We start from the raw sequence: 72,089 nt of genomic DNA on the forward strand, positions 1-72,089 counted from the left end.
GTTTGGCTTAAGTCAGCTATAATAACCTAAAAGTCCTTTTAAAATATTCAAAGACAGACAACGTCATAGTTTGATGTAACAATACTAACTCCGAGTTAAAGACAGCATCAGTGACGCTAAAAGTAAGCAACAAGCATATAATATCAACACTACATATACATGAAGATAAAAGCATAAAGTGACACAACAACAGTCACAACAGTTTTTCAACAACAGTTAAAAAAGCACTTGGGCTTAGCCGTTTATTGACTCTAACACTGAATGCTGAATGTGGCTGTAGATGTCATTGTTGCTTCTTGCTGCTCTAGAAGAGTCATTTAAAGCAGCAACATCGTGACATCATGTCCTTATGGAAATGTCTCCCGGTGAGGCCCCTCCCTGTCCGGGTGACATCAGCCGGAGCTCGGCTGCTTTCCTCCAGGAGTCCTCGGTGTAACCGCACATACACATCCAGCGCTGCCACCGGGAGAGCTCGACGGAAAGGGCGCCTGCTCGGCTTTTCTAACCGCTTTTCTTCATGGGACAAAACAATATTAATACTCCCCTGCCAGGTAAGCTTCCATCTTTCTTTCGTCTTCGTTTGCCTCCGCGTCAGTTAGAAATGATTTTTAAGAGACAATTATGCTCTACCTGAGGGCGGCAGTTTAAAAGCAGCAACTTTTTCTTTTTTTTTTTATGAACCTCAGCGTGGAGAGTGGTGCTTACATTTGGGCTGTTAGGGGAGAAAACGGCACTTTCTAGCTGGGTTTTAATTCCAAAATGTTCTCACTTAAACAGTTACACGGCTTTATTTGGCTTGTTCTCCCCGTCTCGCTGTTTCCTATCTGTGAGTGCAACTCTATCATACCTGCCTAATAACTACAGTAACGGGTCTTTCCGCCGTTCATGTAGCGGTTCTTTTGCCTCGTTTGCGCTGCTAAAAGTCATGTGTGACTCGTCTTCAAGTGTAAATCCGTCTGAAACACAGCTAAAGCCTCGGTAAGCTGTAATAACTGTCGGATAGTGAGCTGTAGCAGTGTTACAACCTGATAGTCTCACTGTATGCTAATGTTTAGTTCCTAGCTCAAATAGGGCTGTGGGTGCGTGTACTGTGGGTGGTGGTGGTGGTGGTGGTGAGGGGGTCACACTGGTTTCCATGACAACACATTAACCACAACACTGATTGCGACTGAAGATTTGACACCAGCACCTCCACCACAATCATCATCCTCACAATAACTACAAGTTGCAGTTTTCTGGGTCAGAGCTTTCACACAATGCACACTGGGTCATCAGCCTTGCTTCTGCATTGGCGTCCCTGACCTCCAGGGCCCTACGTGCCCCATGTATCATTCCTCCACCTACTCACCACCTGGACCAGTAGATCAGAGCTTTACTGGCCCCCTTAATTTTCACTGGCCCAAGGGGAGAAAAATCCACCCCATCACTACAGAAAACATTTGACTGTAATGCAGTCCTAGCACTAGCCCCACTCTAGAGCTCCCATGGGTCATTAGAAACTCTTTTGTTTGTATAATTTTGTTGTATAAAATGTAAAAATGCTGCGTTTAAGAAAAGCTCATCACCAGTAGGATTCATTTTATTTATTTATTTAATTTTTAGAAAGAGGGGCAATACATATTAATGAACATTTTAACAAATGTAAATATGCCACATTATAGCCTTGGGCTAATTTCCATCTGCAGACCCTCTGGCAGGTTGGTGTTAAACACAAGTTAGTAAAAACATACAGAGACACTATTTACAGGTCATGTGACAAGGACAAAAACAGTGATCACATTATACTAGAACAAACAATGACAAGGAGAGTGGACGCATAGGACAGTATAGATAACAATAACGGAAACATCAATTATATTGCACAAACCCCAGTATTGTACATGCCCTGACCATCGTGATATTGCGTTCACCCATTGCACTAACAGTTGTTTCCCTTTTTGTAATACACTAACTCTTTTTCCCTTCCAATATAAAACATGATTATTAAACATGATTACATGTTTGTGTGTCCCTCAGCCGCCCTTTTAAGTGACTCTTAAAGATGGGTAGACTTGTACTTTCCCTCACTGACAGTGGAAGACTATTCCAGAAGCTCACTCCCTGATATGACAGAGCATTCTGTGAAAAGGTGGTCCGCCTGAATGCCAGTTCACAATCACCTCTAACAGTGGCTCGAGTCAGTCGAGACCCGGCAACACTGCTAGACTTTTGTTTAATAAAATCACTCATTGGTGGAGGCGCCAGACCATGTATAACTTTGTATATTAGACAGGCAGATTTAAATAATTTGAAATTAGTAAAATTTAAAAACTTGTATTTTTCTAAAATTTGACAATGGTGATATGAAAAAGGTTTTTTATCTAATATTTTCAATGCTCTTTTGTAGCATTTGTACAGGTTTTAAAGCTATGGCAGTTTCTAGATACTTGCTCAATGTTGTCACCCTTTTGTTATCTGCATCTAGTGAAGCCAGTAGGTTCTAGGACACATACAGGCAAAATATGTCCTGTGCAAATCTCAGTCTGATGTCCAATGGAACAAAAATGAACAACCCACAAAAACATTAGGTGAAAAGCAGAGTTATGTTATCTGAATTCCAACAGAATTTAGATAACATAGTGCTGAATTCCCCACTTGTGTGTTTCATAAAGTACTTTATTTATACAGTAATGCAAGTCCATCCTGCAGTGGATCCTACACAAGTAAAAACAGTTTGACTGAAGTATTACAGCAGTAATAACAAAACAGAAAATAACTGGAGTTCATTCATATATGTACAGTATAAAGGATGGGTGTAGTTTCTGGGTATTAAAAGTAAAAACAATATGAAAGTGCCTTTTTAATTGCCAGCCGGGCCATGGGCTGTGGTTGTTTTAGTTCTCTATGCGTCTCTATGATGGACCTCAGCCCTGACTAGCGTAACCTCATTTTTTGTGGTCACCATTATTTCCGATCATCTTAAATAAAATGTGTCAACACTTGTTGAGCATCACTTCGAAGCTGTTTGGGAGTCATCTTGTTCTTTCAAAAATGCAGTTCGAATAAAATGCTTCTCGGGGAGTCCAAGGTTAGCTTAAGTTATTTAGCATCACAGGTGACTTTGTGATCATAACTGGTAGAATAATTGCTAACTTTACACATATTTTATGATCTCTTTGCTACATTGGGGCATTTGTTATCTGGAACCCAGCCCTTACCACCCCAGGTAAAAGTAGCCTAATCTTAATCTTGAGAAATATGTAAAGAATCTTGAGATAATTTAATATGCCAACAAAAACAGCATGCTAGCTTTTTCTGATCTCGAATCTGTATAGTATTAGTGAAAGACTGATCATCACTCACTCAAGACAGCTGAACAGACTTAATTGTCACAAAAATAAGAGATCTGTTTCTGACAGCTTAGACAATTACATGAAAAATAGATTCAGCGCTAAAAAATAAGCAACTACAGTTTACTAGCTCATACTTTAATAGTTAATAAAATAATTAAACTTTGGCAAATATGCATCCCAAAAGTCTCTGTAGAGAATTATTTTTGTTTTTGTCATTTTCTCCGTGTATACACAGTATATGAGAGCATATAAGGTGGCATGGTGTGTGATGTGTACATATATAAATGCACTGAGTGTGTAAATATTGAGCTCTCTGAGCTGATTATTTAAGCACACCTGGTGTGTAATGGGTTGATGTGGCACAGTGTGCTATTTACTTCTCTGTGCTGAGAGTCCGATCAGCTATTTACATTTCCAGAGTCACTTTGTCTGTGTGGTGTACTGGTGGTGGCTCCTTGACGTTCTTAACAAATGCCACTTTGTAGAATCACTCTCTTTTTTTTTTTTGCATCTTTAGTGCTTTTCCCTTTTTGTCAATAGGAAGGCTGTTTTTTTTGTCAGTGAGTCATGTTTCAAATGAAATCAGATGATTCTTTTACTGGGTTGAAAAATCGCTACAAATGAATTAACGCCCACTTTGGATTTAAATAACACTTCAGAGCAGTCTTTCTAATGTTCTTTTGTAATCACTTGTACGTCACGTCTCAAAGCGCAAATAGTGTTTTACTCTGAGTGTGATTTCCTTGTCATCTGTTGACATCATGAAAATATAGTCAAATTTCATTCACATCTCTATTGCTTTGAGCGTCATACCTGCTGATAAGTTGATATAAAAATAGAGCATGAAAAGATCAACAGATTAAAAGAAGTCCGCAGAATAGCTCTGTTACGAAAGCTTGTTTTCTTTTTTACATATTTGGTTAATCTGTGAGCTGCTGGTACATGGATTTTAAAGCCAGTTGCCTCCTGTCTCCTGCTGTAATGTTCTCTGTGTAAGGAAGGGAAGAGGGTAAGTTTATTTACAAGTAAGGTTACAAGTTATAGTTTTTACACAGCTGAATAAACGTCAAGCAGACAACTGATTATCAGAAGTGTGAGATGCTCGAGAATATACTCCGGTGTCCTGTTATATTTTAGATAGCAAGGAGTTTATTAAACCGAAACAATCTGCAAATTTCATTAAAATTTAATAAACTATCATCTTGTCTTTATTTTTAGTTAGCACATACCTTAAACACTTAAAGCTGTAAGCTAATGATAGTTATATAAGAGCAGATGCTGCTGGTGCAATAAGCTGTACGTTTTACGTCCAATGGATGCATGATCTGATTAGTCGACTAATCGCAAAAGTAATTGGTGACTAGTCAACAATCAAAATAATCATTTGTGGCAGCCCTATTTACAAGTGCATTACATATTGCATTAAAACAAAAATTGCCCAAAAATATGAACTTTTTTTAGGACTGCTGTTAGTTTACGAGACAGTGTTCATTGGGGCAGATGGGTTCCCCTCCCTGAACTGGGATCTGCTGGAGGTTTCTTCCTGCTAAAAGGGTTTTTTTCTTCCCCACGGTCGCCAAAGTGGTTGCTCACAGTGGATTGTTTCATTGTTATGGGTTTCTCTGTATTATTGTAGGCTCTTTATGTTACAAAATAAAGTGCTTTGAGGCAGCTGTTGTTGTGATTTGGTGCTATATAAATAAAATTGAATTGAATTATTCAGACTGCTACAATGTTTGAAGTTTTCTTTTTTTTTTCTCCATAGTTAACAAGTACAATGAAAGCACAGAATCCAACAGCGTATCAGTCCATCTTTAAATAGTCACTGACTACACTGCCCTGTCTGTAACTTTCCACTCCAAGCATACCACTTTCCCCTTATACACATTTCTCAGAGCACAATATAAAACCCTTATAAATATATAAAGCCAAATGATCTTTGTTGCTTTGATGAGAATATCTACCATTTTACTGGGGACTATTTTGAGTGAGGGATTAATGCATCTTTGTGACAACACGATGGGGTATGTGTGATTAAGTCAGAATAACTACTCTGTGTGTGTGTGTGTTTATCGTAATTAATGAACTTGTCACCCAGTGCAACATTATGGCTCACTAATGTATTTTTAATAGTTTTTGGATGATAGTGGAGGTCTGTTACACAGAGAAATAAGATATGCATGCACAATATTTAAGTATAAAAAGAGACATTTAGAATATTACCAGAAGTTTGAGAGGTGGAAAACAAATCTATGAATTAAAAAGGACATTACTGAAAAACTAAATATTTCTGTAATGTATTTGAAGTGTGCGGCTTACGCAAAACTAAGTAAACAGCATCCTCTACAGCAGCTTCTGAATCCGAAGCGACCATACCACGTGTGTTATTATTTCATTCCAGGCTACCCTTCCTTGTCTCAGACATTTCTGTGAGCCACACTGCAGATACACCAACAGTCATATGGCTGATTGCAGTGTAAATTTGATTTGTGGTGCGTGACTGAGGTTGACGTGGCTCAATGTCGTTTTGTTTGTTCTGGACATTTCACCCGGAGCAAAACTTACTTCATCTTTCTGTCACTGGGAGGCCCGGTCTTGTGTTTCAGCTGGACTTGTACGGACTTCATTGTGTGAATGAATACATGTGATTCCAGATAAGCGTCACCCCCACCCCTCCCCTCCTTCCCTCTCCCCTCCAGGGGTGAACGTGCGTGTCCTGGTGTCGCTCTAGCTCAGTTCCAGCTGATTACAGCATGAGTTATGACAGCATGGGCACTGCTGCTGTTGGCATCAGACAGGCAGCTGGTCCTCACCTCCATCCCCCACCCAGCAGCACAGGGCCACCATCATCAGCTTTACTTGTCAGGGATTGAAGCCAGCCTTTATATCAGGGGTGAGTCATACTGGAGCTCGGTCTTTTCCTAACTACCTCCCCTCTTTTCACGCTCAGCATCAGCTGGCGCTTAGAGTGAGTGTTCCACTGCTGCACGAGAGTCATCGCCACCTGTTATCAAGAAGGAAACACAGTGTTTATCAGATTGATTTTCTTCAAGGTTTTTAAACCGTGCTGTATGACAGTCTGTGTGAACATCAGTGTCCCTGCAATATTGTTTGGTATTCAGAACTGCAGCACATTAGAGGTGACTCCAAGGATGGCAGTGTCTGATGGTCAGACATTTGTGTTAGTTCTGAGAGGAGTGTGACATTTCTGACAGGAATTCAACAACATGTGAGGTACATGGCGAGTGTACAGAGATCTAAAACACCCTGTAAATCTGTTTAGATTACACAGTACTTTGTCTGATGAGATGCTAATTGGGCCTCATTAGAGTGACAAACTCTGTGTGGCTTGTTGATTTTCTAGCCTTCCTGAGTGGTTATTAAGACTGTAAAAGTTTTGGAAACTGTTCTTTTTTGTAGGAGATAACATGAACAAATGTTTTTCACAATAAACATTTGCTGTTGGCTTAATGGGACTTCACACAAGAATTGACTAGCAGCGATTTAGTGACCAGAGACCTATGGCCCTATGGCAGAGCTTCCCTGGTATGTCCTCTTTTCTTCCCGATATACACTTGCAGACCTGCAGGGACACGTGAGGTGGGCTAGATGGTCAGAAACGCCTCATAATGAGGGCACGCCACTGTCCCTCATCATGACCACATATTGTTTTCATTTGTATGTGTATATATTGTATTTACACATATATACAGCAAAAAAGCTCCATGGCGGAGTTTGGAGTCTGACTGTTTGAGGCTGTGGACAGGTGTCTTTTATACAGATGATGAGTTCAAACAGGTGCCATTCATACAGGTAACGAGTGGGGGACAGAAAAGCTTCTTACAGAAGACGTTACAGGTCTGTGAGAGCCAGAGATTTTCCTTGTTTGAGGTGACCAAATACTTATTTTCCACCCTGATTTACGAATAAATTCTTTACAAATCCTACCATGTGGATTCATGGATTTTTTTTTCACATTCTGTCTCTCACAGTTGAAGTGTACCTCTGGTGCAAATTACTGACCTCTGTCATCATTTTAAGTGGGGGAACTTGCACAATCGGTGGCTGACTAAATACTTTTTTGCCCCACTGTATCTTTTAATATCAAATGACCATATATACATTTAGTATTTATACTGTTTGTATTTATAGTACAAATACTGTAAAAAAAATAGAAATTACCATACAGTATTTGCAATATTTTGGTTGAATTCCTTTTTAGTTAAAGGAAATTCTAATAGCCACCCATTTTGCAGTTTACAAGTGGACCCTGCTACAGCTAAGCAGCACTTTTTATTTAACATGCACTTTTACAACTATTTTTAAGCTACATCCATAACATTAGTAATTGTATTACCTTAGCCTGCTGTTTTACACAGTCTGGCCAGTTAACAGAGTTAGAAAATAGCAAGTTTCCTTGTCATTGTTTTCTAGCTGAAATTCTTAAAGTATCACCTCTCCAGGGACCATGGAATAAGTGGGAAATCTACACTTTAGCTCCATCATAACCACAACCCCCTATGAAACCCTACAACACAACCTACAGTGTAGAATGTAACTGTCGCAGCCTGCTAGTATTGTGATCGATCTGTTCAGTTCATCAATTAATACTGTGAGTGGGAAACATGACCAAACTAATAAACGATCATGGTGGACTGAAGGACTGTTTGACGTGTCCATCAGTGTGATTTTTAGGATGTGTAATATAGATTCAAGCTTCACAGCTTACATATCATTGGCTTCAGTCTGTGGACTTGTTAAAGAAAGCAAAAGGGAATGAAGTGTGTGTGTGTGTGGGGGTGTGTGTTGGGGCTAGGGTATATGGGTTTGTGTCTGTGTGTGTGCTGCCATTGTATTCAGGATCGTGACAAGACTGGTAACACTGAAAACAGCCCAGTGAATTTGCTGGTAAAGGCAGAGAGTGACAGTTAAAGCGTGATCTCTAACCTCGTCTTTGTCGTCAGAAGAATACATTTTCCTCTTTTTCTCCCTCCTCCTTCACTAGAATAGTGCATGATTTCATTTGAAGCTTGGCATTCCTCGCATTCCTCCATACTTTTCTTTCCTGCAGCTCCATTCCACCTTGGTGTGTTTATATAGTGAAGTGAAAGACTGGATGATAGAGGCATCTGCTGCAGCAGTGACACATCACACAGAATACTTTTGTGGTGTCAGAAGAAAACTGAACTGGTATCTACAACTAATCTTTATCCGTAAATATGTGCTTAAGAGAATGCACCCGGGACTGCCAGAGACAGAGGAGTTTGGAGTCAAAATATTCAAACATGCACGGTTTATTGCCCCTGGTCATCATCGCAGTACTCTAAGGAAAGTCTGTGAGCCAGCACAATCAGGCAATCAGGAGTTCTGGCTTGGAGAGTTCTGTTAGTCAAAAAACAGAAATAACAAATAGAGTTCATAAAACAAGAGTAATGACGGTATGAGACACCTAACTCAGTGCAGGCTCAATGAGTTGAGCAGATTCCTTCTTTGGTTTTTAGGTGATAGCTAAAACTGTTTCCAGACAAACGCTTTACTGCAGTTTGTCTGTTAATCAGCAAGATTGAAAGAAAACTACCAGGCTGAATTTCTTTCAACCTGGTGGAGTGGTGGAGCATCGGCAAGATGAGAAGTCTGAACCAGGGATGGTTCTAAAGTCTGAGTGCTGATTAGATCATTAAGCCGTTGGTTAACAGGAAATCCATTGACAGCTATTTATTTACTAGTAATTTGGTCATCTTCCTGGTTCCAGGAATTGCGTATACAAATTTAAACTAAAACAAGTGAATGTCAGGTATTTCCATTTCCGTTTCCATTTCTGCTCCACCTGAAAATCCGTAGGCAAATTAGATACCAGCAATTTTCACATCAGGAGCCAGAATTATCATGGTTTTTCCTCTGTGGTGTCTGATGCCTTTGAATAATGAATAAAACAAAAGCAGACTGTTTACTCTTGGCTTGTGCAGTATCTGCTAATGAACATTACTGCAATGGAACATAACTTATTTCCTCTTTTCAATGCTTTAACTTCACCCCTTCTTTTTCCTTGTTGCTCATGCTTTCCTTTTTCTCCTTTTCAGCATACATTAATTTTTTTGTATAACTATTGCTATAGATAGCAGTACGGCTGTTCGATACAACAATATATATTGGATGACGATATGAAAAAAGTCTTATTACTTCATATTATGCTATCGTTTGTTTCGTGGTGTTGTAAAATAAACTGTTTCTGGCAATATTTTTTCATCGTTTTGATGGTCACTGTAGAATTCCTTAAAGTTCTCTCTTTCTCTTATTTTATATAACCACACTACGGACTGACAAGCCATATGATGCAGCTTTCACACATTCACACATGTTTTTATGCATTGTTGTTAGCAGCAGCGACGATAAAACCATCGTGTGGCTCCACCGTCCACTTGTTTATTTTCCACATAAACCTTTCACAATAAAGCTGAAGAGCCTGTTGAGATTTTTCAAAATAAACGGAATCACGTGAAATAGTATGCAGAGTGTTTACGGATGAGACGCTAAAAAGAGCCGTCAGGTGCTAAAAAATAAACCTTAGAACAGGCTTTTCCCCACAGCACGGCATGTAATAAATACACAAAGAAATTTGCGGCCATTTCAACTTATGTAACACTCGACTCTAGGTACACAACGCCCAGCTTAAAACACTTCACGCAAGTTGAGTTGCCTGAGATTCACAGAATTTACCGAAAATGTGAAATTTTTGTGATATATATCGTTGTGGGGAAATGTCTTATATCGGGATATTAGATTTTGGTCATATCGCACAGCCCTATATATATAGGAATGGGTATCATTTAGGCTTTATCCATTACCGGAGCGAAGCCGGTACTTTTGAAATGGTGCTCGAACCGGTGCTTAAAGAATGGAAAACACAAACTTTGTCCAAAAACCTCTCATGTTCAGCTGTTTTTTTTGTAAAAAGATAACAATGTTAGCCTTTTCTGTAGCTATAGGGCATATAAGGTATCACTCCTGGCTGGAAGCAGTGCTTAAACAATGGAATAAACACAAACCTCTCATATTTAGCTGTTTTCCACTTTTCCTTTGGTCGTTTTAGCCTTTTTGGCCAGGGTGAAGGGAGTATCTGCCATCAAACAAGAAGACAGCCGCATGTAGCTATGATGATGTTTGCTAGTTCACCTTACATGCATTAATGTAATAACGTGGTTAGCCTACTCAACGTAAATTACACACGGACGACATTAAGCTACTCACCCAAAGAAGAACGGCTGCTGCTGCCATCATCATCCGTCATCATTTCTGCTACACTGGCAGGGCTAGGGGCCAGGACTCTCCTCTTCGGGTTCTTGGGGGATGTTGCTAACTCCGGGTCCGATAACAGGCACCACACCCGCAGTAGATGTGCTCGGTGTGAGGTCTTGCAGCAAGCTATCAAATACGGTGCATTTCTCAGCTTTTTTAAAAACGCTATGCGTTGCCAGGTGTTTCATCAGATTCGAGGTGTTACCTCCTTTGCACAGTATCAGCTTAAAGCACTTGTTGCAGGCTGCTGAGTTGGCATCTTTTGCTGTGAAGTACAGCCAGACTTTTGACCACTTCGCCTTGGGCATTTTTAATCTGTAGCTCTGCTCTAAAAGAACGTACGTACCTGGGCCCGCCTACTATCTTTGGAAAGGTAAAATGATTGGCTAGAATCCAAAGTGTACAACATCTCAGGAAAAAAAAAAGCACCAAAATAAAGCACCGAAATGTACGCTGCTTTTCGGTCTGGTTACTACTGTTTATGTCAGAACCCATCCCTACCTATATAGCAGCACTTTGTCCTAATTTCAATAGCACAGAGCACTGCTTACACTAGTGTTATTACTGTATCTTTAAGCAGATTTCTTGGTGTGATGTAAATTCTAGTGGTCATTGTTACACCCCGGCCTAGGCAACCGGCGTGCAACGTATGAAAATAAAAATAAGAAAAAAAACACACGAGAAAAAAACTAAAGCTCTCCACCAAAATCCCAAAACGAAGGTGTCTCAAACGAAAATATTAACAAACCCATTCACAGCTATTTACAACAGACTATTTATTTACAACAAAACACCAAACTATTTACAACACGGGGGAGATCACGACCATGACCAACTGACACACAGGGCTTAAATACATAGAAGGAGCAATCAGGGAATGGACCACAGGAGGGAAACACAGCTGGGGCAAATTAGACCTGACGAGACAAAGAAACGTAAACTGAACACTCTAAGATAACAACAGACCTTCAAAGTAAAACAGGAAACACATGACAGTCACGCAAAAACAAAACACTGACAACACCGAAACGTAACAGTCATTTACTTTTTTACTACTATACTGAAAGGTACCAATGCAACGGTGACACATAATGGACTAAAAAGTTGTACATGAACAAACATCTGTCCTAGGTGTCCACACCTATCTGGATGTTTTCTCTTGCTTTGGGCCTTCCCATGTCAGCAACTTTTGCCTGTCATTGAGGTGTAAAATGTTAATTGCACAGGTCGCCAATCATTAGAGAAAAAAGTTTTTGTAACAACTGTCCTTTTTTTACTTGTTTCTATTTTCTATTTAGCATTACTCTTTCATTCATTTGACAACTGCATTTGTTTTCATTCAGAGTGAATTTAATCCTGTTTTAATTGTTGATGGTTGGTTGCCTGGACATTTTATCACCTTGTGGCTACTATCTATTGCCACTTGTGAACAATGTCGCACATATTTTTCTTTTTCTTTTTTCTCTTCTTCAGAGAGTATGGAAATTATAACATATCTACGAAGAACTGTACTTGAGTAAAACTGTGTTAAAAATAAGGACAAAAAATAAGGACACATGTTACTTCTGTAGCACGTGTCCTTATTCGTACGATACAGAGAAGATTAGCATGGTCCCTGCGCAAGGATGACACGCAAATTTGTGAAGTGTTCCTCTTTTTTTTTTTTTGGGCAGGGATAGCTCAGTAGGTAGCATGGTGGCCCCATGATGGGAAGGTCGGGGGTCCGAATCCACTGAATGGCTACTCTGAGGTAGAGCAGGGCAATATGACCAAAAATATTTATTACGATATACATTTGAAAATTTGCGACAATGATATAACTGACGATATAATTGACACTAGACAAAATACTTTACAACTCCACAACTTTATTAGTGCAAAAAAACCCATCAATGTATTTTCACTTAAACAAGAAGCTGTTTTTTTATGTGCATTAAAGTTATATAAAAATGTAACAGTGTAAATTCTTTGCTGACAGTTTAACCAAAAGGCATTTCCAGTGGAAACTGGCCGACATATCCTCAGCATAACCATGTGTAATATCCACAAAACTTAAAAAAAGGTTATACACACACAATACGTTAATATTATGTTGAAGCACAGTACGTATCACTCCACGAGGCTCCTGCCTACGATAGCTGTAATGCTCCGACAATCCATCAAGCGGTGTGGCTTCGTAGCTTAGCAAAGTTGTACTAAAACATTGGACAGATTTTCGAGCGCCGTGTTCCACATAAAATCGTTTCGAGGTCAGTAAACACAACCAGAATTCATATATAAGGCACACGGGATTATAAGGGGCGCTCTACCAAAAATTGTGCTTTGTTGTGTATCTGACGGACGAAAGCTAAACCAGTTCCACACCACTGAAGTTGCAGCATTTTTACAAACCAATTCTGGTTCATCCGTTTCATTCAACGATCCGCTTTCGCCCTTCTCATTCTGATTTGCCGCCATGTGCTTATGTAAACAAAGGCACTGCGCATGCGCATTTTACCCATATTCTATTGCGATATTTCATTTTCCTTTCATTGCCCAAAATTACTCCGGTATTACTGTGAACGGTATGATATAGCCCAGCCCTACTCTGAGGTACCCCTGAGCAAGGTACCGTCCCTACACACTGCTCCCCGGGTGCCTGATTAGTGGCTGCCCACTGCTTAACTGAGTTAATGGGTTAAATGCAGAGAGAGTAATTTCCCCATGGGGATCAATAAAGTATTATTATTATTATTATTTTCCCTTTTCTGTTAAAGAAATGTTTTTAACCACTCACCATTCAACATTCGACTCAATGGACAACGCTTCTTAGCTTCTGTGTTGATTGAGAGCTACACAGTGTTTATTTCAGCTGGAACCAAGATGCCCTTTCTTTTGTCTTGGGATTAATGAGCATCTCCCACTGGTTCTGGTTTTGTATGCTCACTTTTCTGGAGACTTTTCTGGAGAAAATCTCAGAGAAACAAACTCAGCGATTTCTTTGCCTCCTGTTTCGATGAGTCATGCATGCCTTCAAATGCCAGCATAAATGGGCTATAGTGATGTCATGAGTATCTTGAGACACAACCAATGCAATCGCCACAAATTAGGGTTGAGTTGTTGTTTGACTCTCTGCTTTTTATTGTTGTGTGTGTGTATGATGTCCCATGGTGGCAAACACTGGTGTTAACTCCATACCATAGCATCCCATGTCCTCCACTATATTTATCGCTTTTCAGCCCCCCCCCCCTTTTTTTTTTGCAATTGTTTTCCAGTACCTAGTTTGAATATTTTTAAGGTGTAGTTGTGACAGCGAAGCATGACTCTCCAAATGCACAGAAACAGGTCTCCCTGACAGTTGTGTATACCCTGCGCCAGAGCTCTGCCTCGCTGCGGGACATGAAATACCGGAACTTTGTTTCCGCACACTCAAGGCCTCGGCAGTGTTGACTCAGTATGAGAGTGTTTGTGTTCTTGCATCTCTCGCAGGGCTGCTGCCTGCAAACACAGCAGCTGGGTTTCTCTCATTATCTCATGAATTCACAAGTTAATTCAAGGTCTGAGAGCTTGTTTAACAGCCAGCGCTCGTCAGCTGCCTCATCCTCCCTTGCTGGAGACACACTCAGATGGCTGTGCGTGTTAGTGGGTTTAAATGTGACGCAATGGTGGAGTCACTGTTGTTTCTGTTCAGTCCGTCTTTAGTCAGAAAGTAACTTATACAAGAATGTTTTGTTAACATTTCGAAATAAGAAAAAGCTTTGTGTTAGGAAAACCATAATATGATGCCCTTTTTTCTGCCATCTTCTTTGTTGGTGTGTCCTGAGGATCTATGATTGCAAGTGAGCAGATGCTATCAATGTATTGAAGGCGGCTCTTTGAAGGAAATGCAACAGGCAGGGAGAGTAAGCAGAGATCTGGCCGCCTCTCATCACAAAGGCATTTCCTCCTCAGCCACTTCCTGCTAAGGAGCAGTCGCCCTTAAAATCACAGCAGAGGCCCAGGCTACGCTGACGGTCAATATGAGGCCTGTCATTTGGTCATCGGGCTCCTTTTATTGCTGTGAGGAAAACATCTTTAACCTTGTACAGTAGGTGGTTTTATAGCCCAAAGCATCATTAGTGGCTATCCACTGCAGTCCTGTTCTTTACAAATGGTGTACTCTCCTTTTTAAAGTAACAGCATAAAAGGAAAAAAAATGATGAGCAAGCAGGAAGGCAGGGTCTGTTTCAAGCCACAATCTGTGATCCAAGTATATTCAAAATGCTAAATCTAATCTCACTGTTAGTAACAGCAAAACCGGATTTGATTTGTTTTATGAAGCTGGAATTAAAGAGTCACAGAGTAGTACACAATACAGACATTTCACCAGTCCAATGGGACATTTCATCTGTAATATGAATTGATTGGTAACTGTTCAAATCCACCCAAAAACGTGGGGCCAGAAAAATAATTTCCTACGGTTTTGTACTTGAAAAATAAAATAAATGTGTCATTAATGTAAAATCACAATCTGTCATAAGTTTAATTTATTAGCAGGCTTTGTGCCCAAGGCGAAGTCGTGTTTAATTAGCTCACCGTGCACAGGCTGGTGTTGGGATTTCAAAACCCAACACAGAAGATCCTGTTACCAGTGGTACTTGTAAATATGTGCACCCAGACGTTCTGAAATATTCATATTTTGTGACAGTAAACATCAAAGCAATAATCAGCCCTGTCTCTTTAGCCTTGGTTCTGCTTAACATTTAGTGCTAATTAACAAACATCAGCCTACTTAAGGTTGAGTCCACTCATAAAGTCACTCACGCACTTGTTGTCATGGTTTTGAAGCAGATATGTTGTTGCTAGTGAACGTGAAGGTGCCTTTGGAACCAACTTATATGTTTCCAAGTAAAACAGGCAGTGTTGGAGTTGATATTAGTTAATGTACCTGTCCTCTTATCCAGTGGTTGATTCGTCTGTTATCATTAACACTTGCTGCATTTCTTTGTCATTTCTGACAGCTCTACTAATCTAGGAAACTAATTTAAAATTACACATGCATAATTAGCATACTGGCATGGTCATTTATAAAGGCAAACTGTACAGGATTGAAATTAGTTTATGTTGCAGTACAGACGCTTGCTTAACAGCATATGATAACTCCACCCCAACTGCTGTGCAGGAAATGGATGCTGACACTAAAAAAGTTGTTGTGTTGTTGTTTTTTTATAGGTTTAATAACATTTCTGTATGCTACAAATGTCATATGGACATTAAAGTTAGAGAGTCTGGGAAAAACAAAACATTTCATAACTAAGAGTCACAGGGAGAGCACATTATTTCTAAACTGTGGGTTTTATCTATAATGAAGATGCCCACTGTGCCTTATAAGCTGTTCAAAGGCTCTTTGTGATTTCCCTGTGAATCTGTAATAAAAACCAGTTGGCACCAGCATTTTCCTGAGGGACATCCACCCTACAGGAAGTGAACGGCTGAATAAAAGGAGTGGCACGGTTGACAGCTTTGCAGAGCACTTCCTCTGCAGGGACCGTGAAGGAAAGGCTGAGTGACTTGACTTTTTCTTCAAGCTGAGATGTTCTCCCACGGCCGCTGCAGTGAACTGAAGTGTGGAAATCGGCTTAAGGCGCCTCAGCAGGGTCAACTATCTGCCGTTCCTGCTGCCTGCCTAAATTGACCACCTCACTGCCCTGACAGGAAATGAGAGCAGAGGTTGGAGAATGACGGATGTGATTATTATTCTATATTCATGGCCTTGGTTTGCATCGGAAGAAATCGTCTCACGCTGCAATGCAGTTAACACTTCCTTCTCCCACTCCCCCTTCTCCCACTCCCCCTTCTCCTCCTCTTAGCCCTCCTTCTGCAGACAGTTTAAAAGACAGAGCAGCAGACAGCCTGAGGGCGGCTGGGCTTTAACTGGGCTGACAGTGGATCAGTACCATTAAACAAGTACGCAGAGAAAGACAGCAAAACAAAAGATATGACCAAATTATCTCTCCTCGCTGCCTGCAGTACAGTCCACTACACCAGAGTTTATTGGACGATTTTGAACCTGTTAAATGGGATGTGTAAATAATTTAGAGTTTATTGCTTGTTGCTCTGTAAAGATGTATTTTAAGGATGTACATTTTAAAGCTAGAAGCTAAACAGTAGTTAAAGGCGACAAGAAGTCTCTTTTTGGACATTTACACTGGGGGAAATAATTAGTTGATCCCTTGCTGAGTTTGTAAGTCTGCTCACTTTCAAAGAAACGAATAGTCTCTTATTTTTATGGTAGCTCAGAAATATATTTTGGGTCATTGTCATACTGGAAGATCCCCCAATGACCTATCTTAAGTGTTCTAGCAGAATGAAGGAGGTTCTTCAACTCCAAACTGGAGTTGCTACTAAAGTTTCATTGTATTCCTGATAAACCTTTCTTTTGGTCATTTGGTCTGTGCAATCACAATTTCTTAAATTCCAAAAAGCTAGAGTTTTTTTTAAACCCTTGCAGGGTCCTTCTGTGTGTGGAGTATGGGTTTTTAGCATGTTTTTTCTCAGGGAGCTCCGGTTTCTTTCACCTTTAAAAACATGGTAAGTTAATGCTGTCTGTCTTGTCCCAGGACACAATCTGAAGTTCATGTCAGGAGTTTAAACTTTTCAGGTAAATGAAAGTTAAAAAAGGTTCCAGAAATTAGAAAATACATTGAAAACTGAATATTCTCACATGTATTTCATAGATGATGTAATACTTGCTGTAACTTTAGACAATAATAGAAAATGTATTTTTAAATGTCAATTAGATGAACAAAGCTGCCAAATTTGTTGAAAGTCAAGAACAGCCTGAGACTGTATACCCCCACCAAGGCTGGAAATAACCTCCACTCTAAGCATGAATTAGTCCCTGGATCCAGATACTCTTGATATTTTCTTGGAAACTGTCTCCCACTTTTTCCTATTTCGGATCTACTAACTCTATTAGCTTGCACTCATGCAGCTTTCTGCTCATATACTGTACATCTTCATCAAGTCTTTATTTGCTCAAGTGTTTCTGTCCACACACTTGGTTTGTGTGCATTACTCTTTTCAGAGAGCCTTATTTAGCTGAACTGCCTCCACAGTCAGGCTTTAGGTCTTTACATAAAATTCTTCACAATCGATGAAAATAAAAGACTGTTACTGTGTGTTCTCTGGTGACTTGTTCTGCATTCATCTGTGTTTGTTCTACTGTGGCTTAGAGGAGAATACCAGCCACAGCTTTCCTTTTTGACACAATCCTCCCAATGAGAAACATGAAATTGTGTGAAACTGTTATGGAAGTCAGTTAAAGCAGTTACACTTTGCAGAAATGTTATTAGAAAAAGTCTGGAGGGAGAGTTTTTGACATGTTGTTAGCAAAGAAGCTGTCTGAGCCTCATTATGGCCTCTCCAAGCGCCTTATTACCAGGCAGCATGTTGTGATTTGCATGAATAGAGTCTTCTTGTTGCGCTTTCTCAGATATACATGCCAGAAGGACCTCGCCCACCATTGTTTTACAGTGTTAAACAGTGCAGGGTGGTCCGGCTGAGGTTTGGATAGCTGCTGCTGCAGACCACCCAAAGTTTACATCTGACCTCACCTCACCCAGGTCTTCCCACTCATTTCAGATGAGATCCAGACAATATGCCATTGAGCAGAACATACTAACATTGGTTTTGAGTTAATAGTGAGAAAACTGTCTTTAGGGCTGGACTAATGTGGATTATAGTGATATTTTTGGATTAAAGCTAATTTTTTTCTTCATGAACCTGTTTGTGCAGCGGTTTATATTCAGAAAGGAGCTTTAAGGATGGCTGGAAATCCAATAGGACATTAGATAAAACAATAAATGGGGACACAAGTTAAAAAAATAATCAAATTAATGGTCAAAAACATGAAGCTGTACTAAAAGAGTGGATTTAAAATATGTATAAAGCTGTCACTACACTCTACTCCTCTCAGAGCCTCATCAGGCTGTTTCAGCAGCTCAGAGCTGCCAAGCAAAAATGTGCCCCACCAGAGGATTTTGGCCTGAACGTTGGAAAACCTAAAAACGGCTCGTGCAGATGACCCAAGGGACCCACTCGCTTCATCCAGCAAAAAACTCAGACATGGACTATATTTTGGCACATGAGCATGTAGTCTTGTGTAAAGTCATAAGAGGCATTCTTATAGCCGATACAATTACAACCAGTGCTACAGCTTTAATATTGGTGTAATGTACATGAGTAATCATCTTAATTAAAATTGCCTCAGAGCTGTTATTTTGGCCACTTGTGGGCAGCAGAAGTGAATTATGATAGCAATATTATATCACCTTTACTGGTGGCAAAAATGCTCATGAATGGGAATCTGATACTCACTTCATTTGGTTACCTCCAATACCAGAGAAAATACTGAAGTGTTTAGCTGGTCTACTGGCAGTTCACCTGAAAAATGTCTTTTAAAAAATTCTGGCCAGCAGAGGCCAAAAATGAATGTGCTAGACCTGCGTAAGGCTCCATTCACACAATTCTAGAGACTGGCTGGCGTGTACCTGGTAGGGTCGTAAGTATTCCTCAACTGCTTGCTGGCAGTTGCCGTGAAATCAGTTGTTAAGTTCCAGTCACACAGCACTAGAAACTAGTCAATCCCCCAGTAACTACCATTCATTAGTGAAAAATGTGTATTCCTCGGTAAATGTTTGTGGGATGTTGCTTGCTGTCACTTGGTGAAGTGGTCACCAGTAGGGCTGCAGCAGTTCGTTGCCAATATCGATGATGTCGACTATGAAAATTAGTCGACGTGAAATTTTACTGGCGACACGTCATATACTATTACCACGTAAATGTATTAGTATATAGTAGTTAATATTTTTTTTTCTGATGATCCTATTGAGTATTGTTAAAAACACATTTGATTATTTTCACATTCATATGTTTCCTAAGTCATTAATTTAATTTGCTGTGAGACGAGACAACAGGGTGATATTCACAGGTGGGCAGACCTGAACATGTGAGGCACTGGAGCCTAGAACAGGAGGTTTGCCCGCAGGATGAGAGTTATTGAAATGATCGTTGACTAATTGACTAATTGAAGAAAAATTGGCAGATTAGTCAACTACCAAAATAATCTTTAGTTGGAGGCCATTTCTTTAGATGGAAGATATCTCCAAACACTCCATTTCGTGCTGTGCCTCTCTGAATCATGAAGTGAACATGCATGTATAAGCTGCAGTACCAGCAGGGGAGATCATATATTTAAAGCCAAGAAGCTCCTAGCGACCAAAGATAGTATGAAGTACAATCCTTCTATGCTAGTAACGATTAAGCTAGGCGGCTAATATGTATTTATATGTAAATGTGTTAATAATGTCTGTTTAAGCGGATTCCCTTGATAATTTTCATTTTAGTTTGAAATGAAATATTTCCCTCTGCTGTTACTGAGCTTACTCAGCTTCTGCATGCGTGACTGTGTTATAAATAGGCACAGTGGACTGATGTATCTATTATATGCTTGACCTTAATACTGGTTTGAACAGAGACCGTTCATTAAAAGTTGCACATTTAAAATGTATCTGCTGCACCAGTGAAGTGTCTCTGTTTCTAGTATGTGTCACACTTTTTCGAGTTTCACTTAGGTTAGGTATGTAGCGAGTGTTTGCAAACAAGTCAATATCTTCCATGCAGTCTGCTAGTGACTTAAACAATCTCAAGGAGGGTTTTGGTGCAGCATTTTAATTCTGATTGTGACTCAGCGATGACCAACAGCTTCTAGCAACCACTCACCAACTGGTTGGAGAATGCACATTTTTTCCAGAGACTGCTAGGGAGTTTCCAACCATTGTAAATGAGGCCCAAGCTAACAAAGAATATAACATTTGTGGGCCAGACAACTAAAAGAGGCTAAAAATTCTAGTTAAAAAAAAGAAAAGTTAAAAAATCTATCCTAAATTAACTTACAGTCAGTAGATATGCTTACCTGTATTTGCAGCTCTATATGCACATAATTTCCATGTACAACCTTCCCACAGCAAACTGGCCATATTCTTTGACAAGTAATTTATCTTGTTGAAAACACTAACTAAACAGTCGCCCCACAAGAACGTGTCAGTGTTTAAACTAAAGACAATAAAGTAATTTTTATGACAGTAGTGATAATGGCCTTTGTTGCTAATGTGCCTTAGATTCCATTGCCCAGCCTGTGCTAATACTGAGAACATGGCACACAGATACAGTTTTAAGGGTTATAGCACAAAACAAAACCATACTTAATGTGCTAGAGAGTAATGAAGGTTAATCACGCACACCTTTATGCATTGCTACAGCTATAAAGTGAATCTTTGTCTCCCAGCAGGATAGAGATTAATCATAAGCTGGTATTTGTTGAGCCTGTTAGGACTCAGAAACCCTGCATGTGGTTTTATGGGGATACTATAAAGTAGCTGATGCTGCAGCTTTTATATACCAAATTAATAATTTTGCTTCAGTGAATGGGCTGTTAATGGTTTCCAAAGCATAAGACAGTAATTTCCCCTGATGTTCTAAATGTCAACAGCTGACAGTGGGAAGCTGTAAAGCTGTGACTTCTTGTTTTGGAGCTAAAATCAAACTTTAAAAGCAGAACCTAAAGCAGAACAGCTGTTTGTTTGAACCTCTTCCTATCCCCTTTGTGTCTGAAACAGTCTGTATATCTATGTTTTATGTGAAGCAACAGAATGAACTGAACTTGAATCTTTAAATGCTTCAATGAGTGTGATGTGAAACAAAGAACATACATGTCCTGATTGAACAAATTTAAACTGGAGCGCTCAAACTTTAGAGTCCCAGTTTAATTAAGCAGTTACACACGTGGTGCACATAAGATTCAAAGAAGCCTGTAAAACTTTGGCTGCAGTGTTTTTGATCTAATGTTTGGTGTACGTGTGTGAGTTAGAAGCACACCAGGGTTGCATGCAGCTGTCTAAGAGGATCTCTTGCTGTTATGTGATGAAATACCCTCAGCCACCTTTTTCATTGCACATTGTATAGGTTTCCATAAACTGTATTTGTTTTCCATTAGAAATTCTGATTTAATTCAGTAGATTAATCAAAATAGTTCAAACTAAGATAACTGTTAACAAAGCAGAGAACAGGAAATTGGCTTTACCAGATTTTATGAAGGTGAATATTAACATCGTATTGATGTTAATGATAGACAAAGTGTGTCTGACATCTGCCAAAGTTAGCTGAAGCCAGAATACTGAAATGGTTCATATATGGTGCTTTTGTACATGAGCAATCGAAGCACTTTACACAAGCTACACCTAAGTGCTTTCTATTTAACATTGTCACGCAGATGAACACATCAGAGCAAGTTCAGTATCAGGATTCTTTAGCATACAGACAGGAGCAGCCATGGATTGAACCACTAACCTTCAGATTAGTAGATGACCTGCTAAAACTCCTGAGCTACAGCCCAGTGAAAGACTGGATGTTTGCTTGTATAGTGCAGTACAGCTGCAAGTCTTCCTCGGCCTCTTCCTCCTTGCGCTTTATGCCATCTTTGAGCTGACTGTGTTATAAATTATGGATTACAGTGAAATGCCTGGTGTCTCTCAAACTGCTATGTTCCACTGACCCATATCTGCTGTTTGCATTTCTTCACGCTCCTGTTCTTTAAGCCTTGTGTTTATATTGACTGCAGTGGGTTTAAAGTCTAGTCTGATTCCTGGCAAGGACTGCAAGAGCAGACAGAAAGTTATACTAAACGTCGCATGATGCATCTACAAAAAACAAGAAATATTACAATGTGTGGAAATATGTGCCACGTGTAACTCACAAAGAGAAAATAAAAGTCCAATTATTCTATCCTAAAACTATATCAAGAGACATTTCATTCAATATTTGGTATTGCACTAAAGGATGTTGAACACAAGCTATGTTGTATCGTTCACATTTCCCTGTGTGAAAGTATAAACTGCTTCACAGACAGACACACAGTTACTACAGCAACTGAGCTCTTAAAACGTCTTTTTTTTTTGAAGCACCACAGACAAGCTGGAGCATCAAAGGTGAATGAATCAGTTTCTGTTGTTTCCACCTGTATAGAAATGCTGTTTACAGAATAGTTTCAGTTTTAAGATGAAACTATATTTGTAACAATTTTTTAAAGATTTGTGTCTTCAGCAGGAACCAGACAGCCTGGGGCTGAGAAACTAACATTTATTTGTTTTGGTATTTTTGGAGGATTTATTAATAGAAGGAAAAAATACAGACTACTAATCTTAACCTTTATCAGTGTGATAGTAATCACTTTGGAGGAAACACTGATCCTGTGTTATATTTATGTCTTTTAGTTAATTTGAATCCAACAGCTAAGAGTGGACAGCAGTGTGAGTTTGCCTTCTGTTGACCAAAGATGAGGGAATATTTTGTGTTTTAACTTGATCATATCTGGCAGCTGACTTGTCCCCTGAATATAACCCTTCTGCGTTTTAGATTTTAGAAGCTCAAAAACAAGATAATCTCTTTTTTCTTTCGAGTATGTTAATTATTACAGAAATAGTCTTATCACTAAGGAGAAGATTAGTCTGAATAAATAAGATAACATTTATGAAGATTAATTGCTATCATCGCCCAGGCAGCCAAAACTCATGCGTGTGCTTAATTTTGTATTCTACTGATGTTTATTTTCTGGGCTGAATCTGTACATGAATATCCTGAACTCCTGAAGGATGCATCAAAGAGTTTAGGAGACTTTAATCATCCAAATAATTTTGAACATCCACTATAGCTATACACACTGGTGTTTAGTTTGTCTTAAAGAAGACAGAAAACCAAAAACATTCAGATTAAAAGATTAAAAATCTTACTTTGAGAGGACGCATTGGTATATTCTAAATAATAATTAATAACTGCTGACTCAATATATTCTCTGTCTTACAGTGATCATGGGAGGCTGTTGACATCTGATCTCCCCGTTAGCTCAGAGGACGCTAGAGTAGCTCGAAAACACCGCCGGGTGTGCAGTCACTGGTCCAAACATGGCTGCCCATCGAATCAGAGCCACGACGAACAACAACGCTTCCCTGCCTCGCTGCAAATCAGAGGGAACGCTCATCGATCTCACCGAAGGAGTGTCAGAAGCCAGTCTCACCGATGTCAAAGGTCAGCAGGCCTGAAAAGCGTATTGAAATTAATGACACAAGAGTCATTTATTTATTTTTTTCTGTTTTTCTCTCAGGTTTGAAGTACTTTACTTTAAATAAGCTGATTACAATTTTTCAGAGATAAACTTTGATAAATACTACTTTTAAGTGCTTTTTAGGGTAAATTTTTCAGTATTGTTAAAACTAGGAATAAAGTTTAAATAAACCCCAGACTCAGCAGTGAACTTCTTTAGATGCAGACTCTGTTTTGTAGTTGTGTTTATGGGGATTATAGGTACTATCTTTGATAATTGTAGAGCTCTCTGTAAAATCCTGTGTAAACAACTCCACAAAGAACATTCTAACTCATTCCGCATTGAGCCATCATTCTGCCATACATATTGTTGTTAAGTGTAGGTAAGATACACAGGAACCAAACCCCCCCCAAAGAAAACAACAACAACAAAAAAAAACAAAATAGGGGCATGAAATAGTGAGAGAGCTTTCCTTCCATGTCTGCACATCTGGTAGTGACACTCCATAGCTGAATATAAATGGCCCAGGTTCTGCATATGTAGACAAAAAATATTTAGTTCTTGAAATAATTTGTAATAAATAAAAATTTGTTAAAGCCCTATTTCTAGAATTTTAGAAGTTAACCCTACTTCTCTATAGAAACACTGAAAAGTTGATGACTAGCACTTGCCTTATATACATAATGATGTATTTCACCACAAAAATATCACACTTTCATGTTTTATTTATTTATTTTTTTCCAGTGCCTTCTCCCAGTGCCTTACGACTGGACACAACTGCCTCCTTTGGCACTGCCAGGGAGGTTGTTGCCATTAAGGACTACTGCCCGTCTAGCTTCACCACCCTGAAGTTCTCTAAAGGAGATCGCCTCTATGTTCTGGACTCGTCAGGAGGAGAGTGGTGGTATGCCCACAATAACAAAGAGATGGGTTACATTCCTGCAGCATATGTGGAGCCCATTAACTACAGAGACTCGTCCTTCAGCGACAGTGGGATGATTGACACTGTGGGAGACTGCAATGAGGAGGCAGCCAAAGAAATGGACCTTCTAGGCGAGTGGGCAGGAGTGATTCTTAAACCAACCACCTTCCAAAATGGAAATCCTTTTGCAACTAACCATACCTCTACAAATCCCTTTCTAAACGGGGGTCCCCAGAGCTCACTTGATCAAAACAGTAATGAAAAATCAGTTGATCTTCTTCTGTTTGATACCGTCACTCCATCGTTGCCCAAGTCCACCAGCAGCACTGTTGACATTAATGGTTTTGGCAGCGGTGTTATCAGTTTGAACCCTGTAAGTCCTGTGGGGGTCGGTCAGGTTATGCGCAGAGACAACCCGTTTTTTAGAAGCAAACGTTCCTACAGTCTGTCGGAGTTATCCATCCTGCAGGCACAGTCCGATGCTCCTCAGGCCTCTGCTAGTTTCTTTGGAGGCCTTAAAGCACCAGCACCAGAGCAGTTTCAGAGCAGGGAGGATTTCCGGACTGCATGGCTTACACACCGCAAGTTGGCCAGGTCCTGCCATGATTTGGATTCCCTTGGCCAGAACCCAGGCTGGGGCCAAACGCAGCCGGTGGAGACTAACATCGTATGTCGACTAGACAGCTCAGGCGGAGCTGTCCAGCTTCCGGAAACCAGCATCAGCATCCATGTACCAGAGGGCCATGTCGCCCCTGGGGATACACAGCAGATCTCAATTAAAGCTCTGCTAGACCCGCCGCTAGAGCTCAACAGTGACCGCTGTACCACTGTCAGCCCTGTGGTGGAGATTAAACTCAGCAACATGGAAACCAAAACCACTGTTACCCTGGAGATGAAAGTGTCTGTTGTGGTAAAAATGGAGAGCAGGCAGACTACTGAAGTCTTGTGTGTACGAAGTGATTGTAAAGAGGGACCTTACACTCCTGTTCCTCAGGCATACATGTATGGAGACACAGTCCAGGTGTGCCTGGATAACCTTGAGCCATGTATGTACGTGTGTGTCGTGGCTCAGGCTCAATCCTTATCTCCAAATTCCACAGTTTGGGAGCATGTGGTTAAGAAGATAACTTTGGGAGTGTATGGTCCCAAACACATCCATCCATCCTTCAAAACAGTGGTGGCTATGTTCGGCCATGATTGTGCGCCAAAGACACTGTTGGTGAGTGAGGTTGGCAAGCAGGCCCAGTCTGCACCACCAGTTGCTCTCCAGCTCTGGGGCAAACACCAGTTTATCCTGTCCCGACCGCAGGACCTTCGTGTAGGAGTTTATTCCAACATGGCCAATTATGAGGTAAAGGCTAGTGAGCAGGCCAGGGTAGTTCGAGGATTCCAAGTTAAGCTAGGCAAAGTCAGCAGGCTTGTCTATGTCATTGCATCACGCGCAGACGATGTGTCGGATTTCACCCTAAGAATCCAGGTCAAAGATGACCAAGATTGTATACTGGCCCAGTTTTGTGTCCAGACACCAACACCGCCACCCAAAGCAGGCCCAAAGACATCAGCGCAACGGCGATTCCTGAAGAAGAAGGAAGTTGGTAAGATTGTCTTGTCTCCTCTTGCCATTGCCACTAAGTATCCTGTTTTTCAGGACAGGAGAATAAACAACCTGAAGTTTGGAAAGTTAATCAAAACTGTCATACGACAAACAAAAAATCAGTACTTGCTTGAATATAGGAAAGGAGATTTTGTAGCTCTGTTAAGTGAGGAGAAGATCAAGCTGAAGGGCCAGTTGTGGACAAAAGAATGGTACATTGGATATTATCAGGGCAGAATGGGACTTGTTCATTGTAAGAATGTGCTAGTGGTCGGCAAAGTTAAGCCAATTTACTTCACTGGGCCTGACCTCACAACCTCATTGTTACTTGAGCAGATACTGAAGCCCTGCAAGTTCCTCACATATATTTACGCCTCTGTAAGAACTATATTGATGGAGAACATTGGCAACTGGCGAGCATTCGCAGATGCACTTGGATATGTCAACCTACCCTTAACGCATTTTTGCCGCGCTGAGCTGGACAGCGAACCAGAGAGGGTTGCATCAGTGTTGGAGAGGCTGAAGGAAGACTGCAACAATGCCGAGAGCAAAGAGAGGAAGTCCTTCCAGAAAGAACTCCTGACAGTAAGTTACTACCTTGGCATCCTCCTCTGTAGCAGTGACATAGCGTTTTCTTTGAGCAACCGATTTGAAGAAATGAAAATTGTTCTTTTCTGTTTTAACTTTTCAGTTTCATTTCGATACATTATGGCCTTCATTGGTCCAATTAGAGGCATTATTTGTTCTTTATCCCCTTGGTTGGACACTTGTTTCTTAAAGCATAATTATCCCTCTGCTGTGTTATCTTCCCATAGCTGCCTTAGGATTTACGCTGTGGTCCAGTCTACTGATTCTGCTGGGAGTGCAGTCAATAACTGCTGTGTAGGCATCGGGGTCTAATCAGGACCGAGGAGCTATGCAGAGCAGCAGAATACTTTGTCCCCATGAGTATGCTGATCCTACAAATCCAATAGATAGCATAGACTGCACTTGTAATTTTTTTACTTTATGTGCAAATAAATCAAATACCAGGAAAGAAAAAAAAGTGTTGAGAGCTTAATGAAACTGGCTCTTACTCTGGTATGTACACTAAGACATTTCAGGAATGGAAACAATGATACTGAATTAATTAATTCTGTGAGGCTAACGTGTGATTGATGATGAGAAGTAACCCAAACTCTATTTTTTGGTGAAAAATGCATGTTTTTCATTTGTGTCAGTTCCAATTACTATGATTTTGACCAGTGGTTGTGACAACTTGGGAAACAAATCCCGTATTCTTAGGTTATCATTAGGGGTTAGGGTTAGCGATACAGCTCAGCCAGTTAGAAAGAAACACAGGTGCTTGTCAGCTCATAACAAAAACCCTTTTCTTTACGTCTCTTTTTTCAGTTGGGCTTTAAGTAGAATATCAAATGTGGAACGCTTTAGCGAAGTTTAACATTTTTAGGGATTTTACTGGGGCTTTTCTTCTAAAGTGAACAGATGTGTCTGAAGCCTGGTCATTATGCTTATGTATTGTGTTTTTTTCTTTTCAGTGCATTCAGCCTTTTTTTTTTTCTCGGAGGGGGAAAGGCCAAAATGCTGAGCTGTACTCACTGTAAATGTGCAAACCAGCTCTGTCTGGCACTCAGTTATACATCTTCTGTCATGGAAATGTGGATTTTCGCCTCAGCGCCTCAGGCTGTCTGGATATCGAGCCTCATCCTTACATGCCTAAACACACTGTTTGTGGAACTGTGCTCCGTAAAATTTGGCATTTTTCATTTTACGACTTACATTTTACATGTCTGTGTGCCCCTGAAATATTACTTTTTAGTGGGCTGTCTTCCCTTTTGACTTGAGGCACTGTTTCTACGCTTTGTTTCTGTATCAGTACATTATCCTCCTGAGAGTTTCTCGGAGGTCACAGACATCTTACAGCTGAAGTAATGCCGAGCAGAAACACTGTAATTTGCACAGGGTTGTAAACACTAGTTAGAAACATTTATAGACAGAGAAACTGCAGTATGGAAAAGAACATAATAAAAGGTGGTGACTGAAAATATGCCCTGCTTGGTAGTTTGAACATAGGCCTGTTTTTATGTTATTCCTGTCTGGATTACACATAAACTACTGGTTACTCTCAGGACAATCAAAGCACGCAATGATCACTCAGATTCAGTATCACGAACGGTTGTTTTACCAGCGTACATATTCTCGTTTGACCGATGTGCAAATACTGCTCCCCCCCCCACCCCCGAAAGCAGAATCATTTGCGTGATCAAATCTTCCCTCCTCTGGAAATTGAGCTATTTTCTGTGTCGGGGGGACATTCTCCAACGATTCGCCTGTGTGCCATTTGACGTGCCATTTTGAAATCTATTTTTAGACGAAAGAGAACCAAATCAAAAGCACTGTGGCTGCACCAAAGAGCAGTCTTTGTGTTAAAATGTATGATGCTTTTTTAGTGTGCTTTGATTATTAGTAGAGAAAAGGAACATTGTATGTATATATGCACACATCCAGTCCTGCAATACATCTTCCTTCGCAACGATTATGAGATTCAGTTTAAGCTGCACCTGTATTGCAGAGGCACAAAAGGTATTATGTTATGAGATGATTATGTTATGTGCTTATATTGTAACTTGGCCACTGATGTATGCTGTGTTCCAGAGTCTGTGCTTAAGGTGACATCTTTATAAGCCATGTTTTGGTCCACCAACCGTCCAGAACAAATTTTCTGTAGTTTAGAACAGAAACTGAGCAAATCTTCACACTGGAGAGGCAGAAACAAGACAACAATTTGAGACTTACTTCTGCCATGTGAGTAACTTGCAGATCTTTTATAAACCGTAACAGGAAGGCAGAACAGCAGGGAAGTCTGTCACTCAGACTAATTCCCCATACATCTGCATGATGTTTTATTCAGGAGTAAAATCAGTAGGGCTGTACTGCTGTGCTCATATTCATATAAATCCATCAATTCTTTTCTTACATTTTTTAATTTCCACAACATGTTGGAGTGTTTATTACACTTCAAACCAATTAGCTGGTTTCAATTTAAAATATTATTTCTAATATTACGACAACCGCGGGTATTTTCTGGCGCCACCATCAGGTCAGGGTGTTCTTACACTAACTAACTTAGTGTAGCTAAGTTTTTCGTTGTTGTTGTTTTTTTAACAGTAGTCAGAATACTAAACTAGGATTAAAGTGAATTTTTTTTGGTTTGCTGAGAGTGATTTTCAAAGAGCAATACAGTGCATTCTAGTGTTTTTTTCCACAAGGTTTGTTTATATCAACAGGCAGGGACAAGCTTGACTTCTCTGTCGATACCTTGGGAGTACAGCTGGAGATTTATTTCAGCTGTCTCTGTGTGACTAACTGGAGTCTGTGATTTTTTTCAGTCATTATGAAAAAAAAATCTGTGTTATAATGCTGTAAAAATGTCTCATCTAAACAAAATAAGCATTTTCTTTCTCATAATAACACAGCCATAGATGGTAGATGTTTTAAAGGAAGTAAAGGGGAGACATGCTGTGGACTACATGAACATTTAGCATCCTAAACAGTGTAATAAATGGGGAGTGATTTCAGATTTATGGACAGCTCAGTTGGCAACAGAAAAATAAAGTGGCATTATGTTAAAAAAAAGAAAGAAAAGCATTTACACCATTAATGTACTTTCCCTTTACTTTGTCTACAAACCATTTATTTGTGGAGCAGTTTATACTCCACCAGTAGACGGTAAAAACACCATCATGAGGCAAACTCACAGGTTAAATCTCAACACACTTAAACTTGATGTTAATGGGGTGTGTTTATTATTATGCTCAATTTCACCCTTTTAGATGCTGCTTTGAGCTTTAGGGAAGTTTTAAATTCTAAAAAGTGCTAGACTGTTATTTCATTTAATACATCTTTTGTGGAATTGTTTCAGTGCGTAAATACAAATAGTGGTGTGAATATAGCTTCCATCGCACACGTAATAGTTTGGCCCTGCAGGACAGTCAGATGTGAGTTTTGTTGGTATGTAAAGAGAGTTTTGTTGTTGTTGTGGATAATGGAAATGATCCAAGTTATGTCTGTTGGATCTCAAACCTGCAGATGTTTCCTGCCTCATTGTTCCCAAACTAAACAGAAGATGCAGTTGTGGACTAGTAGGCGCCTGCAATCCATGCGACCCCATTGTCTTCCTTGACCCAGACCCTGCACATAGGACCAATTTGAACTTGTCTGAGGCAGGTGGATGATGTCTATGAACAGATTAATATTTTAACAGTAAAAATGAGCAACTATGAGAAATCACTCATCTTTGGAAAAGAGAGTTTATTACAGAGAAATGGCTCTTTCCAAAATAAAAGCTATACTATACGCTTCTTCTGGGCTATATTCTCAGCAGCATATTAAACATATCAGGTCCCCATAAGGAGAATCATGTGCTAACGGCTGTCTAAATGACTCGGGTAAAGTTTGTAGCATGCATGATTGTTGTTTTTGTCTGCTTCCACTTGTCTTTGCACTAGGATGATGTCGGCGTAAATGTGAAATCATATTCGTTGTGTTCCCACTAGTGCTGTCAGCATTAATCTGAGATGATGTTAACGCCACAACACGGCAAATCTCCGTTAACGAGCTACCGCGGATCGCCCCGTGCGTGGGGCTGGACGGCCAACACGTTAACGAGCTAACTGCGCTATAACGCAGTAGTTCCCACCATGTAATTGAGCATTGCGTGGCACATCCGACATACTGTTTTACTTTTGTCCATGACGCGCTTACCTTCAGGGTCATACGTCACATGAAGACCAAAATAGTTCCAAAGGCCAGATCTGAATGCGGGTGGGGGAGGTTCAATTTGCCATGTTGCAATGAGCTTAGCTTCTGTCTTGCTAGCTTGCCCTGCGCTCAGTGGATCTGCGCTCGACAGTGCAGCCTAGGCGGAGTAGTCGAACGCAGATCCACTGAGCTCTCAACACAGACAGCAGTTGATAAAATAAATTCAAAATTTTGTATTGTTCGATACAAATGTGTACCGAACCGAAAGCACTGTATCGAGCGGTTCAATATCGATACGAGTATCTTTGCACCCCTAATATGTATATATATATATATTTCTTTGGGGTGAAACCAAAAGGAAAGGCTAACCTAAGCACCCGGCATTTTACAAAAATCCTTGCACACCTTAAATGACTGACCCTCACAGTCTGAATTGGTGTCATTAGGAATGCTGGGAAGGTGAAAATCATGGTGGATCAATAAATTACCTATCTCTAAGCTGGTGAGCAATTTAGAAGGTGCTTTGAAGTGGAAAGATTTAGAAAATCTTAGACTTCAAGGATTACTGTATTCCCTTCAGAAGGACAGTAACAAAACCTATTCCAATGTAAGGGTTTGTTGGTAGGGAGGCTGGGCCATATCATACCGTTCATGGTAATACTGGTATAATGTTGAGCAATGATAAGAAAATGAAATATTGCGATAGAATATGGGTAAAACGTGCATGCGCAGTGCCTTTGTTTTCATGCGCAAATGGCGGAAAAAGCATGGCGGCGACGCAGAATGAGAAGGGCGAAAGCGGATCGTTGAATGAAACGGATTAACCAGAATTGGTTTGTAAAAATGCTGCAACTTCAGTGGTGTGGAACTGGGTTAGCTTTCGTCCGTCAGATACAGAACAAAGCACTATTTTTGGTAGAGCATGCTAGCGGGCCGTGGTTATTACCGTGTTTTTTGGAAAATACGGCACACTTAAAATCAATATTTAGATTTTTCTGAAAATAGACAGTGCCCCTTATAATCCCGTGTGCCTTATGTATGAATTCTGGTTGTGTTTACTGACCTCGAAACTATTTTATGTGGTACACGGTGCTCGAAAGTCTATCGTAGGCAGGAACCTCGCGGAGTGATACAACATAATATTACCGTATTTTTAAGTTTTGTGGATATTATACGTGGTTATGCTGAGGATATGTCGGCTAATTTCCACTGGAAATGCCTTTTGGTTAAACTGTCAGCAAGGAATTTGCATTTGCACTGTTAAATTTTTTATATAACTTTAATGCACGTAAAAAACAGCTGCTTGTTTAAGTGAAAATGCAGTGATTTTTTTTTTGCACTGATAAAATTGTGGAGTTGTAAAGCATTTTGTCTAGTGTCAATTACACTGAACAAAAATATAAACGCAACACTTTTGTTTTTGCTCCCATTCCCCATGGGATGGATGTAGAGACCTAAAATTCATTCCAGATACACAATATAACCATCCCTCCCAAACAGTGGTCACAAATCAGTCCAAATGTGTGGTAGTGGGCACATCTGCTATATTGAGATAATCCATCCCACCTCACAGGTGTGCCACATCAGGATGCTGATCTGACATCATGAGTAGTGCACAGGTGTACCTCAGACTGCCCACAACAAAAGGCCACCCTGGAATGTGCAGTTTTGTCTCACAGCAAAATGCCACAGATGTCACAAGCAATGAGGGAGCGTGCAATTGGCATGCTGACAGCAGGAATGTCAACCAGATCTGTCGCCCGTGCATTGAATGTTCATTTCTCAACCATAAGCCGTCTCCACAGGCGTTTCAGAGAATATGGCAGCACATCCAACCGGCCTCACAACCGCAGACCTCGTGTAACCACACCAGCCCAGGACCTCCACATCCAGCAGGTTCACCTCCAAGATCGTCTGAGACCAGCCACCCAGACAGCTGCTGGAACAATTGGTTTGCACAACCAAACAATTTCTGCACAAACTGTCAGAAACCGTCTCAGGGACGCTCAACTGCATGCCCGTCGTCCTCATCGGGGTCTTGACCTGACTCCAGCTCGTCGCCGTAACAGACTTGTGTGGGCAAATGCTCACATTCGATGGCGTCTGGCACGTTGGAGAGGTGTGCGCTTCACGGATGGATCATGGTTCACATTGTTCAGGGCAGATGGCAGCTGAGAATGTCCCAGTTCTTGCATGGCCAGCATACTCACCGGACATGTCACCCATTGAGCATGTTCGGGATGTGCTTGACCGGCGTATACGACAGCGTGTACCAGTTCCCACGAATATCCAACAACCTCGCACAGCCATTGAAGTGGAGTGGACCAACATTCCACAGGCCACAATTGACAATCTGAGAGACTCCATGCGACGATGTGTTGCACTACATGAGGCAAATGGTGGTCACACCAGATACTGACCGGTTCTGGGTCCCCAGACCCCCAATAGCACAAAAAACTGCACATTCCAGGGTGGCCTTTTGTTGTGGGCAGTCTGAGGTACACCTGTGCACTACTCATGATGTCAGATCAGCATCCTGATGTGGCACACCTGTGAGGTGGGATGGATTATCTCAATATAGCAGATGTGCCCACTACCACACATTTGGACTGATTTGTGACCACTGTTTGGGAGGGATGGTTATATTGTGTATCTGGAATGAATTTTAGGTCTCTACATCCATCCCATGGGGAATGGGAGCAAAAACAAAAGTGTTGCGTTTATATTTTTGTTGAGTGTATATTGTCAGTTATATCGTTATCGCAAATTTTCAAATGTATATCGTAATAAATATTTTTGGTCATATTGCCCTGCTCAAGTAGGGTCCAGAGGTTATAATTGATCTGATGGGGGTTGTAGGAAAGATTTATTTAAGGCATAGACCGAGCAGGCTGACACATAAGAATAAACCTCCCTTTCCAGAGCAGACCGTCAGAATGTTTTGTTTAATAAAGTTTCTGGTTCAACTCACTCGAGGCTGGCATGCAAATCTCACAGCATTGAGCCCATTGGATTACTTGAGAGTGTATGGAGGAGGGAACATAAAGACAGTTGGGAGGGCCTCCTCCTATGTCTGGATCATGTTGTCTGGTCTTGGTTGACTGTGGCTTCATGTCAGTCTCTCCATGTTAGTTCACCCATATTTATGGGAGGAGCATCGGGACATTCTTTGGGAATCTGTGTCTGGTATTACATCCCTGGATTTCAAGCAATAGGTAAAAGGAAATTTAGAACACCCACAAACAGTCCCTACACAGCATGACAAGGACTCGACCTCTTAGAGCTGGGGTGTCAAGCTCCAGTCCTCGAAGGCCAGCATCCTGCTTGTTTTTAAGATATCCCTGCCCTACCTGCTGCTGGTTACCTGGATCAGGTGTGCTTTGCCAATAAGAAGGAACCAATGTTTCCACTCCCTCTGGGGCTAGCTTAACGGCAACATCGTTGTTCTTTTCAGATGAAGATAGACAGGATGTAGCTTACCATCTGAGCCAATGTTCTGGGAGATTGATTGAGTAAGGGAGGCATCTACATCAATAATCTAAAAACCTGGGGGAATAGACAGGTTTGGAAGTCTGTATCGGCTTCTGGAGACCAGAGAAAGGAGAGAGTTGGTGTGGTGAGCATAGCTAGAGGAGCCAGAGTTCTGCTGTTGTTCTGCTGCAGGAAAGCAGGGTAACTAACTGATAAGCAGGCAGGTAGGTTGATAATCAAAGTCCAATTCCAGTTTAGCTTGGAAGTCAGTTGTGAATTCTTCTTGGGGGCCACATGGGTATGAAGCACACACTAAGAGTTTCCTAAAGATGAAAACAGCGGGTATGTATTTGTGAAAAAACCAAAGCATGAAAAGAAGAGTCTAATATTACAGCTACTGAAGCTGAACTTGCTGGGGAAGGTGGATGGGAGAAACCTGCCTTTAAAAGCACAGAAGTGTGATAAAGAATGGGCATGAGGTGTGTGCATCCAGCTGCTTCACAATCTTATTAACTTCCATGCACCAGGGCGGCAACCTGCACACACACGAGAACACTCTCCAGAGCAAGAGAGCGTGACACTAAGGGTTTTGTGACAAAGATATGTCGGGGGGAAAGATTGAGATGTAGAATGAAAAATGTCTGACACAGTGTAAAATCACAGATTTCTAACTTTTCTGATTTTTTTTCATGAAATCTGCAATTAGGTCCAAGTATAATCAAGTTTCTGTTAAAGGTTCTATAAGTGAGAATTAGAAGCCTGATATAATGTAGCGGCAGCTAGTTTTTTCCTATGAAAATATATACAGGAGCAGAGAATGAAGTCACTCTCCCTCTGTGTGTGTGTGTTGTAATCTGAGATTTTTTTATTATATGTTTTGGTAGCTAATCTGTGTGTGCATGTCGGTGCATGTGAGACCCTCCCTGTGAAACTGTTATGGAAAAGCAAAGAGAGAAAATGATGTGACGTGGTTTCATTTTCAGCTCAGTGTTGATTCTGCTGGTGTTTTCCTGTGCTTCACCCACAGCAGCAGGAAAACCTCAGCAGACGATTTCATAGTGTCGGGCTGGACACCAAATTCATTCAGTGTCATTTGGTTGCATTCTGTTCACGAAGAAATTAGATTAAAAAGGAATTTCAGCAGCTTGAGAGTTTCAGTCTTGTCATAAACTGTAGTTGTTTCTATTAATTTTTCATGCTTTGTTTCAAATTGTACAAAGCTATTATCAAGCAGCACTTCTTAATGTTCAATAAAATGCTGTAGATGCCATGCAAGCATTCAGATTTAATGTTTTGGGAGATACTACTGCTGTGAGCCTAAGAAAAAGAGCAGAAAAGTTGAATTTTGACATATAACCTAAATCATTTTATTTTTTAAAGTTGCAATGCTACTTTTCTAGGGCGTTGCAAGGGATTCACATACTTCAGACACATTAAGGTTTCCTGATAACAGTACACTTATATCAAAGAGCGAGACATCTCCCTCAGGGGTTAGTAGAGACCCACCCATGTCAAAAAATTGAACAATATTTATTGATGTTATAAGAAAATTACATGATTTCAACACTATGTTGCCCTAAACCGAGTGCTGTGTGATTGAGAAATTCTGGACAAGTTTTAACAGGCTCTCTCGGTCCTGCACTCCCCCTGAAGTTTCTTTTTAACTCACTCCATTCCTCTCCCCTTATCTGCTCATGGCCTGTTGTAACCTCAACATGATGTTTGGGCACGTTCAGGTTTTTACACTAAACTGTAAACCTGCCTGCTAGATGCTTACTCACTCGCCAACATTGATTTGCCTTTGCAGTAATAGTGTGCATTTTAATGGAAAATAGCTAAAGCAGTAGAAATATTAGGAAAATCTCTCTGCAGCTAAAGCATAAAAGTCTGAGGGAATAAACTTGTAAATGTTTAATGTTTTTCTGACAAGTCAGTGTCATAACCTTTCTGTCTTTCTCTTCCACACAGAGGTGGAAACTGATTAAATCCAATTTTTATGATAATTTGCCAGCATTTGTGTTAGAAATATAAATGACAATGACAAAACATGTATTATTACAACTATTAAAATTCTTTTGCAAATGCAGTCATTTTATGTTATGACAAGGATTGGATGGTTAAAGGGAAATGTATAGACACCTAAGTCTATTACTTAAACACATTAACCTTACGTCTGAAAGACCCCTGGCTTGATTCCGAGGGGTACAAACAAACCCAGCCTGACTGGGTCTCACATTGCTGTAGTCCTAGTCCTTTTCCCAAGCCTGAGTAAAATGTGAGGAAGAGCAAAAACATGTGGCAAATCAACATGTGGATACATCCACTGTGGTGGCCTCTTGGGAAATAGGGGATCAGCTGAAAGTACCTTCTGTTGATGGTCATTTGCAGTAGTAATGCAAGAGTAAATGTAACAGTGTTACATGCCGTTATCATCAGTGATCACTTTGAAGAAAGTAGTGGAGTGTGATGGACCTCCTGTGGTGCTCTTAAAATGGGTCTTTAAATGACTGAAAAGACCAACTCCACAGACTTTTTCAGTGTGGACACTGATGTGAGTGTGCTGTGGCTTTTCTGTGGCAGCTTGTTCATTTTCATTGAAAGAGTGAAAAAAAAAATCTCCTTGCAACTTTGTGAGGTATTCCCAGTATGATGTGTAACATTTTTTGAGGTTTCTCCAGATATCCTCTGAGCATCATTTAAGTCTGATTAGGCTTTTGTGTTTCGATCTCTGTGGTTCCATCTCGATGGTGGCAGGTCAGTGCTGGCTTCCTCAGTAACACTGATGTTAGTTTTCTTTTCTTGTCAGTGGATATGCAGGACTTTCAAATGCATCTCTGATATTAGGATTCAGGGTTGCTCTGTGCCTGCTCAAAGTAATTGAGGTCTCTGGACCATATCAGTCTGGTCAAGATAAATGCCTCATAGATGAGTAGGGTACTTCCATACAAACTCAGGCAAATCTAAAAATGGAAAGAGTACAAAACTATTCAGAATCAGTTATAGTGAAGTGGCTTCAGTATATTTAACGAAGCCATGCAAAATGTTATTCTTAATACTGTAAAATTATAATGGCTGAAAAACATATTAAAGCTGTACAACCAAATAAGTTTTGAATTCAAGTAAAAAATTAATATTCTAAACATCCATCAGTCTCTATTGTTAACTAGTCCAGTGGGGATGAAGTCTGTCCCACCTGACTCTTGGTAAAAGGCCAAGTACAGCTTAGGTAAGTCCCCAAAAAGTCAAAGGACTAGATCAGGGGTCCCCAACTCCAGGCCTCGAGGGCCGGTGTCCTGCAGGTTTTAGATCTCACCCTGGGTCTACACACCTGAATCAAATGATTAGTTCATTACTAGGCCTCTGGAGAACTGCAAGACATGTTGAGGAGGTAACGTAGCCATTTGAATCAGCTGTGTTGGATCACAGACACATCTAATAACTGCAGGACACCTGCCCTCAAGGCCTGGAGTTGGGGACCCCTGGACTAGATGAACCGTCTGCTGTGCAAGTAATCACTGATCAACCTGATCTCTGAAACTCTATGTAAAGCAACAAGGACTTTTGTAAAATAATTAAATTATGATGCATGTCAGTTTGAATGATTACTTTGCTTGCCCCCTGATTTCCAGACTTTGGAAGACCATGAGGGTTACGGTCACTTAGAGGTCATAGGATTAATCGTTTAAGCTCTAATTCTGACCCAACAACAGGAAAATCAAAAGAAAAGTTTCCATTGTTTCAACATAAAGCATCAAATACAAAGAGAATTTTGTATTGGCTCACTAAGTTTAGTATGTAATAAACACATTTCCTTCTGTCACCCTTAAAAAAAGACTGTGAGCTTTGCTCTTTCAGCTGAATGTCTTCTGTTCAGCACCAAAGAAACACCACGTCCTGTTCTTCCTTTCAGTCAGATGCCGGTGTAGAAATTCCACAAGATCTTGAGGCGTGGGACCACATGGGGGGCGGGGGACCTCTGTTGTATCTCAGAGCTAAAAGGGGATTTTCATTTCAAAGCTCTCACTCAGTTCTGCAGCTGAACATCTGACCCCACTGAATTACTTGCAGTGAGATCAGTGGAGCAAATCGAGCTTGGGAATAATAATAACATCCTATTTCTGGAGGAAGGCTCTGAAAAATGGCGAGGCCCATTATATACAATTTGCGCTCTGCTATGCCATTTTTGTACACAGATCAATCTAGGGTTTTTTTCCCCCATCCCTGGCCTCCTTCCTCTTTTTTTTCCTCCCTCCACTTCCTCTTCCTCCCCCTCCTTCAGTGGTTGGGTGTGGTGAGTTGCTGCTTCTGGAATAACTGTCTGAACAACAGCTCGCTTACTCTCAGGAGATTCTGCCTTTTTGGGGGGAGTTACTTAAGAATTAGGAGAGTTCAGATGCAGGGTTAAAACCAGCAGCTGGGCTCTCCAATCTCTCCAATGTTTTAGTTTTTGAGGCTGATACCACTGCTCGCAAAGTGGTAAAGAGATGAGAAAGAACAGACAAGAAAGAAAGAAGTGTGCCAAAGATAGAGCACAGAGGCTGCAAATGGGTGAGGTGGAGGAAGTCAGATGGAAAATGAAGATGGGATAGAAAAATAATAAAGAGGAGATTGAAGTGGAGAGATTGACTGTCAGTTTTCTAGGTGAGGGGAAAAGAACTGCAACAGGACAATGGAAGAAACAAATCATTTATCAAAATTGTCATTGCTTTAGTTTGGTTGTTTTCTACAGGTCTAAAGGCACCCTCTCTCTCTGTGTGTGTTTGTGTGTGTGTTTTGGTGTGTAACAACAGACACCGAAACCACCCGCTTCGTTCGTTTCCACACCGCCGTTATCTCTGAAAATATGTCTGGAGGAATTTTCTTCTCATTTTGACAAGCAGATGATTTATGCAGCAGGGAGAGCTGCAGGGCTTCAGAGCACTGATTGCTGAGCTAGTGAAACAAACTCGGTGGCATTTAACAAACACACACACAAACATTCAGAGAGTCCTATAACACATAAAGCAGCTGACATTTTGGAAAAACGCAGCACAGTAGTTGATTCCTCTATAGAGGCAGAGTATTATCCCACTACATAGAAGCTTTTTAAATGGCAATAATGACAGTGTGCCCAGCTCGGCCTTCTGCAGTGCAATTATTAGTTTAGAATCAGACTCGGTGACTCGTGAGGGAGCCACGCTCTGTGATAAATACTTTACAACACGCCATCAAAAATTTACAGCAAGGAGAAGATTTCCAACCACCAAGACGCTCCAAAAAGAGACCAAAGTGCGGATCCACAGAACATCTTCTTTGAACATCTTCTTTAAACTCAAACAGTGAAATAGACCTCATTACTGCAGGGAAAAAACATTCATAGAACCTGTACTGTGTCTGGAGCTGCTCCAGCATTACAGATCACATGTAAGATAGGGTTTGTAGCATGTTTACTTAAAATGCTGGCTTTTGGCTTACCAACATAAAACTTTGAAGCAGCAACATTCAAGTTTTACTTAAAATAACACTTAAAGTTTAAAATGTAAAGCAGAAAATCCTCACAGACTGAAGGATTACTGACCACTCAGTCCATTATAGGCATGATAATGCCTGTAATGGACCGGGTGGTCATTATAAGGACCATTGCTACAGCCGACAGTTATTACACCACTGTGCTACTACTCTAGAAAAGTGTGATAAGGTCTATCAGGTGGCCAGTAACCTGTCTAGTGTTAGATTAAGGGTTTTATTGTAATGCTGGAGCAGCTCCAGACACAGTTTTATTGGGTTTTATTGTTTTAGCAACATGCTAAATAGGCACATTTTCAGAAACTAGAAGATGTTGCATTTTGAATTAAGTTTCGGACTTTTAAAAAAGGGTGGTTGTTAAAGAAACCCTACCTCCAACCCTAACACATACTGGGTCGCCAATGGTAGGGAAGGTAGCACCAGCAGGTAGGCTGCTTCAGTCATTCACATTCAGTTCAGATGCCCCTGTGGAACAGCAAGTGATTAGCTCACTCAGCATTGCTTTGTAGCTGATATGTGGTTGCTAGGGGACAATCCAGACATACAGTAAGCAGCCTAGGTAACCCCCTAATCTATATACCAACCTTTCATATGTCAATCAGCAGTATCCTTTACTCTTGTTGGTAGTTGCTTCAATTACTTGACTTCAAGCTATGAAAACATTAATTCTGGAGCCGCCCACTTTGCGCTGACAGCAGTTATTTCATTCCCTGAAGTTGCGAAAGCCTCTTTTCCATTAGTACCTACTCGACTCGGATCGACTGGTTTTCCATTACAACCCAGGAGTACCTTGTTTGCATGCTTGTCTGTGCGTCCCGCGACACAATAAATGTGCAAGATGAACGCTACAACAAAGGTGGATATCGAAGCGAATATATACCTGCTGCTCAGTCTGTTGCTTTTCGTCAGACTCAGGGACCACAGCGTTGTTTTTTGTAGCCATTTCCCTTGTCGAGTTTCAAAATTGGTTTTCGTCAACGAGACGCTCTCATGACTCATCGAGTGACACTACTGACCAGCAGAGATGGGCAGTAACGCGTTACTTGTAACGTGTTACTGTAATCTGATTACTTTTTTCAAGTAACGAGTAAAGTAAGGGATTACTATTGCAAAAACTGTAATTAGATTACCGTTACTTTCCCGTAGGAACGCTGCGTTACTGCGTTACTAAAACCGTGATTTTTTTGCGAGAATGTCTCATGACAGTGACGTAAGCGAGTGCGCCGTTAGTGACAACAGCTGTGTGCAGATCAACAATGGATCACATATCGATTGTGGGAGAGAGTATGAGCGTGCAGCGTTTAAAGCGTGGAAGTACTGACCTTACTTTGAGTTTGATTCCATAAAAAGTGCGCAACGACGTAATGGGAAACTCACAGAGAAACTCGCGGATTCTTCAACTGACCGCGGCACACCTGCACCAGGGTAAACCTCCGCCTACCGCAGTCCTGCTTTACAGGTGAAAAAAGAGCAACAGGACCGCTGAGTCTTTGACTTTATTTATTTTCTGCTGTGTTTTACGTGCATCTATTTGAAAGAGTGAGTGTAAACACAAAAATTTTTTTATTTTATGTGCTGGAATGTGCAGAAAATAGGTTTAAATGTTAAACTAATTTATTCAAGTCAGAGAATGTTGCATATAATTACATTTTTGCTTGATGCATAAAGTTAAAAGATTAAAACTGATAAAACAAGTTAAAAAAAGAGACTTTTCCATTTGATTACATTTTGTATGATTGATTATGTAGAAAAAGTAGAATTGGGCTGAAAGATCTATCGCTTTATCACCTATTCAGGTTGTAAATCGTGTTTTTAAAAAGTAATTAAGTAACTAAGTAATTAATTACTTTTGAAAATAAGTAATCAGTAAAGTAACGGGATTACTTTTTGGGGGAAGTAATCAGTAATTAGTTACTGATTACTTTTTCAAGTAATTTGACCAACACTGCTGACCAGCCAATCAGTGCCATGCAGTCTGATGACGTCAGAATTTAGTACCTATTTGGATTGCTTGGAACCCTAGCTGAGCAGGTACTAAAAACGACCTCGTCCCAGGTACTGTGACCTAATGGAAAACCCTGAAAACCGTGGCGAGTTGATCTGAGTAGGTTCTAATTGAAAAGGGGCTTAAATGTCGCTGACTTGTATGGTGTGTGGTCACCACGTCACTGCATCAAGTCATCCTGTGTGAGCGCCCCTTTAACCCTTTCTCCACAAGTAAAGTCATTTTCTTATTAGCCATTGCTGTGTAGCTTATATTTGGTAATAAAGTGGCTGTTGGTGACCCTGTTGTACTGGTAGTTGCTTCAAGCTTGCAACCTCAAAGCTGAGATTCGTCTAACTTGTGAGCCTTCATTGGAATTCCTCGGTCCCTGGTCACCGCGTGGCTGTGTGCTCTGCGGCAGGACACAGGGTGGTGTGTTAGCTCATTGTTCTTGGTTTTTGTGCTGTTGCATTTTTATCTTTTTAGTGACCACTCACTTCTTTTTATATTTATTGTGTCATGTGTTTATTTTCTGTTCTTGTGTGCTTTCATAAAGTTCCTTGTCCAGAGTGGGAATGCTTATTCTCTTTTATTGGAAATACGTTAAAAAGTTAAACATTAAAATACCAGTATACAGCAAAATAATAACATCTCAGTTAAACTCGCCTTGTTAATAAAATTAAAAACTCTGAACCTACGAAATACAATAAATATGTGTTTATTTTCCTAATGTTTGCTGGACTTTGTCAGTCCAACAGTTTCTGCCTCAGTAAACAAATTCTAATATTGTTAGAGACTTAAAGTTGTGTTGAGACAGGAAGTGTTCTCCTTTATTTTGGCAGGAATTTCCTGTTGTTATCTAGCAAGGAAACAGGTGCTTGTATTGCTAAAATCCTCTTCCCCTTAACATTCACAAAGATATCCAGAAAAATACCAAACAAACATTGCGTGATTCTGTCTGTCACTCAAAGTCCAAATCAAACTTTAGCTGCAGATTTTGTCCAGAAGTGTCTGATCGACTCAGTTTGCTTCTCTGTCTTTGATGTAATGTGGCGACAGATCAGCATTCCAGCAGAACAGCAAAACGCCGTCTGATTGGCCCCCAGCTGCCGCTATCTCATCCTCTGGTCTTCTCTCAGAGCGAGAGAGGCTGCTGGAGCATGACATCTGCATTCCTTACCCCCTCCCCCAGTCTCCCGTCCCCCCCCCAATATCCTGTCGTTCCACACATTCCTGCACATCCAGCTGAGGTCCAAAGTGGAGCTTTAAACTCACCTACGCTCTGTTGAGCCTGCAAGTCAAAGGCTGCATCCGAGTGTGTGCTGACACTTCTGTCTTTGTGAGGACACTCAGAATAGAAAGTTTTCGTTCCTCATTTGGTGATATAGTCTGAAACAGTTTCCATGCATTTCTATCAAAAAGAGATCAGTGTTGTTGGCACAAACCTGGAACCAGCACGGCAACATCAAACTGTTGGGCCTAAAGTTAATATCAGTGCTGTTGGGCCCTCTAGCTTCTGTAAAGGGCAGGATTCAGACTTAGTTCTTAACTTGCACTGCTTGAAGATTAGCACACCAGGTGTAAACCCCCCCCCCCATGTGGCGACCACATGCCACACTGCTGAGAGCGGCCCGGGTTCGAGTCCAACCCGTGGCCTTCTACCACATGTCTTCCCCTGCTTTCCTGACCCTTCTTCACTGTATCTATCAAAATAAAGCTGAAAAAACACTTTGCAACTCATTTTATGAAAATTTCTCCATAAATGGATATAAGCCTCTAGAATACACTGTCTTCACAAGTGTACTCATAAAGTCAGCACACATTAGTGGAAATGCACTTATTTGCATGAGATTCATTTGGATTTGCAAATCTGCTCTGACGTGCTGCAGGTCCTCTCCGCCGTAGGAACACAGCGAGTCTCCGCAGTCTTTAGTTTTCCCACAATCACCAGTCATCTGGGCAGAATTGACAGAGACAGAGAGGTTGCAGGGGCTGATGGGAGGGGCCGGGCTCCTGTCCAAACCAGTTAAATTCAAACAAACAGGAGTCACTTTAGCATCATGCATTTTTCTTTCCTAGTTTGTATTCTCTCTGTCCTCAGTTGTCCTATTTTTGGTTAGAAGAAAGTCAGATAATTACTGTTCATTTAGACCCAACTACATCATGAACGTGGTAAAAGACCAGAGACATTTTTGACCAGACTGGGGAATTTTGTAAGAAAATGTTGGGACACTTTGGACATCAGACATTGTTGTGTACTGGATCTCATATTGGATCCTGTGTGTATCAGTGTTGAGCTGCTGCATTCCTCATGTCATAAATATGCTACTGAAGCAACACAGGGTTCTTACTTCTACATCCAACACGAAGTTCGTAAAAATTGCACAAAGCTGAGATTTGCAGTGGTTTAGAGAGGCCAGCTGTGGAAAAAACTGAAACCTCTAGATGTGCATTTATTTATTAATTGTATCTTTGTAAAGGGTGACTTCTGTCTGGCGTCTGGTCACTTTGCACCTTAAACAGACTTTTTGTGAACACACTGTATGTATGTTCATGTTGTGTGTATTATTGTAGGGTCTACCTTACAATATAAAGCGCCTTAAGGCAACTGTTGTTGTGATTTGGCACTATATAAATAAAATTGAATTGAATTGAAATGAAATGAAATTAAACACTGATTCCAAACCAGAATTCTTCAGAATCAGGAATTGATTCTGAATCGACCTCCATCACTCAAAGGTGAATAATTTATTTAGAACCCACATCTGAAATCTTCTCCCTCTCCTTTCTCTGCAGGCCCTGTTGAAGATGGACTGTCAGGGTCTTGTAGCCCGACTGGTGATGGACTTTGTCCTGCTCACCACTGCCGTGGAGGTAGCCGGCCGCTGGAGGGAGATGGCCGAGAGGCTCGTCAAGATTTCGCGCCAACAAATGGATGCTTACGAGGCACCACACCGTGACAAGAACGGGGTGGTGGACAGCGAGGTATGCGTGTCCTAACATCCCAAAAAAAGATTTCACACAACAACAACTTCAGTTGCAACTGGCAAAAACAACAAATCCATTCTGTACAAGCCTGATCAGCTTTATTATGTTTTAGGACTGAACATTCAGTTATTTGCTTGTCTGTTTGAATCTGTAACATTAAGACATTCATGTTTCTCAGAGGATGAAATCAGCTGACCTAAGCAGCTGAAAGTGTAGGTGATTCCTGACCTGATTATTGTGTTTTAAAGGAACAGTGACACATCTTGAGAAATACAAATGTTTCACTTTTCCCTTCTGTCAAAATCACAAGTGGACCGAGTGCATCTGTATCATTCTGTCAGCCGGTGACAGTTTTCCGACATGTCAGTGTCCCAGGAGATCATGACACGTTTGTTTCTCTTCTTGTCTGCAGGCCATGTGGAAGCCGGCATACGACTTCCTGGTCACGTGGGCAGCTCAGATTGGCGATAGCTACAGGGATGTGATCCAAGAGCTTCACATGGGCCTGGACAAGATGAAGAACCCCATCACCAAACGCTGGAAGCACCTGACCGGCACGCTCATCCTGGTCAACTGCTTGGATGTCCTGCGGAGCTCCGCCTTCAGCCCCTCTGCTCAGGATGACTATGCCATCTGAACCCAAGCATTGCCCCACACCAGCACACCTTGCTCTTCAGGAGCAATTTTTTTTTTTTGAAATTGCAACGTTTGAAATGCTGCATATCAGCTGTTTGCTCACTCTGAATGCCACTACTGCTGTCGTTCCTGCAGCGTTGCCTTCAGCTCTTCGTGCCCAGGGCAACATCACCAGACAGGCCCCACGTCCCCAGCAAACAATACAGTGCTCTATGGAGCTTGCAGTATTCACAGAGACTCTTTTAATAGCTTCAGTCTTGCACAGTTATGTATTTTTGTAGTCTTATTATGGCACAGCAGTTTTTTAAGCAACCATTTGGTTAAGATCTGTGGATTGAATGCCAAGACAGACATTTTTATTAAGAAAAGACATTTTTAGATATTGTATCCTCGTATCCTCACGTGTCAGATCTGTTCTATTTATTTATACATTAAGAAGAAGAAGCATCACCTTTGGTCTGTCTTCAGCTTCTCCCTCACTGCAGTCCTTCAAATTTCAGTGATCCAAATATTTTGGTGTCCTCTATTTTCGAAGATCTGAGACTGAAGATTCTACACTCAGTTTTACACTGAAACGCGCAGTGTTTTTGTAGAACATGAATCAATGGATTTATTAGATTTAAACTGATAATTTAGTTTCAGCAAAATTTAAAACCCTTGTGTCAGTTTTAAATCATCTTTTGAGTTTTGGCCTCCTAAAAAATGTTATATTGTTTTCTGATTAAATTTATTGTAACAAACTTGACCTTCTAAACATCAATTGATAAATCACCCTCGACCTGAGCCATACTCACTTTGTTCTAGTTCACTCAACTTGTCCCAACCTTTCCAAAACTCAGAATGTCAGACATGGACATCCACAGTCCATGTTTGACTTAGAATGCACTCCCGTTAGGCAATTTGAGCATGCTTAACCCGCCACAGTCCAGTTTGTGTGAGGAGTGTGAATGCATCGTGCCCGCCTGTGGGAGAGAAAGGTCTCTCAAAGAGTCCTGAATTAAAATCTGTGCAAAAATTGTGCAGCAGACAAGATGGTAGTAGAAGTCAAACTGTGGCGGGCTGTTTAAAACATTATTTTCGGACAGAATCAGACAGAATCATTTTTTAAATCAAGTGGGTAGTGTAGTGTTTATTCCCTGCAGATCATTGAAATCTAAGTTAATTTAGATAATCCACTCAAATCTTATGGATCACCACAGCAGGTCTTTTGCCTCTATCTCACCCAAATAAGTGCCTGGAGGCATTTCAAATGAATTGTTAAGTTATGAGACTCTCTTTTAAAGGAACTTTGACAGGATGCATGTGACTTGCATCTGAAAATCTCTGTTTCAGAGTGGACCTCATTTAATTTCAAGTAGCATTTCGTGAGTTCATACATGGCCTTTCTGCAGCCCCTCAGTTCCTCCTCTGTCTGAAACAAGCTACTTTTGCTCTCTGTTCACCTCTTTAAGCCAACTTTCCTCTGATTGGCTGCCCCTCATAAAGAAAGCATGAACAGCAGATAGGTGGAGCTTCTATCCTCATAGCCTGAGATGTGAGCATATGACATTAAAAAAGCACCAAAAGTAAAAATAAAATGTCTGAAAGAGTATTTAGAGTAGCATGACGCCTGAGCTTTTGACACACACGGATTCCTTCTACATATGCTGACCTCATTATCTGAAACCTTGGCCGTGTTCATTGTTAGTAACGACCACTTTCAAAGAAAAAAAAGGGAATAGTATAATTGGTTCACCTTAAATAACTGCTAGGTTTGTGAGAGCAAACTTTGTAACTTTGCTCCAGAATGACTCAAAACAGAATAAATTTAATGAGCTGCATTGCATTGTGCTTTGGGAGAGTGCTTTTGTTCTACTAAACGGTAGTATCATGATGAAGTGTGTGGTTCTGCAAGTGGGGTTTAGATGCTAATTTTATTTCAGGATAAAGTAAAGTTGAGGAGAAGAGCACTGGCGAAATTATGGGGAGAAAAGTGAAGCATGTTTAGCCCTAAAAGCACAAAGTAGAGAGATGGAAGGGGGACAGTGGAGATGGGGCATGATTCACTGTGTCCTGCGTAATGCGGACCTTAAACTGACTGGCTGAAATATGGGTCACAGTAAACTAAACAATCAAGAACACTGACTGAGTGTTAGGATTGGTCCATCAAGGATTTATGTCTTGATTAACGATTACCTTGAGCCTGTACCTCCATATAGTAACCAAACTCGCACCTCTTAGTTCTGAACTCTCTCATCTTTGTTATGCAAAATCTGTTTTTTTTTCTTTCTGTGTTTTTTATAAAGCTTGCCAAAAATAAGTAGAGCTCCACACAAATAACCATGTACAATGTTGAGACCACTGTTGTAATGACACTGTCTATCAAAGCTTCTCTAGCTTTCGTCCCAGTGCTGCATACTGTATAATGTGCTAGTGACACAGCCAGTGTTGAGTTGAAAACCTTTTTTGTGACTGCATACTTTTACGGAAGAGACTCTAAATAAAATGTAAATATTTGTACACGACATTCGTGAGAATTGACTTGCTGCTGGCTGCGCAAACAACCCCCTCACCCCCACCACCATCACCAACAAACGGCACCACAGTCAGGAAACTCCTTATCTGAAGCATGGGAGACAGGCCGTCATGTTTCAGGTGTTATCAGTGCTCTGTTTGTGGAAAAAAAAACAATGGCTGAGAAAGTGTGCAGTTGAAGGTGGTGGGGATGCAGGAGAGATTCTGGGTAGTTTCTGGCTATACATTGCAAGACCAAGAGAAACTAGAAGGGAGGCTCAGGTAGCATGAAAAAGGGTCGATGATATGTACCAGTCCCTGTTCTCATTGTTGAACTGCTCTCATTATACTGTCCATTTTCTTAAAGATGGGGGCTGGAGGTTCTTGATCACGTGCATAGAGCAAATCACCAGTGTAGATGACCAGGAAGGCTTTTATAGTTTCCACAACTGCAAATTTACTGGGGTCCACTTGGGTCAGTATGAAATGAATTTTGTCATCAGTTGATGAGTGAGTTTTAGCAGCCATCTGTGAAAAGACCATAGTCTGCAGTGACATGCCCGTCTTGGTAATCAAGTGTAGTCCCCACCAAATAAAAGACTATCTGGACTGAGGATTTTAACTAGAGACTTTAAAGGAGAGGCATATAGAACTCAAAAATTCCTCAACATAAATGTACTGGAGAATACTGGAATTTTGGAACGGACGGCACAGACTTTATAAGTATAACTTCCTGGAAAGTTACTTTGGTGGTAAAGGTAAAGTTTTTTGATTTTTCTGCCTTTTGCTGTTTTACGTCTCTTTGACATCTGAAACTTAAGCTCATTTTGATAAACTGCTCAGTCTTCCAAGAATGGTAAGATTCTTGTCTTGAAGAAAACTGACAGGCCTGACAGCATGTGTGCAAAAAGTTGGGAGAAGATGGCTAATGCTAAAATGGTGCATGGCAAAGCTAAGTTCTCAGTCAGTCAGGCCTAGATCTTTGTGTTACCAATCTCATTCAGCGACAGCACACAACCTCCAAAACCACTTGCAAACCAGTTGGAGGAATGCAGTTTTTCCCCCCTAGCAACTCGTGGTGAATATGGGGAGTGTCACTGATCGGTGCATGACTCAATTAGCAATTAATTTCATAGCAACCATCAGCAACCACTACATCTGTTCAGGCAATACTTAATTTTGCCTTGCAACTGGTGGTAGCGAGGCAGTTGCCAACCAGTCTCTAGGCCTGTGTGATTGGGCTTAAAGAGTCTCTTGGAAACTGGCATCTCCTTTGAGAGAAACTTTATGGACTTTAACCCAGAAACAGCAAGAGTGATTGTGCCAAGGTGTTTGATCAATTCTGTGAATTGGTGACAAAGAAATTGCAGCTGCCTTGCTAGACCCAGATGCCATAAATGTGCTGTCAAAAATATAATGTTATGCAGAATATTAGACAGAAATAAAGCAGTGCCTTTTAGTTTTAGTTTCAAAGCACATCATGTGCCTTGGGCACTATACTTTTCTAGACAACCAGCTTCTGTGTCTCCAAAATTCACAGGTCATATGTTACTAATCACTTGTCATATATAGTAGTATAGTAGTGTTATGTTGAGTTAAGACAGCTAATTATAGAGCAAATAAGCAAAGAGCCACCAGATCTTGACTAAGCAAAAATGAGTGTCTCTGCTTCTTTACTCAGATAATTGAGAGGATTTCCATATAAAAAAAAAGGTCTGTAACTTTGTATCTCATTTTCTCTTTCCATTCCTTTCTCTACCCCTTTCTCTGTCTCTCACTCTCTGTGCCGTAAAAGCAAGCAGACATTAATTAAATACACAAATTAATGGAGGATAAAAAAGAGCCAAAAGGAGTAGAATTAATTACAGTAGGGTATGGGCTGATAGGCTTCAAATCCCTGCCTGGAGTGCCAGTAATGAGCTCCCCAGGGTGACAGGGCTTACAGAACAGCACACAGCTCTGTACTTAGCTTCAAAATCCAGGGATAATCTGTACAAAGAGACGACTCACTCGACATGTTGACTTTTTTTATTGTCTTTTCCGACGTGTCCGAGATGTTCGTTCGCTGGGGTTTAACATTTTTAATCATTGCACGCAATAGGCATAAAGCTTTGGTTTCCAGAGAAACATTCTACTGTTGAATAAGTGGATTATAGTCTAAGCCTCATAAATGCCTACAGGTTCCACAGTATGCACAGGTACGAACCAGAAAAGACATGTTAAAAGCAATGATCTGCTCAATTTTTGCACACTTTGTACATTTTCACTGGGGTTTGAGTCTTTATGTCCTTGCCTCTCTTTCTGCTCATGCTTGCTGAATGATATTTCCATTTCCATAATGCTGCTTCTAAATTTGGACCCATTGTGGTGTGGCGCATGATGCAGGAACTCAACGTTCTCTAAAAATGTAGAGAAGCCATCCATTGCCTAAAATCAGAAATCTCTAACCCTTTTTTACCACCAAAAAGTTGGGACACTGTGAAAAATTTAATTAACTTATACACAGTAGAACATAAAAAACTCATTTTGAATTTGATGGCCAGCAACACATCTCATGCAGGTTGGAAGGCAGGGAAAGAAACAGCTGGAAAAGTTAGTGGTATTAAAAAAAAAAAAAAAAGCAATGTAAATATACAAAGACTGAGTATCTCATCATCTACAGCAGCGGTCCCCAACCACCGGGCCTCGGAGTCCGTGAGTCGTTTGGTACCGGGCCGCAAGAGTTGAGGCTCAGGTGTGAAATGTATGGTTTTCAGGGTTTTTATCGGTTTCCAGCGTTATTTTGTTATCGTTTTTATCGTTAACTCGGTTTTCCTGGGTCTTTTCACGTGTGTTATGAATAAATCTTCTTTTTTTTCGTGAAAATATTGTTGGACATAAACCGGTCCGTGGCGCAAAAAAGGTTGGGGACCGCTGATCTACAGAACATAATGTCATCAAAAGATTCTGAGAAGCTGGAGAAATCTCTGCCTTCTGAAATCAGTGGTGGATGTTTGAGATCTTTTAGGTCTTCAGGCAGCACTGCATTAAAAACAGACGTGATTCTGTATTGGAAATCACTGCATGGAATCAGGAAACGTTCCAAAAATCTGAAGTAACTGGCCACGAACAGAGACGTAAAGCTATGAAGATGAAGCCATATTTGAACATGATCCAGGAACAACGCTGTGTTCTCTCAGATAAAGCTTAGTTAGTTAAAATAGACTGCAGCAAACTGGAAAATTGTTCTGTGGTCAGACAAATCGACACTTAGATGGAATCTGTGCTCTTCGGATTACAGAGCAAAGCTTTTAACAAACTTGCGGCTCGCTATCAGCTCTTATTTCAAAAGCCTGCATCTCTGATTATAAGCTGCCAGTTCAATACAGCTTTTCGAATGGGCGGCTTGCATTTGTCTAAAAGCGCCAAAGGTATGTACAGGTTTCAGAGAAGCATGTGCTCCTATCCACACTTTGTTTTGTCTTGTGTATTTCAACAAGACCATGTTAAACTGATTACTGCATCTATTTCAAAAGCATGGCTTCATAGCAGAAGAGTCTCATCATAATATTGGGAGCATCATGACACCAAACATATAACATAGGTGACCCAGAACTGTTAAGCAGTTAGAATCCCATATCAGAAAGGAATTGGACAATTCTTGGTCCTAACTTTATTCAGACATGTGGCTGCCACAAAATTCATAAAATGGGCTAATGATCTTTCAGTCAGATAATATTTTAGAATTCTTTTATTTTATTTATTTATTTTTTAGAAAGAGGGGCAATACATATTAATGAACATTTTAACAAATTTAAATATGCCACATTATAGCCTTGGGCTAATTTCCATCTGCAGACCCTCTGGCAGGTTGGTGTTAAACACGAGTTAGTAAAAACATACAGAGACACTATTTACAGGTCATGTGACAAGGACAAAACCAGTGATCACATTATACTAGAACAAACAATGACAAGGAGAGTGGACACAGAGGACAGTATATCTAACAGTGGCTCGAGTCAGTCGAGACCCGGCAACACTGCTAGACTTTTGTTTAATAAAATCACTCATTGGTGGAGGTGGAACATATATAACATTAGAAAAGCCAGTTAATAACATGAACCTAATGCCAAAGCTTTACACTGCAGCCTTATTTAAGAAATGAGAATGTTCTTAAAATGCACATTGAAATTCAGACAGCATGAAACACCTATTTACTAGAAGAAAGAAAGTGTACTTTATTGGTCCCCGTGGGGAAATCCCTCTCTGCATTTAACCCATTCACTCAGTGAAGCAGTGGGCAGCCATTGGGCGCCCGGGGAGCAGTGTGTAGGGACGGTACCTTGCTCAGGGGTGCCTCAGGGTAGCTGTTCAGGGGAATCGAACCCCCGACCTTCCGATCATGGGGCCACCACTCTACCTACTGAGCTATCCCTGCCCTGCCCTTACTAATGCACCAAGACAGCTCAGTCGAGACTTACTAGTTCTTGATAGACTTGACAGTTGGTGGGTTTTCCTTTGAATCTTTAGAAACATTTTCATTAGATTCTCTAACCGGTCACAATTTTTTTTTCCTCAGCTGAATGTAAACAAAGAAGTCAAAGACTGAGTCCAGCCATCTCTGACTACAGCGATTGTGCTTTTTTTCCCCTCGCCTTTCCATAAAGTGCGACGGCTCCTTCTGTCAACAGCAGCGGCCAAATGTCAGTTTAACTACAGCTGAGTCTGTGACAAAGGCTTTGACGTTCCTGCCAGTTGAAGAGGAGCTCAGTGTAATTCGAGTCATTTTTTATCATTGTGCTGTCATTTTGCTGTGGCAGCTATCAAGAGCATCAAGGAAAGGTCAAGGTCTGAATGAGCCACTCAAACAAGGCTCTCACAGAAGCTTGATGGATCTCTGTTCTTGTGTATCTAAATACTGAGTCATGAAAATGAGGAGTTAGCTTTTAGTTTTGTCCTGCTGTATGAACCACAGTTCTCTTCTCTTATTTTAGAGGTAAGTTTGTCTACGCTTCTTAAACTGACAAACCTTCACGCAATGCAAAGTAAAAGACTGTTTGTTTAGATTTTCCGCTTTCCTTTACCATCTTGCAATAAATACCAAAGCAAATGACAGATGTATAACCTCTTGCATTTCATTGTGACAATCGTGTGAATATACTGGGAATAGAGATTAGATACGTTCTGCTGTCTCAGATCTGTACATAAGAAAGTGACTGTACAGAACTGATACTTTCACCACTTTAGTTTCAGTGTTTTGATGTGTCACAGTCATTTTAACTAAAAAAATACTTACATGATTTATTAAAGTTGTACCATCGGGCCTAGGGTCCTGGGTGGGTTATGGGGGACTCTGTTATAGCAAACATCAATCAAGATTTTAAATCATAATGGATTAAAAAATGGTACAAAAAAGGTAAAAATGGCAAAAAAGGTATGTTTACTGAAAATTTAGGTTGTTTGCCTATGCAAGGTCCTAATAGATTCAATGAATTAGGTTTTAATTGTCAGCTTAGTTCAGAATAAGTTACATCTAACTATAATGATGGCCTCCTGTTTTTCCTCCTCACGTGCTGCCATCACTGACAAAAATACATGCAAGAAGTACTAAAATCTGCACAACCAGTTCAGTACCCACGTTTTAGCCCTGAGGATGAATCCATTTTCTTTTCCTTCAACCAAAACAAAACAAAAAAAAATGGTTTCCATCTAAAAGCATTTGAAAACACATTTGATGCCACAGAAGCTTAGACATGCTATGTGGACCTATAATCTATGATGTTGTCAGGACATGAACATTGAATGCCACAAAATGACGTGCCTATTTTGGTTATCTGGACGTGAAAAACTGAGAAGAAAAAATAATTTAGTATACTGTGATTTTTACACATGTAGTCACCCTGACTTGTTCTTTACACATGAACACGTAACTTAGATGTAACGTCACTGTTCGTTCTGACATCACTTACCAGACATAATATATTTAATAAGAAAGGATTTCAGTGTTATAAAATATTTCCCAAAAGCTATACAGATGTTGTCCTGGTACCCAAAATAGTTTATATAATTAAGTTTCATCCAGATTAATGTGTCTAGGAGGATTTAGGGAAAAGCCATTCAGATATATTTTATGATCATCATAGTTAGATTGTTATTATTATTATGATAACAAACTTGAAGTAGAGAAAATCATTTCTGACTTCAGAGACCTAATGCTCTGCCTTTATATCACTCAGATAGGGATGAAGGCTTTTTTAGGAAAATAAAAGTCATTTTTCCTTTTTATTAGCACTGGCCTGTGGTGGTACAATCCAGTACAGCTGAAAAATCATTTACTAAATTGATTACATAACTTCCTTAGGGATTAATAAAGTATTCTGATTTCAAAATGTGACTTGAAGTTGTGCACTCATGGACTGCTTTTTCCTGCTCTACTTTTCCCTGTTTTTTGGTGGAGATTTCAGGGTTCATACGTAAATAAAAGGTTGGCCAGCATGTTCACAAGCGTCGGTACCGCAGCAGGAGTTTGTGTCTTTGCCAGCAGGAACAGAACAGAAGTCTGTTTGTTCTCATAGTAGCTCTCTGATGAGAAAGGTGAGTAAGATCGAAACCTGGAAGGGAGGCCGAGGCTCTGTTTGCTCGGCACCCGTCAGCCCCTTCCACAAACCAAAGCCTCTTCTGTTCACTCCCAATCCTTATGTGTGTGTGTGTGTGTGTGTGCTCGCTAAACACAATCAGGTTTTATAGTTTGAAGGGAGATTGGGAGCAGCAACAAACAGGGAAGAGAGCAAAGAGAAAGATGCTGACAGATTAGACTGCATCAGAGTTTAGAATTAAAGGTAAGTCACTTCTTTTTACGTTTTTTTTTATTATGTGCCCCAAATATATTTTGGGTAAGTTTTTAAAAATTATATTCCTGTGTGATACATAAAACATACAGGGTATCATTTCTGTTACTCTACATTATGGACATTAAATTGGTGCAGTTATGATATAACTATCCTGCAATACTGGTACTGCTATAGAAAATTGTTATGCTGGACAAAAGCAAGAAACATCTCAAACTGATTTGTTTGCAGTTTTAAAACAATTTAAATGGGCTCTTCAACCCTTAAATTTCATGTGACTATCTCTGCTACTTATCAGAAGTCAAAACCCAAGCATTGTCTTCCCTGAATATACTACTGTTATTGTGGGGTCCACCTATTGATTTTGAACAGATTGAGCTCTTTGTTAACCCTCTACTGCATGACTTTTTAATTTTTTGGGAAAAAAATATTTCTCCCTATTTTGGGGGAGCTTTAAGGCCCCCCCCCCAAAAAAAACAAACAGATATTGGTTTGTTGCTTCAAGGCAACACTGTGCGACAAGGGTAGTAAAATGCCAAGTTATCCTATAATAAGTTGTATTAGTACAACAAGGATGAACAAATAAATAAACAACAAATAAACAATGTAAACATTTCACAGAACAATAAAACACCAAAATACATCCAACATTTGACCCTAACCCCACACGCACGCACACACACACACACACACACACACACACACACACACACACACACACACACACACACACACACACACACACACACACACACACACGTTGTGTTTCAATCACTTTTGGGGACATTACATTAACTTACATTCATTTCCTGGAGACTTATCCTGACTCTACCCATCACAAGTCCCTGCCTGAACCTTACCCTAACCCTGACTCAAGCCTTCACCCTAAAATTAAGTCAAGTCAAGTCAAGTCAAGTCAACTTTATTTGTCAATTCTGCCACATGTACAGGACATACACAGAATAGAAATTGCGTTACTCTCAAACCCTAGTGATTAGAAAAATGCAAATAAAATAATTAAAAAGTAAAAATTTAAATAAATACAATACAATTTTACGTATAACAAAAAAAAGCTATGCAATATACAATATACAATATTCAAGTAAGAAGGCATAGTGGTGCAAAATAGGCAAATAGTGCAAATGGGGATTTAGTAGTGTACGGTAAGAGATAGTGTAACAGCAAAGTCTTATGAGGTAATGGCAGTCCAATGCTCCACAAAGTGACTGGAGCAGGCCAGTGAGTGCGTCAGAGAGTGAGTGTGTGTGTGTGTGTGACAGAGTTCAGTGAGACCGTGGTGGAGAAGAGGGGAGAGGGGGGCAGAATCGGGAGGGAGTTTAGCTTCCTGACAGCCTGATGGATGAAGCTGTCCTTCAGTCTGCTGGTCCTGGCCTGGAGACTCCGCAGTCTCCTCCCTGACGGCAGCAGCTTGAAGAAGCTTTGCATTGGGTGCGTGGGATCAGCCGCTATGCAAAGGGCTTTTTTAGTGAGACGGGTGCTGTAAATGTCCTGGAGGGAGGGGAGAGAGACACCAATGATCCTCTCTGCAGCTCTCACTATGCGTTGGAGGGTTCTATGGCAGGACGCATTGCAGGCTCCAAACCACACAGTGATGCAGCTCGACAGGATGCTCTCGATGGTGCCTTTGTAGAAAGTGTACATGATGGGGGCTGGAGCTCCTGCTCTTCTTAGTTTGCGGAGAAAGAAGAGACGCTGCTGTGATTTCTTGGCCAGTGCTGTGGTGTTGTACGTCCAGGAGAGATCCTCTGTGATGTGCACACCCAAGAACTTGGTGCTGCTCACTCTCTCCACAGACGCTCCGTCAATGGTCAGAGGAGCATGTTGGGTGTGCATTCTCCTGAAGTCCACAACAATCTCCTTCGTCTTCTCCACATTCAGAGAGAGATTGTTGTCAGCACACCACGTGGCCAGGCGTCTCACCTCACTTCTGTAGTCGGTCTCATCCCTGTTGCTAATGAGACCCACCACCGTTGTGTCGTCCGCAAACTTGATGAAGAGGTTGGAGCTGTGTGATGGAGTGCAGTCATGGGTCAGCAGAGTGAAGAGGAGGGGGCTCAGCACACATCCCTGCGGGGCCCCCGTGTTTAAAATGATGGTGCTGGATGTATTACTGCCGACCCGTACTGCTTGAGGTCTTCCGGTGAGGAAATCCAACAGCCAGTTGCACAGTGAGGTGTTGAGCCCCAGCTGGACCAGTTTTTGAGTGAGCTGTTGGGGGATTATAGTGTTGAATGCTGAACTGAAGACTATGAACAGCATTCGAACATATGAATCTTTTTTGTCCAGGTGTGTGAGTGCTGAGTGGAGTGCAGTGGAGATGGCATCATCGGTTGAGCGATTGGGCCGATACGCAAACTGGAAGGGGTCCAGGGAGGGGGGCAGGACAGTCTTGATGTGCTGCATGACTAGTCGTTCGAAGCACTTCATCAGGATGGGAGTAAGTGTAACAGGACGGTAGTCATTAAAGCAGGAGGGAGATGACTTTTTTGGAACCGGAATGATTGTGGTGGCTTTAAAACATGTGGGGACGACAGCCTGGATGAGTGATATGTTGAAGATGTCTGTGAAGACATCAGTGAGTTCCACTGCACAGTCTCTCAGTACACGACCAGGAATGTTGTCAGGACCCGGAGCTTTACGTGCATTGATCCTGCTGAGGGATCTCCTCACGCTGTCCGGGGACAGAGTCATCACCTGGTCACCAGGAGGGGGTGGGGTCTTCTGTGCAGTGGTGCTGTTTCGGACTTCAAAGCGAGCAAAGAAAGTGTTCAGCTCGTTCAGCAGGGGGATAGTACTGTCACAAGTCTGTGGTGGGGGCTTGTAATCTGTGATGGTCTGAATGCCCCGCCACAGGCTCCGTGAGTCTCTGCTGTCTTTGAAGTGATGAGATATTTTCCTGGAGTACTGTCTCTTAGCCTCTCTGATGCCACGGGAAAGGTTGGCCCTAGCTGTCCTCAGGCTTGCCTCGTCTCCATCTCTGAAGGCAAATGATTTACCTTGCAATTTGTCCCTATAAAGTAGGCGAGACCTCACAATGGGAATGTGTAAACAAATTTGTGTCCCCACAACAATAAGTAATACACGTCCACACACACACAGCAAAACTGGTATGGAACGGATCTGGCCCACACAATGTGCTTACACATAGCCCGCATACCGCAAAGAATGACAGCCCCTTGGTGGCCCAGACCTAGTTTGCCAGTGGTGGCCCACACATGGGCCAGTACAAGGCCAGTTTCAGACACACTGGTGGTCCTGTGCTGGCCCATGTGTGGATTACATCTGGCAAACCTGATCTGGGCCACCAAAGGGCCGTCATTCATTGCCGTATGTGGGCCATCTGTAGGTGGTGTGCAGCCATGGGCCAGTTGCAGACACACTGCTGGCCCTGTGCTGGCCCAGAACGGTTTCAGCTCTGGCCCCAGATGTCAGCCTAATGTGTACCTTAATCAAGCCATGTAATAACAACATGCGCCGGAACATAATAGTGCAAAAGTAACATGCCGAAACTCTGTTCAGACAGTGAATGGACTGATTTTTATATAGCGCTTTTCTACTCTCCCAGATTACTCAAACTGCTCTATACAACATGCCACTTTTGCTTAACTGAGTGCTTCCTAACTACATGTCATGGTCCTGGGTGGTGTGACCCAGTGTTTTGTGTTTAACCTAATTTTGATGATTATCGTTTATGGTTTGTTTAGGTTCACTAGGTAGTCCAGCCAGTTGTATATATTAAGTCTCCCTTGCCCTTCGTGTGTTTATGTCAGTGTGTCTTGTATTGTCAAGGTCATGCTGTCCGTTATGTCATCTCCCCTGTACTACGTCTCCCCGGGTCATGTGTCATGTCTAATCTCCATGTTTCCTGTTTTACTTTGAAAGCAAAAAGCAAATATGCTTCTTAACATATTCATGCACATACAAGTATTTTTAATATACATTTATTTCACTATAAACATGTAAAATAGTGATCTTTATCTTGCCTCCTAATGGAGATGTCCCTCATGTAGTGCAGCTTGCAGAAAGGGGTCCCCCCCCCCCCAAATGAAAGGCACACCACCTTCAACTCATCATTTTATTGGAAAGAGATGTGTCTGGTAGCATTATTTGAAAAAAAACGTTTTTTTTTTGAAGGGCCAGTGTAAGGCATGAAAATGTGGTTTGTTACCTCAGGGCAACGCTATGCTAAGCCCAGCTTTACAGCAACTTAAATATATTTACAGCCGCACTTACAGGGTTTGGTTTCCATAAGAAAGTTTATTGGAACTACTCCAGTCTACAAATCTTTGAAAGTCTGTGTATTCAGAGGAACAGCCATTTAATATAGAAACAGTTTATCACTCTAAAAAATAAAAAAAATAAGAAGAAGAATTAAGACTTCTTGGGTGGACTATTGTAATTCAAAAGTTGATGTAATGAGATCACTGATAGGGATCGGAAACACAGAACATATTTCTCCCACATTGGCTCCTTGTTAAATCCAGAATCAAATTTCAAATCCATCTCCTTTTGACTAAAACCACCTTATCTTAAACACCTCATAGTACCGTATCACCCCAATACAGCACTTCACTCAGACTGCTGGCTGTGAAGTGCAGCCTCCCATTCTACTTTTAAACATCCTGGGAACGTTTAACGGTAGAATGGGAGGCAGAGCCTTCAGCTTTCAGACACCTCTTCTGTGGAACCAGCTAGCCTCTCCTAGATACGATGCTGGACGATTCCCACGATGCACTGAGTGTTTCTTCTTCATTCACCTCATTTGAGTCTTTTTTTTTTCTTTTTTTTTTTTTTGCCTGTCCCGTTTGGCTCTTTTGCCATCAGAATTATTGTCTAAAGGCAAAGAAAGATGCCCAACGGATTTACTTTACCAAATTGACCATCCCAGCCTTGCCGTGATGGTCCATTTGATTCACCTTTTATTGTTTATTTTATTTTCACTTACTGAATACGGGACAGACTTGACTGGGGGAAAGAAGGGGAGAAAGAAAGAGGGAAAGAGAAACAGCTGAGAAGAGGGACGGGGGAGAAGGGCAAAAGACAAAAACCAACAGAACGGGCAGAGAAAAAAAAATGCATATATCGATCACCTGGATCACCTGCTGAGAAAGAAAAAAGAAAACAAGCAGAAGAGAACAAGAGTAATAGAATAAACAACATCACAATGATATATGGGAATATGACAGTAAATACTAAATATTAAACATTATTGTGCAGCACATAAGATCAACAGAGCACAGTGTGCTTTGAGGTAGGAGCCAAAAAGGGTGTAGGTTGTGGATGTGAGCACCCGTGTGTACACCTGTGAGCATGGACGCGCTTGTTTTTTTAAAAGGTTCCTTCATGTAATGATCTGCTAGAGGGTGTGGGGGGGCCACAGCCCCGTCCTCCAGGGCATGAAGCAGGTATGGAGGAGATCAAAACTCCAGACATCCAGAGGCCCCCAGAACACAAGAGACCAAGGAAGACCAACAGAGGGGCAGCCACGCCACTGTCCCGGAAAGAGCTGAGGAGAGTCCCAGATGAGGGCTCACTCAGCAGCCGCGGAGCAGAAGCCAGGGGGGAGTTGCAGTGACGCACCCGTGAGCTCCGCCGGCAGCCAGCTGCGCCTGAGTGACCGAGCCCCCGGCCGAGAGGCCGGGGGCACCCCACCTCCGAAGTGGCCCGAGCGAGCCCCAGGCTCCAGGCCCCGATAAGCGGCCGCCAAGGAGTGAGCCGGTGTGTACCTGGACGCCCACCCCCGGACACAAAGAACCACCAACGCACCGACACCTGAGGGAGTCCGCCACTGGCAGGGGAAGTGGTGGTAGAATTAAGACTTCTAGGGTGGACTATTGTAATTCAAAAGTTGATGTAATGAGATCACTGATAGGGATCGGAAACACAGAACATATTTCTCCCACATTGGCTCCTTGTTAAATCCAGAATCAAATTTCAAATCCATCTCCTTTTGACTAAAACCACCTTATCTTAAACACCTCATAGTACCGTATCACCCCAATACAGCACTTCACTCAGACTGCTGGCTGTGAAGTGCAGCCTCCCATTCTACTTTTAAACATCCTGGGAACGTTTAACGGTAGAATGGGAGGCAGAGCCTTCAGCTTTCAGACACCTCTTCTGTGGAACCAGCTAGCCTCTCCTAGATACGATGCTGGACGATTCCCACGATGCACTGAGTGTTTCTTCTTCATTCACCTCATTTGAGTCTATCTGGTCTCCCTCCCACATTAGATGGTTGCCTCTCGCTGAGCCTGGCGCTGTTGAATAAATTCTTCTTGTTAAAAGGGAGTTTTTCTTTCCCTCTGTCACCAAATGCTTGCTTATAGGGCTTTGTCTGATTCTTTGGGTTTTCTCTTAATTACTGAAGGCTCTGTTGTTGTGATTTGCTGCTACAGTATACAGAAAAATTGACTTAAACAGAATACAAAATGAGTTAAGTTTGTATTATGTTACATGCTATTATTCCTTCTCGCCTTTAGCACGTTAATTAAATTACACTGACATCACTTCTGATAATTATGTCCATGAAATGCTTTGCAGAGCTGGAGGGTATTGACTGGATGGAGGTCTCACCCACAGGTTTGAACCCTTGTTGTTTTTGGGGTAGGATTTGCTGTTAAAACTCGTGAGGGTAAAATGTAAAAGAGGTCAAAGTTCTGACATAATGGTCAGAATATCACTCGTTAAAGGCATCACCTCTGTGTCAGACAGTGTACTATAGCAGCTCAGTGGAGCCTGCCTTTTTCTCTTGCCATTTACTTTCTCTTTTCTCGTCTCCTAGGAAACCTCATCTGTGTAAAAACCTACTTGGTTTCAAGGAGGATATGTTTGCCAGAGATAAAGGCATTTCATCACATTGCACCGGAGACCAGGTTCAAGAAACTGCCTTTTATCAGCAGACAGCAACTGAGCTGAACATTTCTCAGTCTTCATATATTAACCTTATTTTTCCCTCCAGTCTTTGAGTCGGGAGTGTGTTTCTAGTATCTGATTGTTTGTATTTAAACCAGGATGAAGAACAGTCAGGCTCTCGGCAAACAGAATAAACTATTCTTTGAACTTACACCGAAACAGGGAGGAAATCTTTTGGTGCTATTATCTAAAAATGTGAAGTCATGTTGAGTGTTAAAATAGATTCGGATGACTAGCCTGTTCTCTGTGTCCCTTCTTCAGACTCTCCTTTAATGTGCACCACAGAGGGCAGAATTTTTAATATACAGCTTTGAAAAGGGAGACCAATGGTAAGATGTTGTGATAAAACTGAAAAATCATATATTCCTTATTATGCAGCTATAGCTCAGCACAATGCTGCTCTTTTCCTTTGAGTATCCTCATTGGCGCTCATAGCCACTTCAATGATGCTTTCAACAGGCAGATCATATCCATAAACCCACGCCTTTCTCCCCTCACTATCAGTCTCACCCGCGTCCTCCTCTCTTTCGATGTCAGTCATTGCGATCCATTTCAGGAGTCTGTAAACATCCAGCAGTGTTCAACAGCCGCAAACTTAAACTGCTTCATTCTGGTGGGGGCAGAGAGATCACCGTGCCAACAAAACACCGGTAAACATTGGTGCCATGACAACCTCCAGAGTGCAGGACGCAAATCTCCATGGCAACCTTTGTGTGTGTGCAAGGGGGAGATGGAGCCAATGATTGAAAGACGTCAAGACGAATGATTATATTGTCAGCAAACAGAAAATATATTTATCAATGTGCTAATGCTACAACTCTGACTGCAATATCCAGGAGATGAATAATGTGAGAACCTCAGGGCAACGAGGGGTAAACAACAACCGCAACACAATTCCCTGATGGAAAACATCTCTGACAGATCTAATCGCCGCATCACTTTTCATCCACTGTGAGGTTTACGAGGTAATAAAGGACTACAGCCAAAGCACAGAACTCAATTTCGTAAGGACTTTATGCTTCATAGGAAAATGACTGAAGAAATTCAACTTTACTTTTTACCCATCAGCCATGAAAGGCTGACAGGCTTTTGTCATCACCCTGCCAGGTGGGTGGTGTGGATACACAACTTTTTGAACATGATGATGTTGGATTTTCAAATTATAGGTGCATCTACAAAAAGTCTCAGATGATTTAAATCATGGTTAAGGTCAGAGGTCTAGTATCTTGTGACTCTTTGTGAAATCAAGAAGAAAGCCACCTAGGATTTTCACACTTATACCATTAGTGCATCTATTCAACTCATTTCAGTTTTATTCACTGTTGTTGTAAGGTAGACCCTACAATAGCCTTGATGTGACTGTGGTTGTGATTTGGTGCTGTATAAATTCAATTGAATTCATTTGAATCATATGACCCCCGAAGAACAAGCACTCTGGGACAGTGGGAAGGAAAAACTCCCTTTTAACAGGAAGAAACCTTGGCAGAACCAGGCTCATGGAGGGGCGGCTATCTGCCGTGACCGGATGGGTTGAGAGAAGGATCTACTAGAAGACTGTGGGGTAGCACTGATGGCTGCCAGTGTTTTTGGTATTGCCATCAGTTCCATAGTCTTTTCCTGTTGTTGTCTGTATCATGTATCTGGATCTGTTCTTAGACCATCTTGTAGTTAACGTTAACTCCTCCTGCAGCCTTCTGTGTTTTTACTTCCCACTTTTGTTCCTTTTCCCCGTCCCCATTATTTTCCTGATTCACCTGGACCTTACTATCCATCGCCCTTGGTGTGTGTATTTAATTTGAGAGTTCTCCCACAGTCTTCATTGTGAAGACAGATTATTCTGTGTGGGTTCTTTTACTAGATTCTCTTCCTATGTCTGACTTCTAGCCCCCCTTATCTGCTCTGTGCAGCGTTTTGCGGTATTCTTAAAAATATAGCCCAACACTATTCTTAGCACCCTGCTTCTGAGATGCAGAATCTCAAGTATTGCCTTGAGTGGGCACAGCCAGGGTCGGATTCAGAACACTGGCGCCTCTGCAGAGCCAGTTCTTCCTTGGTGCTTTTTGAGAACCAGTCTATAATTAGACTGGTTTGGAAACTGAACATTGTCTGGGGGAAAGTTCGAGTAATTATTTTGGGAGGAAATCATGCTGGATAGAATCTGAAGGTTGCATCTGCAAATCACTGGTTTATTGCTTGCATTGGTCCGTCACATGGTCACTGATGACAGTGATTGACACTTTCTTGTTAATGCCAAAAGAAATTCAAAATTTGCTGGACCTATTTTCTTTCTTTTCAGTGGGAATGCCTGGAATTGGATCAAGATCAGGGAGCTGCTTCTGTACCATGTCGTTGTAATCTAGTTGTAAGAAAATATTAAAGGTGTTTTTGGTTATGACCTGGGATGCTGCTTAATATTCTGAAAAATGTTGCAAATTAGAGCTAAATAACTTTGTGTAGTCAGTTGTGCTTTGTCTTCTGGGATGCAGCAAGGTACTACATGTGCAAAGGTCTGTATGGGCTACTAGCCATAAATTCTCTGTGTTCTCCAATAGTCCATAAATCAGCTCCTTCTTCCTGTATTTACTTTTGCCTGGCTAATAAGCAGACTGAATATTCCAACGTCGTGGTTTGTAGCGACACATTTTGGTTCGCTTGGATATGATAAATATACTTCATTGTCCCCTTTGGAAAATTTGTTGTGGACTTAATTATTGTCACAGAAGTTGCCTTCACAGAGTCAACGGATTAAAAAATGTTCACTTGGATTTTTCTCTGTGTGAAAAGAAACCGAATCATGGGAAAAAGCTGCAAGTTTACAAACTCATCAACTGATTTGGACCAGAGGAAACAAAGTACAGGTGTGAAATCGCTCTCACAATACCCCAGTCTCTCTGACTCCATCTCCACCTCTCCAGGCTCTCTTCTACCTGCTCTAAATACACATCACATTGTCTTCCATCTGTTATCTTGCTGTGCACCTCACCACTGTCTCCCTGTCCTCACCCTGACATACTTCTCTGCCACTGAACTTCATCATGCACTATCACAGTTCCTCTCTTGTTACTATACCTTGTATTATCTCTGTAACACAGTTCAACCTGTTCTCTATACTTCTCTATTAACAAACTGAAAGTAAATACTGCATCTGTAGTTCTCTTTCTCAGCATGAAACCATACTGCTGCTCGCTGATCACCACCTCTCTTCTTAGCTTGGCTTCAACAACTCTTTTTTTTTTTATCTTCATGTCATATAGTTACTACAGTTCTGCACATCATCTTTGTCCTTAAAAATTGGTGTCAGTATACTGATTCTCAGGGATCCTCTGACTCTACGAGATTGTGTTAAACAGTCTGACCAAAAAGTCCGCTGCCCTCTCTCCTGGACATCTCAGGTATGTCATCTGAACCATCTGCCTTTCCACAATCCTCTGTATTTCATGATTCACTAACTTTCCTCCATCTGTCCTCCTTTCTCCCTCATTCACTCATGAACTCCTCAAAATACTCCTTCCATCTTCCCAGTACGCTCTCTTCACTTGTTTACATATTTCCAACTCCTAAATCACCCTAACCTGTTGCACATCCTTTCCAGCTTAATATCTCTATTTGAAAAATTGATACAAGTACTTTTCTTTGTCTTAAGTATCTAGCCTCCCATGTAATTCATCATGTCTTTTTCTTTAGATTTGCCACCTCTATCTTTGTTGTATGCCCAGCCTCCAAGCCTAGCCTCCTTCTCCTTTGAATGCTTTCCTGCATTTTGTCATTCCACGACCAAGTCTCCCATTTCCTCTGTCCAGATGATACACAACACCTTCTTGGCAGTTTCTCCTCCCACTACACCACAGAAAGGGCAGTGAAATGTACAATATCATTTCTGTTTTAAAAGAAGAAACAAAGAAGAAACAAATAATTTTAACATATGAAAAGTAGTCTTGAATTAACTAGCTCACCAGTTCTCAGAGTTAGTTCCTCTAGATCAGCAGTCCCCTAACCTTTTTGGTGCCATATCTGACAATATTTTCACGGACCGGCCTTTTTTAAGGTGCTGCGGAAAAATACAACAAAATAAAACAAGTACAGCAACCAAAAAAGGAAGGATTTATTCATAACACATGGGAAAAGACCCAGGGAACCTTGAAGTCCCTGAAAACAATAAATTTCACACCCGAGCCTCAACTCTCGCGGTACCAAACAACTCACGGACCGGTACCAGTGGTCTAAATTTCTTCTTTAATGAGATGGTGCAGACCTATTCATGTGGAACCACAACTTGGGTGCACTGACACTTGCTGTAGTTACAACCAGCCACCGTCTGCTGTCGCTGACACTTCTCCACGAGTAAGAGGAAATGCAAATGTTACTCTAAGCCAGTGCAAATTGTCAGTTCATCCAAAGTTTTGGACAGTAATGCATAACTTTTTGCAAAGTAATATAAAAGGTAATACCAAATTCTTCCAATTTTTAAAATATATTTTTCTCATAATATTTTGAAATCTGTTATTCATTTATGTTTAACTTGTTTAAGTTGACAGCTGGGATAGGCCACCTCCACCCTGAACTGGATAAGTAAGAAAATGGATAGATGGATGTTTAAGCAGCCCTACTTTCTCTGGATAATTTGAGTGGATGTGGTGACTGTTCCTTTATTAGCCCAAACACCCAAATATACATAAATATATTTTGACCAAATCCCAAACACACCTTCGTTTCCCCCCAGATATTCACTACCAAATGATTCATTCACTGTGGAAAAAACATCACCAACTTCCTGCTTTTTGTTAAAAGTTAAATCATCCTGTTGCAGGTAAACCGTGACAGCTGAGGGCTGCAGGCAGTGTAGGCAGTTTAATAAAGCCTCAACAGATGGTTCAACTCATTGTTGACTTTTGTCTATGAAAAACAGGGGGAAATATACAACATGCAACAACACACAGTTTTACTACAGGGAAGGGATGTTCGTAATTGCCTGCAGGTTTCCAGAGGCTGTGACCTGCAGCTTGTAAATTCACAGTTACATCATTTGCATCAGTTAGTGTTACTGCAGGGACTTACAAGCCAGCAGATTGCCAGAAGAAAAAGTGCACCTACAAACAACTGAGTAAGCCAGAGATCATGTAGAGAACCCCTGCAAGCACAGGGAGAACATAAAAACTTCACACAGGCCAGCAGGTGGTTTTGAACCCAGGACCTTTTTAGTGAAGGGAACAATGCTAACTGTGTCACCAGGTTTTCTCCCCAACAGATATGGATACAAATGACACAATAACTGCTAGTTTGGCTTAAATGGAAAATCATTTAGGTAAAGCAACTTAAAACAATATAGTGCAATAACAATGTCATAAATTATTGAACCTACAGAGAATTTTTAGTTAAATCTGGAGCTCCTCTGAAATGGCCTCCTTCTGCAGTGTCATTTTTTTGCTGCACCAAAAGTCTCTTATTAGAGAGACAATATGCTAGAGACTGAGCAGAAAACAGCAAGATTATTAAGCAGAGCCAGTGGTAGTAAAAACCAAAAACAGATCTAAAAGAGCCTAAATACTGGACATATATTTACATAGAAGTGCCTTTAAAACACATGCAGTCTGAAATTTATTAAAGCAGAGAGGCATACAGTGAAGGAATTAGATAATATCCTCTAAATTATATTAAGCAAGTAGAAAGTGGATAAAGCAGATAAATGAATCAAATTGGCAACAATTAAATGTATCAACAATCTTTAAATGAAACAAAACAGAGAACATTAAAATGAACGAGTGTAGGCTTGTCTGAGTTTGAGCAGCAGTCTGCCTGCCTGGTACAAAAATATACTTGTACATTTGCACCACAAGGTCTGGTACTCTTATCACAGATGGAAAACTAGGAACAAAGATCCATTTACCTGTTTTCCTGCTTGTTGCCTCTCACTCTGTTAAAAATTAACTGAGGAAACAAGTGTGTGGCTTCAGTCAGTAATGGATGGAGAGGAAATATACTGCACATGTCCACTAGATAAAATCAGATTTATGTGGTCATTTTACATAGTTAGAAATGGTGGTTGATTGATGATAATGACCTGCCCACAGCAGCTTATTTGATTAAATGCAATCTTGTCATTACTACATATACACTGTGTAGGAAATATCTGGAGGGAGGAAGCTATTTCCCTCAGTCTGCCAGAACAGTACACTAGCTTTTCTTATTTTTATGTATAGAGACAAAGTAGCCTAAATTGGCATAAGGAAAACAACTACCAGTAGAAATCTGAATATTTGTGACTGAAACAGAATTAATAAATGTGTGGATGTGACAGTTTTAATTATGAATGATGACATTTATTGACACTGGTCACCATTACTTACTTAAACACTGCAGACCAAGCACAGCTTGGCAAAGCAGGTTCATTTGCCCTTTGGCAGAACGGTGAACTCCAATTGTCCCCAGTATGTGCATGAATGTTAGGCAAAGTACTTTTAGACTAAAGCACCGTGTGACTGGGTCAGTGATGCTTGTGGTAAAAAGCGCGTTGAGTGTTAAATTAGAGTAGAAAAGTGCTACGTAAGTACAGCCCATTTTACTAACCACACTCACTGACAGCAGCACCTTATCTTAGGAGAACATTTTGACACATCAAAACCACAAAATTGCTAAGGAATGGCTCGAACAGCACAATAAAGAGCCTGGATCTGAAAACTCTCCATTGTTCAGGAACAATACTCAGAGGCTCTAGTCTTTAATCAGTAAAATCTAACATTTAATTCAGCTTTATTTATCTAGTGCCAAATCACAACAACAGTTGCTTCAAATCACTTTACATTGTAAGGTAAAGATCCCTGATAAAAGTTTACATTTGTTGGTGATTTAATTTTTTCTTGTAAAACATTATGTAATGCATTCATAAATAAACATACCCCCTTCCCCCCCTTACACAGAGAAAATCCACTTACAGCAGCAGACAGGAGGTAATTGGCTTTAAAGCCCACATACCAACAGCTCTAAAGCTCACTCTGGACCCAGCTATTCAATACTAAAAGCTTTAAAAACCCAATGCACATACAGTTAAACGTCCAAAATGTATGCGCTCATTCAGATTTTCAAAGGCTGTCCAGTCTTTGTCGGCCTGATTCTGGCCCTCATACTTCATGTTTGACACCTCTGACCTATGAGCAAGCCCTCTGTGACAGTGGGAAACACAATCTACCTTTTCACAGGAAGAATAGAGGACAGACTGAAATGAGGGGAGTGAAACAAAAACACTCAGTGCATCATGGGAAGCTCCCGCAGCATAGACTTATTGCAGCACAATTTAAGGAGAAATTAGGATCACCTGATCCATCCCTAACTATATGCCCTATCAGAACAGGACGTTTTAAGCCTAATCTTAAAAGCAGAGAGTATCAAACAGCACAGGACAACCCCAGAGGTCATGTGGACCTGCAGAGTCATAATCAGGTATTTTTGTTTATGTCAACCCTGTGTTAAAAACAGGCAAATTCAAAGTCAGATATCTTTTTACTGCAGCCTCTTTCCTCTAAACATAATCAATTTTGACCACTCTCTCAAACTGCTTCAAGCAAAGTCCTGAGGAAACCCTTCATCTCATTTCAGCCCAGTCCCAATTTAAAATGCTCTGTTTTTTTCTCTTCCCACATTGATCTTTATTTGTCTGAAATAAACGGCTCATGAGATAACAGTGAGATTCAGGGAAAAAAATGATTGCTTTATAAATGAGCAGACACAAAATGAGAAATCGGTTACATTCCCTCTGAACTGTGTATTTTATTTCTGCTGTATTCTTGAATAAAAAAAGAGGTTATTTATTTCTTTGGAGACTGAGAAAGGGCTGTTACGAGCAGCAGAATTTTCCTCTGGGTAGAGAGAGAGAGGAAAAACAACACTCCACTTCTAACAAAAGCACTCGAGTTGAGATGTGAAGCATGAAAGTCGAATTCAGGCCCTCTCTCCACTTTCTCTGTCTTTTTATCTGAATGGCTGCTAGAGTCCAGATGCTCTCTTCAGGGAGGTGAACCCGTCTTGTCGGCTTCCATTATTCCATTCTGCTGGAGGCACATTTGATATCGAGAGCTTCTGGCTTTATCTCCCCACAGCAGGTTGAAGGAGCTGCTAATACAGAGCACACTTGTCTCACGTTGGGTAACAGAAGACATGCAGTGCACCTTGCAGCTACAGCAGCAATCAACCTGCTCCACCGACAACCGCCTACAGTTTACAATGTTTCCATTCAGCTGGAAAACAACATGTAGCACCACTTCTGGATATAAAAAGCCTTACCTATGAATAATGAAAGTTTTCTGCTTGGGTCTTTAAAAAATTGGCAAGATGATCTACATTTAAAAAGGTGATTCATTCAAGCTGCTAAATTTAAAAGGCAAACATTCGGATTTCTGATCCTGCTTCGCTGGGAAGCTCAGTTATGTTTTGTAAGAAAATGATCACAAATACTTTTAAGCAAATATTAGTAGTCTAACTATAACTTCTCAAATTAAGTACCGCAGCTACTTCTGTTTCATTGGAACCATTACTCATTACATCTTGTGTTTATGGAGCCTCATATTCTTAGAATATTATCATTTTTATAATCAGAAAAAAACATCTCTTAGCACTCTCCTACCTTTAACTATACAGTCTCTGTAACATTAACAGAGCTACCCAGTTTGCTCACAGGGTTGCAGCTTTTCTAGTCAAAATGAAAACAGATTAAATATACAAGCCAGTGTGACAGAACATGTGTAATATTTTAGCTAACATATTAGGAAATAAGGTTAGATGGAGGCAGATGAATGTGCTGTGGTGACCCTTAAAGGTAGTACTTAAAAGAAGAGGAACCCACTGTTTTTCATTTCAAACTGGGAACTTCACATACCCACTCTGGAATGTGTTATATTAATGGAGAAGTGCATTTCATTAAAGTGGGAAAAATATTTAAGTCGGCAAAAGTAGAAATGTTCAACATTTTTTAGCTAGTGCAACTTTTTTTTTAACTGCTGTTTGGTGAGCTGTGACTAGCTTGGGAGGTGCAAAAGTCCTAAATATTCTCAGAGTTTGGTTTTACAGTGGAGAGTTTCACTAAATTTAAAAGGGCGCTCATATCATACACATGAGTGTAGAGACATTTCCTGATATGCTCCCTTGGCAGAGCTTTGAATAAAACCTGACATGCCCACGAGTCATTTAGCACGATTTCGCAGTCAAACACCTCTCTTACATCAGTCATCTTTTATGGCAGCTGCAGTCTGATTGTCTACAGCCTTTCTGACAAAACCAGACAAAGAAGAAACGTTTCAAACACCAGCGTCATTAAAAATGGCTGGAAGTGATAGCCATAGCCTTTGAAGCTGATCTGACATGTTTTACCATGTCTTCATGGACACGGATCCTGTTTCATGTTTGTCCTTGAGAAAAAGTCCAACATTCATTTTATCTTTATTATTCTTTCATAAGTTCGTTACTACGCGTCTGTTTGCAAAGTGGTAGTTATAACTGTGAGGCAGCTCCACATCATTCATTTGAAAACATTCATTCTCTGTATGCTGCTTCTACCCATGTGACCCACTTTGAGCCTTTTATGCGAATGTTTAATATCCTCTCGCAAATCAAAGTTATGTTTAGTAGAAACACAAGCATCAAATTAACATAACTCTGCGGAGCTGTAGCCGGTCTGCAGGAGAATTTTGACACACCCATGAAACACTAGATAAACATACCAAGATAGATGCAAAGTAGCCCATCAACTCCCACCGAGAACATGAAAGTGTTTCTGAAAAACATTTCTAATGAAATGAAAAAAATCATGATTTTTAACATTTGGTGCATACACATGTGGGCCCTTTGGATGAAAATCCTCTTTTACTTAAAAACAAGTAAGTATGTGCTATAAATTCCAATGTGATCAATAGATTCCTGTCAGGGTCCGCTGAGAGTGTGAAAGGCAGCTGGCTCAGAGAGTCTACTGAATAAAATCATGTCTGGAAACAGAAACAACATGAGAGAAGTCCAGCTAGCTTAGCTGGCTATAAGAGTTCAACCCACAATACCAACTTACTGCTTCACTGTCATTTATACTACACTGGAGCTTTCTACAACAATATTCAAAGAAAAACATTTTAACACAACAGCTATTTAGAAACAATTTGATGTTATGTATTTTATTAGTTTTTACTTAGATTTTAAATAGTAATATTTTTAAATTTTTTAAATTTTTTATATCTTTGATATCTATCTATC

The 72,089-nt window shown here is 40.9% G+C and overlaps 1 protein-coding gene across 2 annotated transcripts; it reads left to right on the top strand.

The window, feature by feature from the left end:
* Window positions 1-223: 223 nt before the first annotated feature.
* LOC309690993 (SH3 domain-binding protein 4) lies at window positions 224-48,110 on the top strand. 2 transcript variants are annotated; one of them, XM_082508503.1, is made up of 5 exons: window positions 230-551; window positions 23,508-23,729; window positions 24,490-26,846; window positions 44,779-44,967; window positions 45,383-48,110. In XM_082508503.1, exons 2-5 carry the CDS (start codon window positions 23,606-23,608, stop codon window positions 45,605-45,607), a joined length of 2,895 nt encoding a protein of 964 aa, XP_082364629.1. In that variant the 5' UTR covers window positions 230-551; window positions 23,508-23,605; the 3' UTR covers window positions 45,608-48,110. The 2 variants fall into 2 exon arrangements, with proteins under 2 accessions (XP_082364630.1, XP_082364629.1); XM_082508504.1 differs by lacking the exons at window positions 44,779-44,967; window positions 45,383-48,110 and adding an exon at window positions 27,077-28,228 and having other exon boundaries at window positions 224-551.
* The last annotated feature ends 23,979 nt before the right edge of the window (window positions 48,111-72,089 follow it).

This window comes from Aulonocara stuartgranti (assembly GCF_965226115.1).
Source record: "Aulonocara stuartgranti genome assembly, chromosome: 16".
Lineage (NCBI taxonomy): Eukaryota > Metazoa > Chordata > Actinopteri > Cichliformes > Cichlidae > Aulonocara > Aulonocara stuartgranti.

Bases quoted from the DNA above. Each gene is read 5' to 3' on its own strand.
- LOC309690993 (XM_082508503.1), top strand. From the start codon at position 23,606: ATGGCTGCCCATCGAATCAGAGCCACGACGAACAACAACGCTTCCCTG. The intron at 23,730-24,489 runs GTCAGCAGGCCT...ATTTTTTTCCAG, and splicing joins CAGTCTCACCGATGTCAAAG to TGCCTTCTCCCAGTGCCTTA. The intron at 44,968-45,382 runs GTATGCGTGTCC...TCTTGTCTGCAG, and splicing joins ACGGGGTGGTGGACAGCGAG to GCCATGTGGAAGCCGGCATA.